The sequence below is a fragment of the Malania oleifera genome, chromosome 7, assembly GCF_029873635.1.
Source record: "Malania oleifera isolate guangnan ecotype guangnan chromosome 7, ASM2987363v1, whole genome shotgun sequence".
Lineage (NCBI taxonomy): Eukaryota > Viridiplantae > Streptophyta > Magnoliopsida > Santalales > Ximeniaceae > Malania > Malania oleifera.
Window position 1 is genome coordinate 83248164 of NC_080423.1, and position 72089 is coordinate 83320252.

The 72089-nt window shown below is 37.7% G+C and overlaps 3 protein-coding genes across 6 annotated transcripts; 1 reads left to right on the forward strand and 2 right to left on the reverse strand.

The window, feature by feature from the left end:
- Positions 1–17868: 17868 nt before the first annotated feature.
- On the forward strand, positions 17869–22562 carry LOC131159505 (laccase-10-like). Its single transcript, XM_058114466.1, has 6 exons — positions 17869–18125; positions 18380–18531; positions 18658–18902; positions 19043–19171; positions 20541–21500; positions 22081–22562. The coding sequence occupies exons 1-6, from the start codon at positions 17994–17996 to the stop codon at positions 22209–22211; spliced, it is 1749 nt and encodes a 582-aa protein (XP_057970449.1). The 5' UTR covers positions 17869–17993; the 3' UTR covers positions 22212–22562.
- An 809-nt stretch (positions 22563–23371) lies between these two features.
- Positions 23372–36926, reverse strand: LOC131159506 (protein FAR-RED ELONGATED HYPOCOTYL 1). 4 transcript variants are annotated; one of them, XM_058114468.1, is made up of 3 exons: positions 36598–36926; positions 24381–25027; positions 23372–23703 (listed from the first exon to the last, which is right to left on the reverse strand). In XM_058114468.1, the coding sequence occupies exons 1-3, from the start codon at positions 36633–36635 to the stop codon at positions 23627–23629; spliced, it is 762 nt and encodes a 253-aa protein (XP_057970451.1). In that variant the 5' UTR covers positions 36636–36926; the 3' UTR covers positions 23372–23626. The 4 variants fall into 4 exon arrangements, with proteins under 4 accessions (XP_057970451.1, XP_057970453.1, XP_057970454.1 ...); XM_058114470.1 differs by having other exon boundaries at positions 24381–24973; positions 36598–36899; XM_058114471.1 differs by having other exon boundaries at positions 24432–24973; positions 36598–36881.
- On the reverse strand, positions 30641–32577 carry LOC131159507 (uncharacterized). Its single transcript, XM_058114472.1, has 2 exons — positions 32094–32577; positions 30641–31027 (listed from the first exon to the last, which is right to left on the reverse strand). The coding sequence occupies exons 1-2, from the start codon at positions 32328–32330 to the stop codon at positions 30710–30712; spliced, it is 555 nt and encodes a 184-aa protein (XP_057970455.1). The 5' UTR covers positions 32331–32577; the 3' UTR covers positions 30641–30709.
- Positions 36927–72089: the final 35163 nt, after the last annotated feature.

The window sequence follows — 72089 nt, forward strand, 5'->3', positions numbered from 1 at the left end:
GTGAGTGCATGTCATGATTGAAAAGCAAGGTGTAGTCCCAAGAGGGGGGGTGAATTGGATTTTAAAATTTTCTTTTTGATTCCTTTTAAGAATCCTTAAACTTCTTTTATTACTTTTAACCAATTCTTGACTTGTTTGTTACAAGAACTTAGTTTCTTTTATATAATCAACACAACTATGTAAATATCCAAGTAGCCAAACCAATCATCCACTATTTGAAAGTAAACAACCAAACCAAGATTAAAATATATAGCACTTTGGGTAATATAAGAACTTAATATGGTTGTTTATTTATATAAGCCTTGTGGATATGAATTTAAACCAATCAACCACAATTTAATCAATATATTAGTTTCAATTTTCAGCTTTTGTTCTCAGCCTTGGGTATATAAATTTGAATCAAGCCCTATATATAAGAAATGGTTTCTTCAATGCAATCCAAAACTCAAATCCCAAACAACTCAGAATTTAAATAACCTCTTGGTTAATTTTTATTTGGGTGTTAACCAACCAACGTACTTCCTTTTGAGGATTCCGCAAAAGTTTGATCAACCAATGTACTCCCTTTCAGTTTCCGCAATCCTAAATCAAAATTGAACCTTGAGTTTATTTAACTTCTAAATTACATAGTTTGTATGATTACCAATTAAACCATCCACGCAATATAAATATGCTGAAAATAAAGAGTAAGGGAAAGAGAGAGTGAGATCGGGATTTTTACGAGGTTCAGCTTATACCCAGCCTATGTCCTCGCCTTTGGCAAACCACCAAAGTATTACTAAATTCAACCCCTTTTCAGAACGAAACAATATCATTTACACACTCCTTCAGTAGGTTAGAGCCCGCCTCTCCAAACGATGTACCCTTGTTAGGTCACTCCTTCAATTAGGCTAGAGCCCGCCTCTCTAAGCAATATCCCCTTGCTTAGCCAACGATCCAAACAATCCTTGGAATCATCAATCTACAATATACAAATCAAATATTTGTATACAAAGAATTACTCACACAAAGAGCTTATTAGTACGACATTTCAACACTATAATATACTTCAAAGTAAATAACAATATGGAATTTAACTTGAAGCTCAATGGAGTATATCACCAATTAATTATTTCAATGATTGAAATATTTAGAATTTGTAGCACAAGATTGGTAAATTGAATCAGAAAAAACCCAGTAAGCTTCGTGCAAGTTGAGAGCAAGAGAGAGCCTTGAGAATTTGAGGGCAATTGAGAGAGATGCTGAATTTAATTCTTGGTTTTTTGATTCAATGATCTTTAAGGCTTATTTATAGAATTGAAAAGGTATGTAACTTAATCCCCAAGTGGCTTGGAGTATTCCCCAAGTTTTCACAAAGTTTGAGCCCCAAGCAACCTCATATAAAAAATTTGTCCATTATAAAAATTCAAAATCCGTCGCATGACAGTTAATTGTCCATTTTTGGCAGTTAGCTATCTAGTTAAATTAAAGGTACAACAAGGTGGCAGTCGCCTTCCAGGACATGGACAAACGTCTGATGGTGCAAAGATAGGCTTCTATACAAACATGGACAGTCGGCTGTCAGGCTTTCAGTTTTAAGCACCCTTCAGTGTTTTAGTTATAACTTTTTCTGTATAACTCAAAATTTGATTATCTTGGTATCAAAAGAAATCTAAGATAAAATCCTAAAACTTTCATGTTGAACAAATTTTAAAATAAATATTATTTGATAGATAAAAATGTACATCAATTCGGATGTATAAAAAAATGACAGTAATTGGGAAATCCTCTTTTTGGTGTTTTTCATTCCAAAAATGATTCTAATCTTTTTGAAACAATTTTTGACCTTATAAAATATTTTCCAAGTATGTTAAAAGGTATCTAGGTCTAATAAATTAACCTAAGAGTTTCATGCATCCATATTGAAATTCTTTGAAGTACTTACATGAAATTTCCTATAGACTCTTTCAAATTTTTAGTTCTTGAATTCCTTGAAGTCTTTATGCTTGTTGTATCTTTCTTTGAGCTTTCATCAAGTTCTCTTTAATTCTTATGCTCTCATGATCTTCAAGATTTATCTTTAAATCTATTTTTGAATCCATGCTTTAAGCTTCATATTGATCATCTTTCTTTGAAATATAAGCTTTCATGAATCCTTTAACCTTGCATTCATCATTGAGTCCTGAAAATATATCACTTAAACAAAACATGTTAAGTTCTACTTATTTGTTAGCATCAAAATAGGATATTAAGGGATATTAAGCCTTGTAAGGCCAACAATGATGATATGTCTGCATGTTGCTTCCTATAATTTCTGATGTAATGCATGCAATGCATGACAACCTATTCTATCTTGAGAACCTGATACATGTCTGCTCAAAGAACAAAACTCTATAACTTCAACCTTACACTATCTTGAAAACTCAATCTTTGCTATTGATGCCCTAGCTTAGGAAGTAATGATCCCATGCTGAAAATATTAAATGTATTTTGGGATGCATATGCCTATGAATTTTGCTACTTCTATTTTGGCATGTTTCCTTCCTCAAGCTTCTTGTGACCAAACTATTTAGTTGGACTTATTCATCTTGAGAATGTGGGAAATGAGTTTCATTGAATTTTCTTGACCATGACATTATTTTTAGGAATGTACCATTATTGTTTAAACCATTTTTATGTAAAATGAAAAAAAAAAAAAAAAAAAACATGCAATCAAATAACACAATCTCATTAAGGATAGAAGTGAAATGCCCAAACCTGTCTATTTTTACCTGGTTTCTATGCTTTTTAATAGGAAATGGCTTTACTAATATTTTGACACCGCATAACTCTGATGCCAACTTTAGAGAGCTAATCAAAAGGTGGCCCACTCAAAATTTTCCTCTATATTAATGACCTGGACTAATTTTTCTCATCTACAACCCAATTCTGATGTAAATTTGATGTCATCCTAATTTCAACCCTTTTATCCTAAATGGTGGTAAGTGTTTTATTAATGCTCTAATCTTAGGGTGAACTTTAAGACATGTGACAAAACGTAGGCTAAGGATAGGGTTTTTCTGAAGAAAAGGGAAACTAAGGCTCAAACACCCCTTCCCAAAATAACATTTCTTGCCCCAGTTAGTGCAAAGGATTGTACCAACTTGTTCTTTGAACAAGTTGCCTATGTACCTTATTAGGATCAAGTCATAACGTAGTTCAGACTTAACAACGAGTCTGACAACACTATGTTCCAATCCATCCAACACTTTTATTTGGATTATAATGTAAGCTGATGGTATTGGCTAAAGAAGAAAATGATTTAATAAGGCCCAAGATCATCAATTTTGTAGAAGGTAATATTTGGACAAGGATCACCTATGAAACATGCCCCTTATTATTTTCCTTTTTTTCATTTTTTTCTTTTTGTTGGATTTTTGAGCTCGATCTCTGTTTTGATACTAACAAACACAAGTGTATCTTATGTGCACATTTTAATGCGTGAACAGGTACTATTCAAGTCACACATATGATCAAGAAGACATGGAAGCCAAGGGAGGTCTTAAAGCTCAAATCTAGCATATTCCATGGAGTCAAAGAGCAAAAAAGGAAGAAGAAGACATATTTCAGTTGTATATGCATTTATTTTTCTATATGGTCTGTAATATATTGCATATGCATACATGATATGTTTGGATGCTCAATAATGCTGTAGACAGACTGTAGCTTAATCAATGACCTTAGGGCTTCGACCAACATTAGGTTTTTTAGGATAAATTAATATGCCTAGACCTTAGATAGACCCTAGGTCGCTGCACTTAATTTTTAACTGAAACATGACTTAGGCTTTAGTTTGTGAGGTCTCGGGCGACCGAACCCAAGCAAGTCAAATTGCCTCGGTTGACCAAATGGTTGACTGGTCAACAAGTTTGACTTGAGTCGGGCGACCGAACCAAATTGAACTAAGTGTCCCTGGGTGACCAAACCTTAGAGTAGTCACTTTTCACCTTCACCGGGTGCCCGAACTTCATATTCAAATCACCCTCGGGCAACCGAACTCAGGACCAAGCGATTGAACCTTGGACTTTTGGAAAATCGCCTTAACTTCAAACAACCGAACTTACCCTCGGGCACCCGAACTTAAAACTTAACTTTTCTCTTTGTGAGTGTTCGGGCAACCGAACCTATGGCTTGGACGACCGAAACTCTCGGGTTGCAATTTTTTTACCAGGTTAATTAAGGTTAAAACTTAATTAAAATATTTCCAAAATCCCAATAGATCCCCAACGGTCATAATTTTTAGAAAAACTATAAATACCCCTTCATTTGTCAAAATTAGCAACTTTGATTAGTAATGTTTTCTCTCAAATCTTTAAGTTAATCAAAGTTCCCCCAACTACATTTTCATTTCAAAAATCATTTTGGGGAAAATATTTTTACTCTCCAATAACTCTCTTTTATTTATTTCTTGAAAATCATTTTTACAAGAGCGTGTTTATTTGGGCATTTTGTTTTCATTCAAAGCTCTCTACTCTCATTTACTCTTCACTTTGAAAATCATCTTAAGAGTAAGCTTTGAGATTTCTCCACATATTTCTATGGTAAATACGTTGTTAGAGAAATATAGTTTTGCATTCATGCTTTTATTGAAAAATCTTTATAGTGTAAAAATCATTTTGAGAAACACACCCGTTCTCTACTAGACATTATTTCATATCTTTAGAGAATGCATATTTTATGAGCTTTATCGTGTACATCCTTGCTTATATTTCAAAAGCATTATCTTGTACACAATTTGTTTTCATTGTACTGGTTGTGTTCAAACCGTAAATTAAAGTGGGGAGTTTCAACCCCATAAAAGAGACCGATGGGGTTCAGCCCGATATTGAATTGGGGAGTCTCAGACCCGTAAGTGAGACCAATTCGATTCAGCCCTAAAATTGAATAGGGATTTTCCTCACCTCGTAAGGAGAGTATGTAATGGCTTTTACTCCGCCCGTTTAAATAAGCAAGTATAGTGGAATCCTTTGGGGGGGTATGCTCAACGAACCTCAATAACAAATCTATGTGTTACTCTCTCCTTATCTCATTTACTTTATGCACTTTAAGTTCAATATGTGTATGCTTTTTCATGTTTTGTTATAACCATATTGCATGCACACAGAATTAATTTAAATGAGATATGCAGCACACGTGTTTGTATGCTCGCACTCACAGCTTAACTATTTTACATAATTGTTTGTATCATGAATGGGATATGATATGTGGTGAATTGACGTAACGTTTAAATTAGTCGCAAATTTAAAATAAAAAAAAACCCAATTCACCCCTGTCTTGAGATCACACCAAAGTCAACACTTTTGCACTTTCCTTTTTTCTACTATAACCTTATGCTTTCTTTTCTGTGGGGGCCTGGTTCATTCATCTTTTTTGGATTTTCTTAGGGCTTCATGCTAATCTTTCTATCATTGCCTTAATGTGGGGGATGGTCCCTGGATGGCGTATGAAGGAAATTTTCAGGCTCAACAAGATTGTCAAGAGATTTATTCTTTAATTCTCTTTTTAGGTAGCAGAAAAATGGCATGCCACCCTTTAGGCAAACACCAAAGGACCCAAACCCATGTTAAAGTTTTTGGAAAATTGATTTTAAGAAAGAGCTAGTTTAAATTCAGGCCCAAATGGATTAACAAGTGGTAACTCATTATTGGGCTCTTTTTTTATACAATGGTCAACCAAAGATGGCCACCCATCAATCAGAACATAATTGTAATTTCCATAAGACACTATCCATAATTTCAGAATAAAAAATGAAGAAATTTTATTAATTTCATCAAGAGGTTCACGATACATCATGCAATCTTTTTACAACATCCAAATTGATACGATGTGGTATATCATTCCCGTCCATACCAACCAATAGCAAAGCCTCTCCTAGAAAGGTCTTCATTACAACATATGATCATTCGGAGTCCTTTTTTTTTTTTAATGAGGATCACTCTAGATCATTGACATACTCTTTCGGCACAAGATTTTTTTCAACCTATTGAAATGGATTCTCAAAGCCAATTATTGGTTTCAAGTCTTCCATACTGGCACAATCATCTCCTATATAAATGCACAAAACACAAGCAAAAGTAGACAAAATTCTACGAAAGTTGATAGGATAATTTAATGAGATGATACTGAAATGCATTTTATTTTATTTATATCAAAATAATATGAACAAAAAGAAATCATGGGTGCTGCCCTTTTATAGAAAGATTTCACTTATTCGATCACCACTGGGTATTAGAACACTTGTCTGGTGTTCCAACATGGAATTATATTAAATGAGCATCCCTTTCTTTCTGGCCATGTTCCAAGCCCATCACTTAATTTTCTAAGTATTTCCCATGATCTTGGCTTTCCATCTAGTATTATAAGGATGTAGAAAGATTGCATTGTTTTAATGTTAGAACCCCACATTTTAGTTCTACCACCCTAGCATACTTCTTTTGTGTGAAACTGGAACATGAGCAAGGACCCATTGGCTATGACCATGCATGCTTGATTATGCATGAATGAAATGCAACCTAAAACAACTACTTTGCCAAAATTCTTGAAAAACTTTATCACCTAATGAAAATTCCCAAATCAACCCAATTCTTGATATACAATCCTTAATTTAGACTCACGTTATCTTCCCCAACTTGCAGGCAAATTTATTTTCTTTCACTAACTCCTAAGAATTGTCCCATCTACCAAGCATTCCGCTCCTGATAGATCTTTCCCCAGCGGACCTACATTTCCTTATAGCCACACCGTTTCTTTGAATCTCCATTTCTGTTGAGGTAAGACCTAGCCACTAAAAAGTTCTCTCTGAAGAGTGGGAATTTCTTGAAGACACAACGATTGGAATTTTGGGACGATTAATTCACTTAATGCTCCAACGAGACCATATTGACCCTCAATTCATTCCTCAATCACCTCAATTCTTTCAATTCAACTACTATGTTGATGACTTTGTTGGACCTCAAAACACTACTGAATCTCTATTTCTTCTTCATATATCGAATACCATTACTGAGTTGTCCAAAAGGTGATTTGGGCCTTCCAGAATTATGACTAAGTAGTATGAAGTCTAAAATGGATGTAGAATGCAGGAAACGACACAAGGAAAAAACTGAGCGGAACAGTTCACGCACTCCCAAAGACCTTGTCTTGTGAGAACTAATGGTACTACACCCCTATCTAATCCTTGATGGTAAAGCCCAGGTAGGAGGCTCATGAAAGTGTGTGCTCACAAATTTAGCCTATCCCCCTCAACCCCATATGTCATCCATTGTTAGATATGCCCATCCAAATACATATATAGTCAAATAATCTTAATTATACAAATAATAGTCACAAAACATCGTGGAGTAATTAAAATACTCATTAAATTCATATTTGGGATAATTCCTAGTTAATTACTGGCTCGACTCTCCAAAATCCTCAGCAAAATCGCCAAACTATCGCGATGTCCAGGAGCAAGGCCCGAAACTGCGAGAAAATAAAATATGAGGTTGAAAATTTTGATTTTGAGTCGCCACTAACCTATTTTCCTAAGTGTGGTTAGAACACCTAATTACTACTCATTTGATTGGTTCTTAGTATAAACCTAGTCTAAGGAACTAATAAACTCAGTTAGCTTTTACCATAATCAAGATCGTGAGTTCAATTATGCGAGGGGAAGGTACTAGTACTCCCTACACACCCATTCTATAAACAGTACCTAATCAATTCTGAATTATCCCTAGATCGAATTAATAGCCTTTAATTATCTCCTTTAAAACAAACAGATAAAATAATAAATAACTAAATAATTGAACAAAATTAACATGAGGTTAAAAACCTCAATGCGATTTAGAAATATCTAATAAGACCTCCAAACGAGAGGATCTTGTTAGATAACCTCCCCCCCCCCCCCCCCCCCACAGAGCTAATACAAATGAGGTGTAAAATACATTATTGCCATTTTCTAAATTATAGGGACGCACACATAAAAACAAGAAAAATCACTAAATTTTGACAAAAATAATCTTTAAAACACCCCCTATTTTTCAAAAAATTTATATAAATTTTTTGGAATTTTTTTTCTATGACTTTTAAAGGCTTTTCCTTACCTAAAGTTGCTACTGGTGCAATGGGGCTACTATCTAAGCCACACTACCAAATTTACAAAGCTCCTAAAGAAAATCTAACCGATCAAAATGAATAAGGATGAGTCACGAACAACCTTTCAAACATTTCACTCAATCGAATAAGAAATCACCATCCAATCGTCAAGATCAAGTTGACTACGCACGCACCTCTAATCCTGAATTTTCAGCAACAAAAAAAAAAAAAAATGTATTCTCTCCCTTACTCTTTCTTAGCTGTCTCCAGGATGCATGAAGCTCCTTTTTTTTTTTTCTCCTCCCTCATTTTCTCTTCAGAAGACTTTATTTATAGGCTTGGATGCATTTATTATGGCATTTAAATTCAACCATCCAACAACCTATTTATTGCTAATCTTTCAACAACCAACTACCTTTTTATTGCTAATCTCCAACACCCATTTAATTTTAACAACCAACCACCTTTTTGTCTGTGTTTATTTCCACTGTATTGTACTTCATTTTTTTTTTTTCTGTTGTATTTTCTTTTTTGTATTTTTCTACTGTTGTAATTGTATAAAAATAAAAAGTGTCTTTTCTTGTTATATTTGGCCCTTGGACAAAATAGGATGTCTACAGTTTCATTCAAGTTATTTTAGCTATCTCAAAGGTACATGGCATTAGTGCTCAAATCCGAGTAGTCGCATCCAAGTTATTTTGGTTGTCTCATAGGCATGTGGAATTAGTTCCCAAATCCGGGTAGTCGTATCCGGTTATTTTGGTTATCTCAGAGGCACAAGGAATTAGTTCCTAAATCAGAGTAGTTACATCCAAGTTGTTTTGGCTATCTCAAAGGCACGTGGCATTCATTCACAAATCTGAGTAGCCACATCCAAGTTGTTTTGGCTATCTCAGAAACATGTGGCAATAGTTCCCAAATATGAGTAGTCGCTTGAGATAGCCAAAATAACTTGGATGTGACTACTCAAAAACACGTGGCAATAGTTCCCAAATATGAGTAGTTGCTTCCAAGTTATTTTGGCTATTTCAAAGGCATTTGACATTAGTTCCCAAATCCGAGTGGTCGCATCCAAGTTATTTTGGTTATCTCAAAGGTATGTGGCAGTAGTTCCCAAATTTAAGTAGACACATCCAAGTTGTTTCAATTGTCTCAAAAGCGTGTGGCATTAGTTCCAAAATCTGAGTAGTAATTTTTGACATTGTGATGATTTGTATGCCTTCATGGTACGTGGCATAGTTCTTAGACCTGTGTTAGTGATCTTTTCATAAATTAAAACAATTTACACCTTACTCTATAAGTTTGTTGAATTGACCTAGATTTCATGCATCTTTGTAAATCCATATATTTTTCTTTTGTTAGGGTTTTGCTATATAAGGCTCGGTCCAAAATTCATGTCTCTTATCTTTATAAATTTGTTACTATAGGATACTAAGAGACAAGTCTTACTATCATCCTAAGCAACAAGCCTATAAAGAGGGGCAGTTGTAGACACCCTATTTTGTCTGAGGCTTATATAACAAAAATTAGGCAAATTTTATTAATTCCATCAAATGAGAAAATACAAAAAAGAAAAAAAAAAATCTGAGTACAAAGAAAGTGAATTTTTACATTAAAAATAAAAAAATAGAAAATAAAAAATGAAATAAAAATAAGTAGGCCAACATCTTTAGCTTCAAACCTGCAAAAGAGAATCCAACAATTAGACATGTGGAAAATGTGAAAAAAAAAAAACGATTGAAAATTTTGAAATAAATTTGATTGATTAAATTGGGTGCTGATTGATCAAATCAGTATTATATCGAATGAATCCCCAAGCCTATAAATAATGGATTTTAGAAAGGGATAATGACACACAGAGGGACATTGAAACTAAAATACAGAGTCAGAAGTTGAGACATAGACAGTGACTAAGAGTAAAGAAAAGGAATTGTTCATTGAGAATTTTGAGAAAGAATTCTGAGGGTTAAGAATAGAAGTCTGAAGATTTGAGGATTCAGAGGCTTAAATTTTCGAAAGCAACGAAGAGCCAACTATGGAAAAAGGCTTGGATAATAAGAAGAATTACAGAGTAGAGAGTTCTAAACAAGTTAGTAGTTAATTTTGCTCTATATTCTTTCACTTTTTTTTTTAAGAAAATTTTGAGTTTCAAATTCTGTAGTTAGTGTTCTAATATAATAGAAAGTAATTTCTGCTCTTGGAGTGGATCAAAATAAAGTTCAAGAATTTGACTCGAATTTAGATTGCCTAGACTTGAATGTTAACCCAGATGCAAATACCCATATATGGATCCAATAACCCAAATTTGATTACTCAGGATTCGACCCGGATCTAAGTCAACTTGACCCAGATATAATTTAGCTAACCTGATGACTCGAGACTCAAGTCCAACTCTAACCTAGGTCCATTGACCTTTGACCCTAGCCCAATTAGTTAAACCCATCCAATGTAACCTAATTAAACTCAACCCATGGCCCAACTAGGCCTAGCCCAATTGTCCTACAACCCATTTAATTAAATCCAAGCCTACCCCAATTGTCCTACAGCCCATTTAATTAAATTGAAGACCAAAGCCCAATTGTCCTGCCTCCCAATCTAAAATCCAAGCCCATTAACCCATGCTCCTCACCTAATTCAACAATCGCCCAAATCCGAGCCAGCTAACCCAACCTACCAAGCCTTACTCTAATCTAGCTAGCCAGAACCTAACCTGGGTTAGAACTAAGGTCAAACGAACCCCGATCCCATTTGGTTTATGAGAAATTGCAAATAAAAATAGGAGAATTCTAAGAAAATGTAAGAAAACAACCAAAAGATTCACAAAAAAAAAAAAAAGTAAGGAATGAGAATACTTATCTCTAGGTTTGTTCAATAGTCAGAATAAAAGAAAGATAGTTCCGAGAAATAGAAAGTAGAGAAATACAAAGAGAGATTGGAGAAAACAGAAAGTAGAGAAAAAGAGAAAGAATCGAAGAGCAGAGAAATAGATAGAATAAGGAAGAGAAAGAGAGAAGATATTCTGCAAGAAGAGAGAAAGAAATAAAGACAGATCAAAGAAGCAAAGAAAAACGAAAGAAAAAGAGAGACTAGAGAAAATAGAAAGTAGAGAAAAAGAGAGAGAACAAGGAAGAGGAAGAGAGAAAGAGATTCTATGAGAGGAGAGAGATAAATACCAAAGGCAGAGAGAGAGAGAGAGAGAGAGAGAGAGAGAGAGAGAGAGAGAGAGAGAGAGAGAGAGAGAGAGAGAGAGAGAGAGAGAGAGAGAACATTTATTTATTTAATTTTAAAATTATTTTTTAGTTTTTAAAAATTGGAAAAAAATTGTTTAAAAATAAAAAAAATTGAAAATTATAAAAATAAATAAAAACTATTTGAGTTATTTTGAATCAAATAATAGAAAAATGGGAAAATAAAAATGTCAAAATGAAGGAAAAAAATTTTAAAATTCCCAAAAAATTGCAAAAAAATGTTGAAAACTTTTTAGAAAATTCTAAAAAAATTTAGAAATATCTGGGAATATTTTAAAGACTTTTTTTTTCAAATTTGATGAATTTATTATATGTATGAATTTTATTTGTGTGTGTGTGTGTGTGTCTTCCAATAATTAAACAAAGTATTTCAGACCTCACCTATATTAGTTCTGTGGAGGGGTTTATCTAATAAATACCCTCCTTTGGATGTTTTATTAGACATTCTTAAATCACACCTTATTTCAAATTTTCTTTTTAAATTTTAAATATTTTTTTAAGGAGTTAATTAAAGACTATTAGATTCAATTTAAAGTTAATTCATGGTTAATTAGGTATCATTCGTAGAACGGGTGTGTAGGGGTACTAGTACCTTCTCCTCGCATAACTGAACTCTCGATCCCAACTCTAGTAAAAGCAAACTAAAACTACTAGTTCTTTGGCCTTGGATTAGTCTAGACACCAATCAACGAGTAATAGTTAGGTGAACTAACCGCACCTAGGTAAATAACAAGTTAGTGACGATTCCATCAAACTTTTAATATTATTATTCCTCGTCATTCAGGAATCTTCTCCAGGGATGTTGCAACATGGTGCACCCATGCGGGATCCTTTCTGCTATCAGTTACTAGAGATGAAAGGTAAGACCACTATGTTGCGAAAGCCAATCGGACTTATCGATGCTGACTTGGTGATAATTTAGCAACAATTAGACATTGAAAGTGTTCGAGCAGTAACTCACACTTCTTATAAGGTGACAAGTGCAATGTGAACAATCATGGGAAATATGCATACTAAGAAAAGATTTTGGATGGAGGGCATGTGAAGAGATATGTTCGGTAATTCAATATTGACAACAAAAACACGCTTAAATGCATCTACTACCATTTGTCCACGGCTCTCCTATGAGCATGGCCAAACCATTGCCTACCAGCATATTATTTTGCCGAAAGAAATTTGGGGGAGAACCCCATTTTCCCACAATAGCCACACAGTCGTATCATTCATGATGACCTAGGCCAAAGTACTCAACAATATTGGAAGCAACATAATCCTATTCTATAGACTATCAGTTATGAAAATCATGCAAATGATTTATTAGCCAATTGTATATAAGAAGATTAAGAGATCAAGTCCACCATCAACCAACATCACAAAGACTCCATAGTGGTTGATGACAATACAAAGAAGAATGATTCTTATTTGGCCAAATATGAAGAATATTGTAACACATGTTTGGTTGAGGACTTAAACCCTGTCGATAATGAAGCCCAAGATGATCTTGTGAATGAAGGTAATCTCAAGCTCGATGTGTAGATTGGTGAGTTTTTTAGCACAAACTTTGAGTCAGACGAGGACCATCTGTCGGCCTAGTCTAAACTCATTGTCAGGTGATCCTCTTCCATCCTCCACTTTTTTTTCGTTAAAACTTGCTCTAAGTTCAATATTCTAGAAGTAATACCTACAAATAATTTGACCAACTACCATCTAGCCTAGAAAGGATAACATATTCTTAATGGCAAAAATGATAAAAAAAAACAAAAAATAATAAAAAATGGTGCATGCTTACTCTTTAGAAAATGATATATGTCACTTAACAATATAGTAATCTTAAAAATAGTCATAATTACCCAATCTTAGAATTTGTATGTAGGCTTACACGAAGATCGCCAAGCAAAGCGCATAATGAATATTACCTAAACTGACCTCACCTAGCATTTTTTTTTTTTTTTAACTAAAAGAGGGTGGTACCTCTAATTATTTATTAATAAATCCTCACTTTTGGCGAAGGAAAATCGTGGTTACAAGATAAGAAAAAGGGAGATAACAGAAAAATGAAATAAAACCCTCCCATAAATAACACCAGCAACCAACCAAACCAGGACAATAAAATTAAACAAAGCTAACAAAGAAGATAAAAACACAAAAACAAACATAGACAAATCAAAACTCACCAAACAAAACTCGATATTTAAACTAACAATAAACGAAAGTGAGACCCTACCTATCCATTCGAAGAATACCTTTTAGATAACGTGGTAAAACGTGTTGTTCTTCGTAGATTACATAGTTTCTCATTTTTCCTCCTTTAGCAAGAAAATCAGTCACACTATTATCTTCCCTATATTGATGTGTCACCATGACGTTCACTCCTTCTAGCTCCACCACAAGCTCCTCCCAAAAATCTGCAAAATACCACAAACTACATCTACCTTTTCGAAGCCAATCAACTACAATTCGCTAGTCACTTTCAATAATCACATTAAAAAATGCAATCGTTTGCACAAACAAATTCCTTCTCTAATTGCTTTTAATTCCGCACTATTATTCGTACCATTGCCAAAATATCTTGAAAAAGCCGCTTATGCCATGCCATGACAATCGTGAATAATTCCTCCACCTCCTAAAGTACCCGAATTGCCCCTACAGCTCCCATCACAATTAAGTTTTATCCACCCTACTGGAGGTTTAACCCACAAAATAATTTTTCCATGCCTGTCGCAAACTCCCTGATGCTTAATGTGAAACTTGTTCAAAATCGTAATGTCCGACTTCTTCAATTTTTGAAAAGAATTGGTGCTCTCAGCTATAAAACTAACCCATAATAGAACACTTCTCCACATATGATCTGCACTTTGATAAACTTCTTCCATGCTCGCTTTACATCTTTGATTCCAAAGGCACCACATAATCAAACACGAAATCGGCCCGATTAAAATACCTTTAATAGACAATTTTCGAGCATAGTGGAACCAATTTTCAATTATGTTTTTCCAAAGAAGTGATCATTGGAAAGGAATCCCCAACACCACACTTGCCCGACGCCATTCTGAAAATCAATTATGGCCACCATTCAAAAAGTTATGGATAATGTTAAAATTTTGGTGAGAGGTGGGAACTCTTCTTTTTGATTCGATAAGTGGCTGTCATTAGGCTCGTTATCTATACGCATTGAGGATATTGTAAACAAGAAACTTTGTATTAAGGATTGCTGGCTGAATAAGAATTGGAACTCTTATTTATTACTGGAATTGGTTGGGGCCACTAAAACATTGGAAATTTGCATCAAGTGCTGGCCGGTAAAAGTGGGCAGGATATTTTTTTCTGGAAGCATGCCCCTGACGGTACGTTTTCTACAAAAAGGGCTTGGAAGACAGTGAGGAGCAGAAGTGATAATTTTATGTGGAATGACTAGTTTTGGCATTCTTTATTGCCCAGAAGAATCTCAATGTATTTATGGAGAGTCTGGTTTAGATGTTTGGTTGTAGATGATAGAATTCAGGTCAAAGGAATATCGATGGTTTCGACTTGTGATTGTTGCAAATAGAGAAGTTAGGAAGACATCGATCATATTCTTTCTTTAATTAGGCGAGGTGGCTTCAGACCTCACCTAGCATGAAGCTGATTATTTTGAGGTAAAGTGAATTGTTCTCAAAAAAGTAGTCAGAATAAAAGGCAGGGAAAACATCATCTAAGCTATGATGGAAAATAATTTGAAGCAAAGATTGGGTTTTATTTAGGTTTATTTAAATTCAGCTAGTATCTAAGACTTATCCAGTGAAATATAACATAAAAAGAGTGCTAGTCTAATTCTCCTAACATCTTGGTACGGGTAGACGGATCTGCCATTGGAGGGAGTCCTCTTCATCAGCCAATGTCATCTTCAAAACTATTGCAATGCACATTAGCCAGGTGATTTTGGACCACTAATTTCCACACCTTTTTTTTCCCTTTTGTTGCGCATTAGCCTCGTCGCCATTTGAAAATCATTGCATTTTTTACCATACAAATAATGGTACTAGTATCCAAGGTGTTTTAAGTAGCATTTTAGATATTTATCTTCAATGATATATGTATCTTATCTCCACAAGATCTCAAAGAAGGCATTATGAATAGGAGCCTCTTGAAGGAATGCTTTTATTTTAGCAATCTACTTGCTTGTAAAAGGATATTTGGCACACATCAATTTAAACCTCCAAGCGATAGTGATGATATATTCTATTTTTTTTTCATTCAGTAGAACCAAAACCCCATCGGAGGGAGTTAAGAATAATCTCCAAATTGCATCCTCCAATGAATCCTATGGAAAATTAGCTAAAGATGAATGGGCGACCTTTTCCCCAAGAAGAAGGAAAACAAAGAATATAATGCTTCCAAATATTCGATACCCTCCATATTGTTGATCATGAATGAAAGAAAAAACAAGGAAGAGATTTAAATAAAACAATGAAAAACAAAGAAAATTTGGAAATTAACATTTGTATCGTGAAGTATCTGTCATGCAGTTAGACAAAAACAAGCAATTAAGGAAGGTTGCTTAACCATTTTGGCAACTAAGTGACTGGTGGATTAAGAAATTGTTTGACCAAGATTGCCTCTTGAAAGTCACCTATCTATTACAGCAACAAAGTGGAGGATCACCACTGTGAGTCACGAATATATATCACCTTTTTTTGCTATTGACATGATTTATATACCCCTCAAATGCATGATTTGTCACATCATGATTGACAACACAGAGAAATTATAAAATATTCTAAGTATGAATTGCCTAATAAATGAGGGGTATAACACGTTTTGATTGGATAAAACTAAGATTGTGATTTATGGTTACTCATTTATAAGTGTTACAAGTAACTAAAGGGAGCAGCCATGAGGGCATTGATTGTGTTATCCTTGTGCAGCTGCTCGAAATGTGATAGCAATCATTCAGTTAAGATAGTCACTATAAAAAAGTGCTCTCCTAGCAAGGTGAATTATGCTTCGCCTACTCAGGAAAGTGACTACGTAAAGAATTGCCTAGAGGAGGCATAAATACCGCCAGTGAGACACAAGTCACCTATAAGATGGAATCACGTATCAGCTAGACAATATGAAACATTGAGTCAACAGGCAACGATGGTTGCCTAACTTATCAAATAAAGGTCACCCATCATTAAGCGACAAGGAGGATAAGCAATAGGCAAGAAGTCACCTATAATAATTTGGAATTTTAATGTTAAGAAACAATCTCAATTTATGATTAAGTTTTAAATATTTTTTTTATTAGGATTTATTATTTTGAATTTGTTCTTGTAACCGTAAATTAATTAAAGTAGGTGACTCTAGAAGGATATAAATATATGTAATGGTTATTGTAAAGGGATCTCCAACTCAAGTAAACAAACATCATATAATAGTCTAGCATTAATTAAACAAGATCCAGTTCCTTTATTTCCTCTTTTCTCTTTCTCTCTCATTTTCTTCTTCCCTTAGTCTCTTAACTCTCCATCCCTTTAGTTTCTTATCTCTCTATCTCTTCATACCCCTTCTAACCTAAGTCCTTTCACTTCTGTCTTTTCTCCCTCCTATGATTTTTACGCTTCTACTGCTATCTTTGCACTTTTGAGGATAGTTGATATAATGAGTCTATTCATAACCAATCTGGCACCTACTCATCTGAATCCATATCATCTCTCAAAAGGTGCTCAATTTTTTATCAAATACATACATGTAACCATCTATGGGTCTAATGATCACTCATCACAACCTGAAAACTTCACCATGACAACTACTCATAGATCCATTGCAATGTCATTGTGACATTCAATTTTTTTCCTCTGACATCTCCATAAATAAATCCATGTTAATCAATTTTTCTTTCAAAGGTAGCCCAACAAGCCATTTGACATGTGTCGCGAATATAAGATGTAGGACCATGATACCAAGCTTTTCAAAAGTTTTTTCTTAGGAGCATCCATGGAGAAGATAGAGGGCGTGGTTAATTGGAGCCACGCACATGTCCACCCATTGATGAAACTTTTGGGAACCTTATTGTCTTCTAAATATATAAGAATAACATGAAAAATTATATAGGGACTTGTCTCTGCACAAGTCTATGTGCATGGTTTCTACATGTTAAACATGTGACAAATGGATTTTACATTCATTAATATCAAACATATAAAGAGGAAGATCCAATTGGCACATATTTGGCATCTAGGAAATAAGCATAAATACAAAATAGAGGGACAGATCTCTCCTATAAACAACAAGGCATTTTGGTAATTCCTTACCCCCCCAATTAATATGTTAATTATTATTAATCCTAAAATTAGTGACTTGAAAAAAGGTTATAGTTTGGCAATCATGATTTTAATTAATTAAAGGTTAAAGAAAAGCAAAATATTACTTTATGAGCACTCTAAAATTCAGGTCGACCAAGAGCAAAGCGGAGCACACAAGGTGACCGTCTCAACCATGATAATGAAACTCTTCTCGAAAATTCCCTTCGCTTCATATTCTCATTACCTAATTAATTGTCTCTATATAATTAGCCTCATTGTGCCTCTCATTTAGCTCTCCCCGCACCTCTATTATATACCTGCTCTGTTCGTGTGTTTGCGTGCGTGTGTGCGTGTGAGAGAGAGAGAGAGAGAGAGAGAGAGAGAGATGGGTTCTTTTCTTCCTGCCTCAGCTGCTGGAATGGCAGCTCTGCTCGTCAGTTTTTGTGCCAATGTCCTATTACTGCCAGAGTTCGTCGTCACTACAAATGCAAGCGTCACCAGAAGCTACACATTCAACGTAAGCATGCATATGCATGCATGCATCTATAGCTAGCTAGTTAATTACCACAGAAGAAGAAAAACTTATCCTATCTTTAGTATATTTGATTTCAGTCTCCGATTAATCCAAATCCGAGGTCCAAACTCGAAATTCTATCAGAAACATAATATTATTACTGTTTCTTTGCTAATTATTTTTCAAATTCCACCTCTAATAACACGTAGCTAAAATGCATATATGGTTTTTAATTAATTAATTTATATGCATATCAGATTAAGTTACAGAACGTGACGAGATTGTGCCAGACAAAGAGCATAATAACCGTGAACGGCCGTTTCCCTGGGCCGCCGGTGGTGGCGAGAGAGGGCGACCGCCTCGTCATTAAGGTGGTTAATCATGTTCCCAACAATGTATCCATTCACTGGTATGCACCAAAACACACCTATACAACCTCCCAAACATACATATATGCATATACGCACTTACATACATACACATATATTTGTAATATGTATTGGTTAATTTGTGTTATGAATGAGGGTGGCTGCAGGCATGGGATTCGGCAGCTTCAAACCGGTTGGTTCGACGGACCGGCTTACGTAACCCAGTGCCCGATACAGACGGGTCAGGCCTACACCTACAACTTTACAGTACGCGGACAGAGGGGAACTCTCCTTTGGCATGCCCATATCTCCTGGCTCAGAGCAACTCTGTATGGACCCATCATCATCCTCCCCAAGCGCAACGATTCTTACCCCTTCCAGAAGCCTTACAAGGAAGTCCCCATCATTTTTGGTAATTACATAAGGCATCTGATTTCCTTCATTCTTTTCCTTTCTTTCCCTTTATTTTGTTTTTTTTTTTTTTTTTTTTTTTTTGCCGCTAATTTTTGTCTCTGTAATTATTATAATGTATGGTGTGCGTAATATGTAAAGGGGAGTGGTGGAACGTAGATCCAGAGGCAGTAATAAGCCAGGCGCTGCAGACGGGTGCAGGTCCAAATGTTTCGGATGCGTACACCATTAATGGTCTTCCCGGACCTTTGTACAATTGTTCTTCTAAAGGTATTCTTATGCCACTGCATTTCATATATATATGATTATTTCTTTATGGATTTGAAAATGAGGTGGTGAATATCACATGTTTTCTTGAAAACTAAACAAAAAAGAATCACGAGAGAGATCTATCTAACTCCTCATTGAAAAAAAAAATATATATATATATATATATATATATTTTTATGAATATTTATTTCATTTTAAGTATATTTTAAATTCTACTAACCAAACTAAAGTTTACAATTTTGCCTAATAATGGCGCACCGAAGCAAACCATAGGGGAAAAATCGATTCCAATGGTTGGGATAGCTTGCTAAAAACAGTTTCAGAGGACACAAAAAAGGTCCATAAACCCTCTTATTAGCATTTTTTTCCTTTGGATTCCTGGTGGTGAATCAGAGCAGAGGTGCAGCCCTATGCACCGGGGACGAAGCGTAGAAATCACTTTAACTTGTTGTACCAGAGTGATTCATTGTCAAAAGAACAACAATGGGTTGTAACATTTTCTATTGATTTGTCTCTATGGAATGTAAAAGACGGCTTTATCATCTAAAGGTGGGGGTGAGCTCTCTTACTATACAATGACCACTACGAAGAAGGACCAACAATGATGAAGGAAGAGAAGGAGTAGGAGCAAGTTTTAAGTATGCCCACTGCGTGAAAAATAGATCATTACTTAAAAAATGGGTCATCACTTAACAATCTAAAATTATTGCTGTCCTATAACTACGTACAAAGAGAATGAAAAGCAAAAAATGAATAGGAGGGTGTTTGAAGGCATTTTGATCAATAGCCAAAGTTTTTTTTTTTTTTTTTTTTTTGTACTAGCTGCATAATAAGAAATTATATAAGGACCTGCCCCACCCTGATGTCCACCTACATGTTTTCGGATATAAAATATTTTGACAATGAGCCTGGCTCCTTATAAATTTAATGCTTATAAATATGTAAACTATTGTCATATTCGTGAACATATGGAGAAACAATAAACATTTCTCATAAATAATTAGGATTCTATTCACCATGCACCTTGTTACAAATGCACTAAACTTTTAAAATTTTTAAAAATATATAAATAAATAAATAACACATTGTGCTACCTCCTTAGCTATACACATTTTTATAAATGTATCCCAAACTTCTCAAAATAACACCAACATTTCTTTTCTTGAACTATCTTTCTAGTTAAAAGAATATATATTTCAACTAAAATTATTTGTAAGGTACCGAACAATAAATTTATTATAAATATCATTTTCAAAAATATATATTCAGGGAGCTAGAGTTTGCAATGAATTGCATATATAGTTGAGCATGTTAATATCTTCCTCTTTTCATGGAAAACTGAAATGTGAGCACATGCCGGCGTTCGCAGATACGTTCAGGCTGAAGGTCAAGCCCGGGAAGACGTACCTACTGCGCCTGATCAACGCTGCAATCAATGACCAGCTCTTCTTCAGCATCGCCAACCACACCTTCACCGTGGTCGAGGCCGACGCCATTTACCTCAAACCCTTCCACACCGACGTCCTCCTCATCACCCCCGGCCAAACAACCAACATTCTTCTCCAAACCAAACCCTACGTCCCCAACGCCACCTTCCTCATGACCGCCCGCCCTTACTTCACCGGCCTCGGCACCATCGACAACTCCACCACCGCCGCCATCCTCCACTACAACAGCCCCTCCCAGCACCACAACACCAAACTTCCCCTCCTCAAACCTACCCTCCCCCCCATCAATGCCACCGCCGCCTTCGTCGCAAATTTCACCAGAAAATTTCGCAGCTTGGCCTCCGCCAAGTTCCCGGCGAACGTGCCCCGAACGGTGGACAAGAAATTTTTCTTCACGGTGGGCCTCGGGTCGAGCCCCTGCCCGGCGAACTCCACTTGTCAAGGACCCAACGGCACGAAGTTTGCCGCCGCGGTGAACAACGTGTCCTTCGCGCTCCCGTCCACGGCGCTTCTGCAGGCTCACTTCTTTGGCCAGTCCAACGGCGTTTACACGGCTGATTTTCCGGTTAACCCGCCAGTGGCTTTCAACTACACGGGAACGCCGCCGAATAATACGTTCGTGACCAACGGGACGCGGGCCGTGGTGCTGCAATTTAACACGAGTGTGGAGCTTGTGTTGCAGGACACGAGCATTCTTGGGGCGGAGAACCATCCTCTGCACCTTCACGGATTTAATTTCTTTGTTGTTGGGGAAGGGTTGGGCAACTATGATCCGAGTAAGGACTCTGCCAACTTCAACCTAGTGGATCCAATGGAGAGGAATACCTTCGGCGTGCCGGCCGGTGGGTGGGTTGCAATTCGCTTCCTGGCGGACAATCCAGGTGAGTATGATATACATAAAAAAAAATTTAATGTCCGCTCTGACGCAGAGTTTCTTTTTTCGTCCATAAAAAAATATTAATTACACACTAAACCTATAAAAAATTATCTAATTTAACTAAATATATATATAACATAATCAAGTTAAATTTGGTGTCTACGCAGTGTATATAATAGTCTCATTATTAAGAGCATGTCTCATTTACAAACAAATCTTCTTCTTGTGCCAAACATTTTCTAAGAAAATTTATAACATATTTAGCTGTGAAAACCAGGAGAAATAGTTCCAAGGGACTATTATGTTATATTAGTGTCTAGACTAAGGCATGTCAAACTAAGGTTTCTTTCAAAATAAAAAGGATTTTATAAATGGCATGCCATATACCATTAATGTAAATGAATAGCAGTATAGTGTAGATTTTTTAAGAGGATAAAAATCACATTCTTTTTATTTTGATTTTTAATCTATTTATTGCATGCGGGCACTATGCATAAGCCAAGGGCGTGATCTTGTGAACATATACAACTGTTCAAGTGCTTAACTGGTGCGCTGATTGAATTGGTGATGCTCATGCACTGCAGGCGTGTGGCTCATGCACTGCCACTTCGATGTCCACACAAGCTGGGGCTTGCGGATGGCGTGGATTGTTCTGGATGGCCCCCAGCCCAATCAAAAGCTGCCGCCACCGCCGTCCGATCTTCCCCAATGCTGACTTTGACTGTCAAGTCCGATCATTGGCGTCGCAATTTTTTTTTCTGAGTGCCTGTATTATCTTAAATATAATTTCTTCTCTCTCTTAACTTATACAACTTTAAAATTCTTTAATTTGCTGGCCAGGTGCATTGTGTGTGTGTGTGTGTGTGAGAGAGAGAGAGAGAAAGAGAGAGAGAGAGAGAGAGAGAGAGAAAAGGGGGGGGGGGGAACATGGAAGCTACAGATTGACTTCAACTGTTGATGAGATGGTTGAATGACTTTCACCTACCTATTGATATTCTACAGCTACCAATTTCAAACCTTCCAATTTAGATTTATATGAATTCAAATAGAGCATTATAAATTCAAATATAAATTCCCAAACATATACTCCCAAATACTAACTTTCAAGTTGAGCAATACTCCTATAAGAGGTGTATGAGCATTCTGCACCGGAAATCATTACAATTCATTTAGTAGGTACCACACACTCTTAGTAAGAACACAATGAAGAACTTGCAAGCTGCAATATTCTATTTTCTCGTCTTGATCAACCACCAAAAGCTAAATGTGCTACCAAACCCAGGATAACTCCCAGAATTGCAGCAAGAACATCCACAGAAATAACTCTGAATTGAAGATAATGCAGAAAACATGAGGCATCACAAACAAAGTGAGCCTATTCATTCAGCAATCTGCTCATCGAAAACAAATCAACAGTATCATACAGGAACAAACCAGCACGTACCAATCACTAATGGAGACCACGCCGTAAAACACTACACATTAATGTGTGAATTAAATAGCAGAACTCAAATAAACAACACAGCCCACAGAAGCATACCAGAGGGCTTTGCAAATGTATATGCAAAATGGATCAGCTTTGCAAATATACATTATATGCAAAACAAATATTCCGCAATCTTGGGAATTAAACCTGACGGACACCCATGGAATTATAACTCTTTTCTGTCTTTCATTTTTTCTTGGGTGGATGGCAAACATGAAAATCTCTACCATGAATATATCACTTTAAGTCAATATAGGAATATGAAAGACTGAATAATCATAAAAAGTACAATGAAATACTACGGAGAAAAAGGAAATGCCCCCACGATTTCTACATTAAATTAACGTAAGACTTGCACATTAACTAATACAGCTAAGCAAGATGCAAAAGGAACCAAAGCCAAATATAGTCTTCAATATATAGAGTTTAAATCCATGCTCTCAAACATCAGATCCATTTGAAATAACGGGAACAGTCGAGCCATGTTTAGATTTTACAGTTCAGTCATGAGAAGAGTTGAAGTATGTACACGTTAGATGTTCATATCACTGCAGCATAAGCATGGAAAAGTGCTCGAACTCTTGATCAATTGTTGGCTTCCTGGTACTTGATCGAGAAACTGCATTCAAAACTTCATATCATCTCTACTGCAGCATAAGCGTGGAAAAGTACTCCTCAAACTCTTGATCAATTGTTGGCTTCCTGGTACTTGATCGAGACTCTGCATTCAGAACAAGGTTAACACTCTTCAACGAAATTTATATTACACAAATAACTATTTTACACACAGGCGAGTGCATGCAAGGCAATGGTCCAGTAACATAGGTTTCACCAATTTAATGGGACTTTTTCTTGTGGGACTTGTGGCATTATTAAGAATAATCTCAATAATTAGATTGCATGCAAGCTCATCTTACAGTTGACTTGTTCATTGCATTTGGGTTCCATTCCATAACAAGGATCAATGAGGTCAAAAGTCTACTTCATTTTGAGTTTTTGTAATATATTTAAAATGCTGTACATTTGGATTTATCTATCAAGCCCCATCTGATATTCAATGAATCAACGCAACTCAAATTATATCAGCATGATAGATATGAGATGAATTTTCAATCCACGGTTGATGTAATTTCTTATGGCCTGATCTAAGCCCTATAAAAAACACTCAAACCATACATAGTCACACCAATGTGTTGCATATCACCATCATGTGTTTTTGGTACTCTGCGATCAAATAACAATATTAACAATCCCCACCCCCACCCCCCCCCCCCCCCCCAAAAAAAAAAAATCCAGTATATTATAAGAACTACTATTATTTATGCATATATAGGATAGAAAGGAGATGGGAACCTTATCATCTCGATCAATATTATCCATTAAGAAAAAGAAAAATACCTTGACCAACACTCCATCTTCCGGATGAGAGAACATAATTGTTTGAATTACCCTCATGGGAGTATGGCAGACTATTGAGTTCCTTATCTGTACATTGATCAATGCCATAATTCATATACTTCGGGTCATGGATTCCGAAATCCAGAAGCTCCTCAAGATCATGAGATACTGGTAATTTAACATCATTTTGTGGATGATTATGCTTTCCACACAGCAATATCAGTTCCTCTCTGACACCTTCCTTTTCCATTCCAGCCAGCCTGTCTAAAGAAGAACCATTCAAGAAACTCCTACTGCCCCAATTAACAGAGGTGGAAGGTTGACTGCATGTCCATGTCTTCACACAATCTGATTCCAGTTTAGATCCACCACTTGCACACATGGAAGAGTCAGAATCTTCAGCAAAGCTATTGCTATCTCTAGCTGATTGAAGATCTGAATCATCTAGAGATGCAGTATCTGATTTTCCTTCTATTATACAAGTATCCACTTCTGGGATTTCGTCTAGTAAAGAGACTAGAAGAGAACCATAGCTTCGATCCCGGCTTTTGTGCTTTGGAATGGGCAAGCCCAATAGTTCAGCCTGTAGTTTCCTTTTCTTCCCCAAGTCAACAATATCAGCATTGGGCATCTTATTATCATGGAAACTGAGAAGAAGAAGAAGAAGAAGAAGAAGAAGAAGAAGAAGATAATAATGTATGGCAGTCAAAAAAGCAGCATATCATAAAAATATAGGGACAAAAAAAAAAAGAAAAAGCAATAAAGTATTAAACAGAAGAAATCCTTTCATGTTGTCATCCATAAAGTCAGAATAAGAAGATGATGAATTAGAACTCTTGAAACTCCTTCCATTACCCAGCTAAGGTTTGGAAATTACAGAAAAATATCAACCAGATGACATCATGACAGTGATCAAGTATTTGCAGTTCTTTCTTTTACGACAAGAAAGACTAGGAATTTAAAATTCGATCAAGAGGTCTTCATCATGGAGACTTGGACTAACCTGGAGGACTTGCGTTTTAATTTGAAGATCCAGAATTTGATTTTGATTTAGTGATTTTATTTTGATTTATTTTTTTTATTTGATTTCTTATTTATTATGATTTTACGTTGACAATAAAGGTAGCACATCAGGGAAGCTCGTAGTTTAAAATTTAGGAAACTAATTTCATGTATTTAGTCAGTTGTAAGCCTTCAGAGGGAGGTGGATTAGTGAAATGAACTTCGGTTTGTATTTAGGGGTTGTATCCATAGGTGTGTTTCTTGAGTGTGTGCTATGTGCCCATGCTGCATCAAATTCCTCAACAGTTAAAAAACACAGAAAATCAGTGACAAGAAAGAAAATTCAAAGATTATTGAACTTGCAATACAACAACAAACATGGGGAGGTTTTTTAATAGAACTATGACCCTAACTAAAATTCCCAAATAACCTCCAAAAACTTCCTCTGCAGGCTACAAATTAAAAAGATAAATCATCACAAAAGATTTATTCTCCAAAACCAATCTCTATCCTAAAATCCCTTACTGAGTTAAGCATGGAAAGGTTATTCTGGAGCTCAGACTCCAGTCAACCTGCTTCTCTATTTGGCAGGAAGACTCCTTGAAGAAATACAAAAAAGTCACATGCCAACTTAACCCTGGAAAAATCCACATTTAACATATTGGTGTCATCAGTGGGAACGTCGAGCAGAAGCCATCGTTTGCTCACATCTCTAACAAAGCATGCCTACCTGAGTGGTCCCTAATGAAGAGAATGAACCCCACTTGGTGTTCTCTCATCACAAAAAACCCCACTAACACGATGGTTCCTGGGAATATTTTGCTCACCCAAGAATAGTTCCAAGCTATGTAGGAACAAATAAAATTGCCCATGGGTATTGCACACACGCTCATAGCACACAGTGAATCCTGCCATGATGGAAGCACAGCCCATATGAATGCTGAGGAGCCAAGCAAAAAGGGAGGTCCCCCCAAGGACCCACCACCTCACACACTGGATGACTGTAAACAACAAGAAGAAAGCTTTTGAAAAAGGAGAATACAGCCACAAAAATACTGCAAAAACAGTGCCACAACAGCTAGGGGGCAAAATGGGTCAATGGCTCTGGTGGTTAAAAAGGGTGAGGCTTTAACGGTTTGGGTTTGGGCTGACTTGTTCATAAGTTGTTTCCGTGTGACCTAGAGGTGGATTTGAGGCATGGAAACAACTTCTTGCAAAAATGCAAGATAAGGTGTAACAGTCTCGACCCAACTCTAGTGAGGTATTGTCATTTTGACCCACTGGCCTCATGGATTTGTTCTATAAAAGGCACCTCACATGGTAGGAGCCCAAACCATCCTTATAAGTCTAAGATCTCCCTAGTACACATCCGATATGGAACGTGACATGCTCTCCCATCTGATCTCTAACGCCCTCGTTAGAGCAGTGCTTACACCTCAGTGTAGGATCCACCCTCATGATAGTATCCCTAGGGTGGCTTTGATACCAAATGTAACAGTCTTGGGCCCAATTTCGGTGAGGAATTGTCCACTTTGACCCACTAGCTTCACGAATTTGTCCTATAAAAGGCATCTCATATAGTTAGTCCAAACCATCTTTATAAACCCAAGATCTTCCTAATACACATTCGATACGAGACCATGACATGCTCTCCTTCCGATCTCTGACGCCCTCGTCAGAGTGACTTGCACATCTGTGTATAATCCACCCACATGATAGTACCCCCAGAGTGGTTCTGATACCAAATGTAACAGTCTTGGGTCAACTCCACTAAGGTATTCTCTGCTTTGGCCCACTAGTCTAACGAATTTGTCCTATAAAAAGCATCTCACATAGTCGGAGCCTAAATCATCCTTATAAGCCCAAAATTTCCCTAATACACATCCGATGTAGGACCATGACATAAGGTTACGTACTATAAACCTATTGTAGTCCGCCCCTCCCGTGAACCATGCATACGCAAGAGCTTTGTGCACCAGGCTGTCCTTTTTGTTATAAACATTTATTTGTTAATAAATAATAATATTTTTTAATTAATTAATTTTTATATAATTTATTTAATACTCTAAAAGCTTTTAGTAGAATTTGAGAAGAACGTAACACTCCTCAACAAAGACTACTGATTTTTTCTCGAAACACTTTCAAATTTAAGAATTAAAAAAAATAGAATATATATTTTTAAAAAAGGAAACAGGTGAACTAATCCAAATCTATTTATCCCATTATCTTAGTAGGTCGAGTTCGAGTCAACCCATTTATTCACATGTCATTATTAACTAAACCCACACAATTTAAATGCCCAATGTGTAATGACTCATTTTTCCAAACCTATTAACAATGGACTAAAGAAACCCCCTTTCATAGAAGAAATATTCAAGTAGAACTGTAGAAGAACATAACACTCGTTATCAAAGACTTGATCCTTTCTCAAAACATACTTTCAAATGTTAAGCATTTAAAAAGGAAATCCTTAAAAGAAATAGATATTAGAATCTATATGTTTTTTTAAAGAAAACAGCTCCCCTTATCCAAACCCATTTTACCCATTATCGTAGCAAGTTGAGTTTGAGTCAATCCATTAATTCATGGGTTATTATTACCTAAATCCGAGCATGATTTAAATGCGCAATGGGTAATGACTCATTTTTCCAACACTACTAACAATGGACTAAAGAAACCCCCTTCAATAAAAGAAATATGCAAGAACCCCTCTATCTTTCAGGTCTCAAATGCCAATCATAGAATCATATGATGATAGCTCGGATCCAATTTATCACTTGGAAACTTTTTTAGGTTCTCATGGTTCTCCACAGAGCTTTTGGAATCATGTGTAGAGCCTTTGCTACTGCACTAGGATTCTAGTATAAAGATTGGAACCATATGCTTGGTGCCTTGTACATAAACCATTTCTTTAGGGCATGCTTCATATTATTGTTGTTTTCTGTTTTTGCAAAGCAAAAAAAAAACACGTTTGTTTGTATTGTCTGCTTTCTATTTCTGATGTCAAATTTCTATTGTTTGCGAAGAGATTAAAAACCAAATTTTATAGTTTTCAGTTGTTTTGACAACCTGTTGCTACAAATTTTAATATCCATAAATATTATTTTGGACTAAATCATTCATTTTATACACTTATTAAATTTAAATTCAAATAAAATGATCATATGAATTTACATATAATTGAAACAAAAATATACATAAATTTCAAAAAATAATAATAAAGCCAATTCCAAAATATTTTTTACAACTTTTCAATTGTCATGACCAATAAAATGTTTATTGTAAAGTACATTTTGAAAGTATGGCAATTAAGTAAATAATTATAATAATTTTTATTTTTATTATAGTAATTTTTTTAATGTGTATTATTTTGCAATTTTGTTATTTTAATTGCATTTTTATAATGCTATTTGATTTAAAGATGAAAATGAGAATTTTTCATTAAGTTTTTAATTTACTTTAGTTTTATAAATATTAACCAAATAGGTTGCTAGTTTCTAGTTTTTAGTTTCTGTTTCTAATTTTTTATTTTCATTTCAGTTTTCGTTTCTGTATTTTTTGACAGTGAAACCAAACGGCACCTTAGCAGCAAAAGAATGAGAAAATTTTCACTAAGCACTTGGAGAGCATTGGAGGTACCCAATATTTAACAAATATCAGCTATAGTGGCGCTCATGTACGAACTAAGGCCACAAAGCTCAGTTTCACCCATATTACAGTGTAGAGGAGCCTGAGTAACATGCCAAGAGAAAGATCAAGGGAGGGATTGGAAGAGGAAGGAGGGGAACAAGCAAAGGAGGGAAGCCACAGCAAAAATGGAAAATAAAAAGAGAAAAGACCCTCAAAAAAGAATGATAGAATCCTCGCCACTTTGAACACTTCACCCCCTTAACCACTTCCAAAAACACCAAATCCTTAAGTAGATACGTGAAGATCCTAAACTACGGTGGCTGAATCTAGTAAGGCTTCATTTTGGTAGACTTTATCCAAATAGGTATTGCCAATTTCACCAAAATTATAGATATGACACAGATTGCAAGCACCTGAAAAATGCAATTAAGGTATTAATTCAAGAGGGCTCATTTGCAGAATGGCAAGATTCATTGAAGGAATGGAACCATTGTGAGAGAAAGACAAGAAGACAAGGAACACCTAGTGATGAAAAATCCCCTCGTTAACTTTCCAAGAGAAGTCATCCAACCCCAGAAACAGTGTCTTAGCCTGTACAACTCAAAATGACTCCCAAGAAAAAGTTGACCATGACAAATTTCTTGGTAGTAAAGGAGAACTCAGCTTATAATGCTATTCTAGGCAGGCCTTGTCTGAACTCGGTCAGAGCTCTCACATCTACTAATCGTTTGAATAATGAAGTTCCCCACAAAGAATGGACTGGAACTTTGAGGAAATCAAGCCATGGCCAGGTGACACTATTTCACTATACTAAAAATGGGCAAAAACTGAGAGGACACATTAGCCAAGTACAATGTAGAACATCCACAAAGGACTTCACCAAAAGGCTTAGTGGTCGTGGTCATTGAAGACGGAGATTGTTCCAAATATATTTGGGTAGAATTCAACCTTTCCATAGAAGCAAAAGGTGAATTAACTAGATCTAGGGAGCAGAATGTAGATGTATCTGCTAGGACCATGGAGAATATGCCCCCAAGTCATCACACAGTTGTTGGGACTAGACCCAGCCTCTAACAAATGAACAAAAAAGAGAAACTTCATCTCAGCAAGAAAGAAGGAAATTGATAAAGAAGACCATAAACTCTGAAAGTTGGTTTCATCCTAGTAGCCTATTCTACCTAGCTCTATAACAAGAAGGATTGTTCAAAGACTATTCAGGTAGAATCCACCCTTTCCATAGATTGAAAAGGCAAGCTAACCAAATTCAAGAAGCAGAATGTAGATGTATCTGCTTGGACCATAAAGAATATACCTAGAATAAGACCCCAAGTCATCACACAGCTGACAAGAGTAGACCCAACCTCAGGATGAAGCAAAAGAAGGGAACCTTCAACATAGAAAGAAACAAGAAAGACCCTCTACATCCACACTCTACACTTCACCTTATCTTCTCCCTTTGAATCCCACTCTATTCTTCTGCCTGGCCTGCACGACCAATCGTCAACCGTGAAGGAAGATCAGCATTCAGCATTTGTAGTTTGCTGCTTAGCCTTTGTCCTGTGCAAAGGCTATAATGGAGTGCAAAATGAAGGTTGGTGTTGAGTAATTGGGTAAAAATGGAAGACCCAAACTCAATGATAGGTCTCTCCCTCTATTTATAATATATGTAAAATACAATAGAAATGACCATAATACCCTTACTTTACTAACTCACACTTACTACTAACAAAACTCTTAACACATAATAATAATGCTAAAAGATGACCAAAAGGTGCACGAGTCTGTTTAGCTAATGGACAAATTAAACATGAATCTGAATTGGAACTACAAATTTCTGGGAATTTATTGGAAAGAAAAGACAGATTTTTATTTGACAAATGACCAAAATGACGGTGCCAAAGTTGGGAAGTAGATGCCAATGTAGCCACTTGACAACAAGCATTCTTGGTGTTGGTGAAGTGGTATAAGTCGTCCCGCTCAGTTCCCATCTCAATCATCTTCATCAAGCATAGGTCCTGAATAAAACAAAAATCAGAAGAAAAAATAATGAGACAATGATGAATTTTGCATAATTTACGGCCAGAAATTAAGTTGAACTGAAAAGTCGGGACGCAAAGGACATTCCCTAAAATAAGATTGGAAGAGAAGTGAACTGATCCAATATGAGTGACAGTGGCATGAGATCAATCCGACAATTGAATAGTTTGACCATGTACTAGGAAAGATTGGCTAAGAGTAGTGGGTAAAAAAGCCATATGATCGGTTGCACCACTGTCAAGAATCCATAAGCAATCATTATGAGATTTACCTGACAATGAACATTCGACACTACCTACTTGGTGTGCCATGGGTTGAGGGGGAACGCAATTGTTGAGAATGGCCAAAAGCTGCCGACACTATTCAGGGGTGAAAGGAAGACTGCTGATAAATGGATTTAAAGAAGCCTGATGAGCACTATGCTTGGGACCCTGATTGGGTTTAGAGTTACGAAACCCTGGAGGGAAGCCATGGAGGAGGTAGCATCGATCTACAGTATGGCCCTCTTTGCCACACTGAGTACATTTGAGAGACTTCCTAGGTGGACCAGGGTATCCTTCCTTTCACGGCTGATAGTTGGTGGTAGCCAAAGCAATGCCTTCAATGGATGGTGGAGACAAAATGCTGCGATGGCATTCTTCTTGAAACACAAGGGCATAGGTGAGGTTGAGAGTGGGAAGTGGATTAATCAGAAGTCTCTGCCCACAGATTGCAGTGTAGGAATCGTTGAGCCCCATCAAATACTTCAAGACATGATCTAGTTCTTGTTGTGTGAGTCTCCTTGCGTGTGCTACAAGTGCAGGTAGACGTTCCTTGAATTGTGCATAACTCATCCCACAAACTTTTCAATTTGGCAAAGTATGCACTAACTGATAAAGATCCTTGAACAAGATTAGCAATACCTTATTTAAGCTTAAATAGGCGGGAACCATTGACTTGAGAGTATTAATCTTTCAGATTGTCCCATATGGCATGGGCAATTTCAAAATAGAACACACTATTAGAAATCTCTTTCGAAAAGGAATTGAGAAGCCAAGAAATTACCATTACATTGCATTGTCTCCATTGTGAGTATTTCGAGGATTTGGAAGATGGTGAGGGCAGCATGCCATCAATGAACCAGATTTTGTTCTTCGCTTGAAGTGCAAGAATCATCGCACGACTCCATGTGGAATAATTGTCCTCCATGAGCGGTGGAGAAACTAAAATTAGTCCAACGTGATCTGATTGTTGGAGGCATAAGTGATCATATTTTTCCACCTTGGTTGCCTTTTCAGCCATAACAAGGAAACCTTTTATTTAAAAAAAAAATTCAGACAAGGTCAGACCGAGTCTGGATCTGGGGCGAAGCTTGGATCTGTGACACATATTTGATTTGGGCCGCAGGTCTGGGCTTCAAATTAGAATATGTGAAGAGAGAGAATGGCGCCCAAAAAAAAAATTGCTTTGGATTAGGCCTGTGCAATCTGCCTTGAAAACAGAATAGTGTGAAGCCCAAGAAAATAGCCCAAATCTGATCTTCTTCAACCTTTGAACAAAAACAGAATGTGTAGGTTGTGCACCTCAATTGTTCGACAAAATGCCCAAAAAATAGAAATCAAATTGAACAAGTTTGGTTGATCAAACTAAGTGAGCATCAGAATAATCCCACAATCAAGAGCAACAAAATTTTGACTAATAAACTCACACTCAACATTTGACAGTAACAATGACGTGAGAGAAAAAAAAAAAAACAAGCTCAGCTATGTGGTATTCAAAGACAGAGGAATAGAACTTGAGGAGAATTATCCTCAAACAAGAATTGCACCTCTCAATGATCGATTTGCTCTAATACCATCATAAAACTAAAGCAAAAAAAAGCAAGATGAAAATAAAGAATAAAAGATAGCAAAGAATGAGTTGATATTGATGTGTTTTCAATCTCTATACAACCCCCTATTTATACAAAGAATTGGGGAACATTTAATTAAAAGAAAATCAATTTGTACGCTCCTTCCCAAATTAGAAATGATCTGCTGACTTTTCTCTTTAGGAAAGTTTACGTGATTTCAGTCGTGCTTTGGTTCCTTGGTTTTTGCCATGGAGTGCGGCATTCCTCAATAGAGTGTGTCCTAGATACACCTTGGGATTGGCATGCATAGCTATTTTGGTGTTTTTTTCTCCCTTATACTTTTTCTTTTTGGTTTTTAATTCTATAAGAGGATCTCGTATTCTTGTTATTTTATACTCTCTCTTTTCTAATGAAATTATCTTTTTCTCTTACTAAAAAAAATACAAAACTTTAAAGGGAACACATGCTTCACAATATATTTACTAAGTTTAAAGGGCACAAAGCCCCAAATAAATAAAAAAAATACAAAAGACATGCTTAAAGGTGGTTAATGCCAGGGAAGAATCATCTCCATCCAGAAGGATGATTAATCATGGATGCTATATACTTCTTCAAAGTCACCCTCAATCTCCACAATGAAGGTAGCCAGTCTATTAGCAATATTGAAAGTAATCTCCCCTTCACCCATTGCCTTTAGGTTGATCTTATCGCAAAACTTGTAGTTGTTGATCCATACAAAACTTGAGAGATCTTCCAAATCCTTCTTCTAAAGCTCTAACTCGTAGAATCTAGCAACACCTACACCTTGAATAGTTTAACAAAGGCTCCATCCAACCCAATTTAGAGGTTTGCCACTTTGACTTATCATAGCTGCAACCTCCTAAAGCTTCTCACATGTCTCCACCTTGGCCTTAAAGTGACTTATAAATTGTTCTTACTTGGCAGCCTCAACTCTCCTTTCCTTGGCCAACTAACCAAGCTTGATGACTCAATTTGACCCTAGAACACAATAGCCACCTAAAATATGTAGTCAGAAATGAGAATTAAGGAAATTATTGTGAAAAGGAATAGTAGAGAAACAAAGGGGCGTGGAAGTGAAGATATTTGGAGAGAGAGCTAGAGAAATCGATTGAGAGGTTGTCCACTGAATATCCCTCTAGGGACACCTTCATAAGGAACTCACCCAAGCCTTCAATTTAAAATGCAAAGGCTTATGGAGCAAAAACTTGAGGGCAACATCTTACACCTCACCATCCTCAACCTGTACTACTTGGCCAAGCCCTTCAACACGAAGCTTTTGACAAAATAAGACCTTTGGGAGGGCTCCTCTGCCAAAGAATGGTTATACATCCTTCAACTTCTATGTTGCACGATGGACAGAATCCCCAGATTCCTTATCAAGACCTATGCTTTTAGGAATATCCTCATCCTCTACCTATACTACAACAAACTCATGCTCTAGAGACACGTCCAGCATGCTTTGTTGAAAAAGGACTTCCAACAAGAGTACAAAAGAGAGCTCCGTATTCACCCATAAATTTCAAAGAACCAAGAAATAAATGAAATTTTACTTACCAACCCCATCGGTCAAAGCCACACTAATCCCAACCAAAGCCAACCTAACCTTATACAAAAGAAGGGTAAAAGGAGGAATCCAAAGTTGGAATAACACTTCTACTAGGGCCTTTTGGGCCCTAGTATACTGAGGGTTGAACAACACATGTCCTTAATCGAATCCCTTCATCTAGCTCCCACCGCCCAATTCCCCTTTGCACAATGCAAACCCATACACGATTTTCCGATTGTGGATGGAAAATATGACATCCAACATGAATTCCTTTTTTGTTTTTGGGGGGGGGGGGGGGGGGTTGCAAAAGTACCACCAAACACAAAGTGAAGGATGTAGTTTCAAAGAAAAACGAAAGCTTAAGGGTTTGAGGTCAAAGGCAATACACCATTTAAAGGGAGTACGAAATAAGGATCTGCCAAGAGTTTAGAAGAAGTGGAGAAACAAGAATTTCATAGTGGTTAAGAAACTATGAAGAAAGAAGGGACAAAGGGTTCAAAACTAACCAAAAGGAATCCTAAAAAACACAACATTGGCCTTAAGCATACAAAACACAAATTTATGTGTAATACCACATAACTCATTTAGGGGAGGAAGGTCTTTAGGAGTTAGGACACAAAGCTCAACCAAAAAGCCCTCCAACTCCTATAAGAAGGGTTCCATAGTGTCAACCAAGGCAGCAACTCATCAACCACATCCAAATGCACATGATCAAAGGGAGTGGCCTTTGACCTTTACCATAAGACCTACTTGGGGTGGGGGACCTCACCCTCTTTACACTTCAAGAAGAAACCACCTATGTACAAGACTTGAGGAAGAGGAAGAGGAAGAGAAAGGTCCCATAGCCATAGAATCAAAAGAATGAGAAAGAAAACAAGAAAATAACTATGAGGCACAACAGACAATACAGAAAGGAAAGGAATAACAAAAAACATACATGAAAAGCAATAGAAACCAAGAACGCAAGACTACAAAGAAGCTCACAATGAAAAGCTTTTGAAGGATCTTTGAGAAGAAAAGAAATCTTAGAAAAAGAAAAAAAGAAAAGTATTGAGCAACAATGGAATAAAGTGTGCAAAATATATACTCAAGTGGCATGGAAAGTCTTAAATACCTACTACCGTCCAGAAAGAAGTGAAAATACATATTAGAAATTGTTATTTAAAATGGAAATGGCTGCATGATGCTTCAAAAGAAACTAGCTTGCAATCACCATGGGAATCTTTTCAAATCTCCCATCAAGACAATGTAGTCAACCCCAAAAATGGTATTCTATGATAGAACACAATGGACATTCAAACCAAAGCCCTGCATCCACTGTGGTTTACATGTAATTCATATGACGACCAAGAACCCTAGAGATGGTCATCACAGTTGGATTGGACTAAGCTATCCATACCAATAACCATATTCCAACCAGTTAGCTGGGGGCCAATTGATGTGGGGAAAACTGTCGAGGAAACATGGAGTTAAAAACTTTTGGATTTTTAGATTTTTCAAGGCCTACAAATTATAGGCTATACAAATTCACTCCCTCTAGAAAACATTCCATTGACCTTACTAAACCCTTTCCATTGGCTACTTTGCGGCTCCCCAGCTAAGCAACTAGAAAGACCATCAAAAGTCATTATAATCCTGACTTTGAGACTTTAAAATCATTTCATTTTGTGTTGGTGTTTGCGTCTGTACAGAGGGCTGTAAAACTGAATATATAGAGGGTGATTGATCAGAAGACATAAAAAACAAATAGATTTCATGGCCTAAAATAAAATCAAAAGTGTTCTTGTAGAAACAACTAAATAAGCTAAGCCTTCGCCAGATGAAAGTGACTAATAAATAATACATATTGTGAAACCAACATATCCAAATATCTCAACCTGAAATTGCATCTTTAATTTACTTAAATATTTCAAATTTTCAATTAAATTTCTGAAATAAGCACTGCCTGAGGTTAGCAAACACCGCTAAATTTGATTAATTTCAGTTAATTTATAAGTAAAATGACAAGTTCAAACACACAGATACCACATTAAAAGCTGCAATCGATAAGACGAGCACACAATTTAACAACAAAAATATGACTAAATGACCAAACATTACAACTATAACCACAAAGATAGCCCACAAAAATGAAAATCCAGAAGGCAAACCTCGTGATGTGAGATGGGTTGTGGCGATCTTGATCCATTTTGCTCTGCCAATAGATGAGTTCATATCAGCTCTACCCCAAACATCTCCATCTCCACCTCCACCCGAGGCGCGGAAAGCCGAAACCCCAGCAAGATGAAGATGAGAGCATGTGACGCTACCGAACTACTTTGTAATGATGAGTCCTTAAGCTTATCCCAGAAACTCTCTCTCGCTCTCGCTCTCTCTCCGAATTTTTACCCTCTCTGCTCTGTCCATCTCCAGTGCTCCATCCATCCATCATCTGTATCAGTGGACTGCGCCACGCCGCCACGGCCTCTCGCATAGACATGCACCAAGCGCGTCCGGGGACGTGAACAACACGGCTGTAATTGGTGCTTCCTTTTTTTTTTTTTTTTTTTTTTTTAATATCGCCGAGTGTCTACAACCGTCAACGACGTCCGTTTTACGGTCCGCCGCACCGGTCATGACTAATCCCATGCCCTGTAGCGGTGGCCCCACACACACCACAGAGGGGTTAATTCAGGAGCCCGCTGCAAGAATCAAACTCGAGAGGCATTTCTGTTAACCGTCAAGCGGCACTCCGAAATTCGCCCTTACCAACTGAGTTACGCCCTGGGGGCAAATACTCTAACATTTAATGTCTGTCAAATTTGTGTGCAGGAACATATTGGCGAGATCATATAATAGCATGAGGTGACTTGAAGAAGATAAAGACCTAAAATATTTATTTTCTTTGTAATTTATATTCTCTTTAATTTAGAGTCTGTAATATTATTAATTCCAAAAGTCTGTAATAATTGATACATATCATGCATGTAAGAACTGATAAGTTCAAAGACCTTAAAAAGATCCTAAAACCTTGCACATACACTTAGAATAAGTCTCCACTTTAGAATATGTAATTAGGAGAACAAATACTACTTAGGTCTTAAAATAGTAAGGTTTCAGGCAACTGAACCTTAGTGTTTAAAACACCTCGGTCGATCGAACATAAGAAAAGTCAAAGTGTTGACCTGACATCGGACAACTAAACCAAAAAGACCTTAACGTCTTCGATTAACCGAACATTTACCCTAACCTTTTCCAACGACTTGGGCACTTGAACGTTTACGTTCAAAATATCCTCAGACGACCAAACTTGAGGACGGGCAACCAAACCTCAATTAGTTTGGAAAATCGCCTTGTTCAGCCACCCGAATCATTTTTCAGGCACCCTAAATTCAAAAATTATTTTTCTTCATGTGTCTGTTCGAGCGACCGAACTTACGGCTCGGTCGACCAAAACTCTCGGGTTTGCCTAATTTTTACTGAAGTTAATTGGGGTTAAACAAGGTTAATTTTTTAAAATTCAATTAAAATAATTTTAATAATTCCTCTGGTATCCCCAACGGTTATAATTTTGGCCAAGTCTATAAATATGAGTTCATTTGTTCAACTAACAAGTGATTAGTATTGTGATTAACATTGAAACTCTCTGAAATTTTTCAAAGCTCAAAAAGCCTATACCCCTCACATACTACTATTCCTTTGCTAAATCAAGCCTTTTGAGATTACCTTGAGTGATTATACTTTATTATCATTTGCTAAAAACTCTCATTGTGCTCATTATTTGTTTGATTTTTGGATTGAGAGTTGTGCATAGGTTTTTCCTCGATTTAATCTAATAAATCCATTGTGTGGGAAACCTTAAAGCTTGTAGGTCTTGGCATTTGAATTGCAAGACACCTTAGCTTGTATTTTTGAGTGTGTAAAAATCTTCTCACAAACTCATTTTTCGAATATCTATTGTAATAGAATATTGAGAAAATATTTTTTTAGAGATATTTTGATTACTCTTGGTGAAAATCTTTGAAACCCTAAATTGTTATTGAGATTTATATCTATACATTGTTTCAAAGATTAGCTTGTTAATACACTATTGTGCTTAATTGAGTATAAACATTATATTGAGTGTTGATTGCACACATACAGCACTGAACTTATAGTTTTTATATTATTGATGCGCATTAATTGATACTGGTACAAATCTGTTTGTCTGAGAAGTATAAATTTTGTACACATCTTGTATTGTGAATTGGTTGTATTCTAGGTGTAGCCTGAGGGGGCGTTAATTCAGTTCGGAAAGATTAGTTGTAAAGGTTGAGGTTAGCCCTGTGTTAATTTGACCTAATTGTATTTTGGTGCCGCTCCACCCGTGAATTGAGCCTTAGTGGAATCATTGTGCTTGTAAGCCAACGCGAGGACGTAAGTACATTTGTCGATCCTCGATAACATATCTGGTGTTATCTTCTCTTTACTTGCTTTTCTATGCATACCTAATTAGTTTACTTGTGTAATTTAATTTCAGCTGAAAATATTGATTTATTTTATATTTACACTAGATTGACCCTACGGTTGTGTAATACTGTTGTTGGATAATTGACCTAGGGGGGAAATTTTTAAATTACCAATTCACTCCCCTCTTGGGATTACAGTAAAGTTAACAATTGGTATTAGAGCCTAGTTGATTAGACTTGATCATTAATTTGCATAAAGATCTAGATGACTCATAACACTATAACCAATTTCCCTGAGGGACCCTCTTCCACACGTCTTCATGTTTTCAGAAGTGTCAATTACACTTTCTAGAAACAAAGGATGCGCATTTACTTTCAGAACATTGACTGGAAGGTGTGGAGAGTTGTCTCTAAGGGAAACTATGTTCCTATGAAAACTGAAGGTGAAATTAGAATTCCTAAGACAAAAGATGAATATATTGATGAGGATATGAAAGTTGTTAGTTTAAATGCTATTGTCATGAATAATCTCTATTGTGGACTTGATGTTAATGAATTTAACAAAGTTATGGCTTGTTCTTCTGCTAAAGAGATATGGGATAAGTTAAAGGTCACCTATGAGGGTACTAGGGACGTTAAGGATAGTAGGATAGACATGTTGATCGATGAGTATGAAGCATTTAGAATGAATAATAGTGAGTCCATTCAGAGCACGTGCACTCACTTCACATACATTATTAATTCACTGCATGCATTAAGTAAGACATATTCCACATACGAAATGATTAGGAAAATCCTTAGGGGATTGCCACCGGTTTGGGAAACAAAGGCTACGGCCATATCTGAGGGTAGAGATCTTAAGGCTATGTCACTAGATGAACTAATAGGTTCACTTATCACGTATGAGTTAGCTATTAATGAGAGACTGAATGGGCATAATAGAATGAGAAAAGTGACTGCTTTAAAAATGTCTACTAATACTTCTAGTGAGTGCAGTGAACCTAAATCTAGAGATGACATGGCTATGCTTACTAGGAAGTTCAGCAGGTTCTTTAGAAAGAATAGCAGGTCATATAGAAAATTTAGAGATTCGGTGTTTGAGAAAGGAGAGCCTAGTAAAAGAAAAGAAATATCGAACGCTCCCATGTGCTATAATTGTTGTGACGTCCCGAACCCATCAAGTGGGACCCGAGTGCCACGTGTTCCAATCACCTATATCTTAACATGCATGCAGCAAAACATAAATAAATAACCTCAAATAAATACCAGAGTTCTATATAACAACCCAAAAATGAACACTACAACATCCAGATATTCATATCCACAACCAACATTTAAAACATAACCCAGTACAAATATATATGTATATATATACTAGTATCTCACAATACCCTAAAAAGAAACCACCAAAAACAATCCCAGCCTAGGCCTTCAAACCCGATCTCTAGAAGAACCTGAAAAATTGTTAATCCACTAGGGTGAGACACTTTTCAGTAAGGGTGGAATAAATTATAATAGTGTGTGACAAATGAGTTTTAATATTTATATATCAAAATAAACTGTTTCTCATATAATATCAATAACAACTAAGAAAATGTACCATTAATAAAATCCCTGACATCTAATATCATACACACATCCAATATACACAAGTACATAATTTTTATGCAGGCGAAAGTCCCCAACAATAGGGAAGATTACTCACCCATACAAGTAGCTTTCCTCTGCTTTGGTACTAAAAACTACCTACCAGAGCACTCACATTACTCAGTATGCCCTCAGGTGAAGAATTACCTCACCGCCAGTATACACATCTTTATTATTTTAAAGGCGAAGGTTTTCGGGAATCGGGATGTCTACCCACCCATACAAGTAGTATCTCTTTGCACTGATACCAAGAAACTACCTAGTAGAGTACTCGCCTTTCTCAGCAAACCCCCAGTGGTATGTTTACCTCGTCGCATGCACACACACGCATTCACAATATGATATACCATTACTATTATGTTTTAATTAAATTCACATGCACAACACATCCACACAAGAATCACGCATCTCATACTTCATCTTCCAATGTCCTCAGTACGTGGCCCACATAGAGCAATTGCGTACATGTCAGTACGTGACCTATACAGGCACCTACGTACTTCTTATTTACATGTGGCCCACACAGGCACCACTACCCACACATTGTACATAACATGATTCACATAGGTGCCACCATCCACACATGATGCATAATATAACCCACACAGACGCCATTATCCATACAGGATATAACATGGCCCACACAGGCACCACTCCAACTTCCGCAACACATGACCCACACAGGCACCACTATTTACCAGTATCCAATCCCCATGACCTACCCGTTATACATCAGTAGAACAAGCTCCTTGACCTGCCAATATCCTACCCCATATAAATGATAATATGACAAGCTCCTCGACCTACCAACGCCATATCATGATTTACATTTAGGCAATATAACAACCTCCTCATGCTAACGTTATATTGAGATGCATACGAATAACCAAACCAGTTAGTTCACACACACGCATCAATGCATTACCACACAGGTATCCAACATATCAATACATTCCCACACAGGAGTCAAACATAAAAATTCATTCATCATGTCATAATCATTCTAAACAACCCCTCATGCAAGCCCAAATACCATAGATTCATATTCAATTTATTAGAAAGAAATTGTTCTCATGTCACACGATTTTAATATCATAAGCTATTATCCCAAATATAACCTTAAACCAAAATCATCATTTTTCCAGTAATCAGGCTATTATGAAAATCATATAGATAAATAATAAATTTCATATGCTTGTAAATAACTGGTTCACCTTAATAAAATACTGATATAATTTTATTCCCCCTTACCTGATTCCCTGAACCACGCCTGCAGGGCTCCCAAACTTATACCTGCGGCGCTCACCTGAACCCTGATTCAATCAAATCAACCCCAATAAAATATTATTTTAACATTTCCTAATTTATATTAATTAAATAACAATTAATTTCTAAATAACTCATTTATCCTAATTTTGGGACTATTTCTACAACGATCTCACGAAAAATTCGCTCCACTAAATTTGTAGAGAATCATCCCTAGATTCTCGTGGTAGTGTTCGATCGTCAATTTGACTTAAAATTTAAGAAAAATGGAGGCAAAAATGAGAATTTGTCTTACCCCAGAAGATATGTCCATGTTACTTCTACGATAAATCCACTTCGGTAGAAATGTCGATGGCGGAGAATGGAGTTCAGTGGTATTTTTGGATTTTCAATTAGGCGAGAATCCACCGCGAAATCGTAGAGAGAAGAGGAGTGAAGAGCATGAGCCGAGAGAGTTTTTTTTTTTTTTTTCTTTCTTTCTTTCCCTTTCTTTCCTGTTCTCCGTGAATCCCTTTTTATTTTATTTTTTTCTTTCTTCTCCTCTTCCTGCTTGCTCCAGGAAACTTAGCCTTTAAGTTTTCCCTTTTTTTTTTTTGTTTTCTTTCCTTTGTCTCTTACTTTACTTTTATATATACTTATATATATATATATACACAAAATCCTCAAATTTTTTTAATTTAATTAATTTTCTTAATAATAATAATTTTTTAATTATTATTATTATTATTATTATTATTATTATTATTATTATTATTGGGTCGTTACAATTGCAACAAGGTCAGGCATATCAAACCTGATTGCCCATTGCTGAAAAAGGAGTCTAGGAAAAAGAAGAAAGTCATGAAAGTAGACACCTCGTGGGATAAACAAAACAACAGCGATTCAGATTCAGATTGTAGTGACTCTAAAATTGCTAACTTGTGCCTGATGGCTCAGGATGATGAGGTATTGTCTTCTTACTCCTTATCTTCATATTATTTTGATGATGATTGTGATTCTAATAGCATGCCTACATGTAAAGAATTGCAATATGAATATATTCGTGTGTCTAAATTATTAAACAAAATGACCAAGGAAAACGATGTTTTGAAAATGATATGTGAAAACTAGTCAAAACTTTTTGATATTGCAAAGAAGTCTTATGCCTCGGTTCTTGAAGAAAAAAATTGAAAATTGCCGAACTTGAGAGAAAATTGGAGGATAGCTCCAAAATTGTTTATAAATTTACTGAGGGCCAACACAATTTTAAAAAACTTCTTGGGGCCCAAAGAAACTCTCTTAGCAAAGAAGGTCTCGGGTTTAATGTTATTGAAAATGTGAGATGACCTGATCTTTATTTGGGACATTTTACTCGAAAATTTAAATCCCAAATTTGACCTAAAGATCCTTGGGGTCGAATGATATGTTTTGAATGCAAACAAATTGGTTATATTTAGTTTGACTGTCCACTTAGAAATAGACATGTAAGAATTAAAAGGGTGTGGAGAATCAAAGGTGAATCAAGCACTAACCCCTATGGACCCAACATAATTTGGGGACCAGTTTCAGTTACTTAGATTTTCTTGCAGATGTGCTTAAGATCGTCCTCATCCAAGGACAAGTGGTACTTGGATAGCGACTGTTTATGGCATATGGCTGGCGACAAGGCTAAGTTTGCATCCATCACTCCCAATGAAGGAAGGTTCGTGACATTTGAGGACAATGTAAAGGGTCAAATCATCGGTGTAGGTAAAGTTGGTAAGGAACCTTCCCTTGTTATTGATAATGTACTACTTGTTGATGGCTTGAAACATAAAGTATTAGCCAATTGTGTGATAGAGGGTATAAAGTATCTTTTGAAAATGATAAATGCATTGTTGAGAGTAAATCTTTTAACAAAGTACTTTTTACTGCTGAACGTCATGAAAATGTGTACACCACTAGTTTTGATAATTTAGCTTCACAACAAGTTACATGTTTTTCTGTTATAAATGAAACTAGTTGGTTGTGACATAAACGTTTAGGACATGCTAGTATTGTCACGCCCCGAACCCGCGAATGGGTCCTAGGTGTGATTTTAGTAACTGAACCTATCTCTGTATCATTTAAAACATACATGATACTATACTAAATAAGGGTCCGACCCTGTGGGGTACACGTAACCCTATACACCATTACATACATGTCCATACACCTCAAATACGCAGCAGAAATGTTCTTTCTATACATACATCATACCATACCAGAATCTATACATAACTGGAAATATACATCCCAAAATACAATACATACTTCGAGTGTCTACAAAACCCAACACTGACAACCTGGTTACAAAACTCGTACTTACCTAGGTACTAAATGTAGCTAATCGACACCCCTGCTTCTAGACGCTAGGATGCTAGTTTTAGCTACCCAAAGGACCTGAAAAACATTTGTATATTCGGGGTCAAACTCCTCTCAATAAGGAAGAAAGCAAGTTATATCAATGTGTGGCATACAAGTGTTATTTCAACATAAAACATAACATGATATAGTTCCAATACATACGATACCAAATGTCACGCCCCGAACCCTGAAATGGGACCCAATGGTGAAAATGTAATCTAACCTGTCCCTGTATCAGATAAAACATCCAGAGATACATTACAATGGATGAGGGTCTAACCTCGTGGGGTTCCCCGACACCCTAAATACATCCAAATACAATCATATACGCAGCAGAAAAAGGTCATTCTATATCAACATATACAATACCATACCATAGTCTATACAAGAGCAGAACATGGCTCTATCAAAATGTACAAACAGGTGCCCAAATACATCTCAAAATAGCAACCCACCAAAAATACAGTTCTAGCACTTACCCAAGCGCTAACCGCAGTACACCGATCACTACACTCCTTACACTAGGATGCTAGTTCCGGTTACTCGAAGGACTTGTAAAAATATACATACAGTAGGGGTGAGACTGATTACGTGTCAAAACTGCATAATTGGGCATCTTAACCCGGGCTTTACGGTTTATATTTTTAATTAAATGTCCAAAATTGTCCAATATTTTAATAAAGTGCCAAAATCATCATTTTTGAACTTTATTGCATTATTTATGAAGTTTTGGTAATTTTTTGTTGCAGGAAAAATCTCAGAAACCAAAATCAACACCTATTCGTATTTTATGCATAACTTTTCCTTCTGCACTCCGATTGAGACGATTCAAATTTTTGGAGAAAGAGGAAAGGATTATCTACAACTTTTGTGTTTTGAGTTTTGCGAGAAACGGGCTCCAGAAGAGTCAAATTTGCGATAAATAGAGAATGAAAAAAATGAAAAAAAAAATATAACAATTCGGGTTGGGTCAAGTTGCCGGGTCAAACCCAATTGGGTCGGGTTATCTCCATCCGGGTCTAGAGCAAGCCTCCCCTCTCCTTTATTTAAATTTCCTATTCTTCACCTTTTCCCCTGTTGGGCGCTGCCCCCAGCTGAACCTCTTGCTCTGTTTTTACTTCTTGTCTCCTTTTCTCTTCTCTTAACCTCTCTTCCCTTGCTCCTCCTTCTTCCCTAGCTCTTCCTCTTTATCTCTCACTCAGATCCCCTTCCTCTCTTAATCTCCTTCTTCCTCCTTTCCTCTATTCTCTTTTCCTTTCAGTTCCCTATCCTCCCTTAGCCCTTTGCAACCCGAAAGCCAGCAGCTCCTTCTTGTTGTCCCAGCCACACTAGAGTTACAGCACCATACCAGCCCTGGACCTCCTATTGCTGTAACAGCCCATGAGCCACCAAGCCACACAACCACAGCAGCAACTCTAGCCCCTTTTTAGCTTGCAGCAGATCACCACGAGCAGCAACAGCAGCAGCAAAGACTTGAAAACCCGAGGAGATTCTTCATGGCACAGCAGAACACCAGCACCACCTCTACACAGCCTCTGCAGCAGAAAACTAGCCATCCGAGCCACCACCAGCTGAGGGCCATCACAGGACCCACACCAGCAGCCCTCTTGGCCAGCCCCTGTCACTGCTGCAATTTCCAACAGTCCTGCTCTGCTCTCTCTCTCTCTCTCTCTCTCTCTCTGCTTTCTCTTCTTTTATCTTTTCTTTTCTTTTCTTTTCTTTCTCTTTATTTTTAAATTACAATTGGGATTTTATTTTTTTATTTTTTTTGTTAAAGGTTATGCTTTCCCTTTCTTCTTTTTCATGTTATTGCCTTAGTCATAAACAATGATTCTTACCATAGGAGTTTATTGAAAAGAATTAAGTTTTGAGGATTGTTAAATTAATTTAGTTTCATTACATTTTTAATTATCAAAGTTCATATTTTTATTATGTTCATTACCGCTGATTGTTAGGATTTCATTTGTGTTTTCGTGTGTGTTTGAATTTGATTGAGTTTCTATAGTGTGTTTTTAATTCCGTGTCCAAAGTTACCATCTTTAATTTACGTGTGTTTTGATGTTTCCTTAAGTAGACGTAGGGTTTCTATTCTTGTTTCTTTTATTTAGTGCATGTTAGTTTAGAGTTTTAAATTACGTGTTATTTAATTTGTTAAAAGTAGAATTAACCACCCTTGAAATCTAGAATCTGAACCAAGTTCAGTACAATTTAATTTTGATTGGAAGAACGTTATATCTGAGATTAAAACACATTCCCTGAGGAGACGATCTAGCCCTTGGGCTTAATATTACATGACAAAACTCCTATACTTGGGATAGCTTTCGAGGTGCTCATATTTTGAGTGAGTCAGAGACACCTCTCAGTAAGGAAGAACACAGGTTATATCAGTGTGTGACATTTGAGTGTTATCATGATGCAACATACACGCAGTTAAATGCAATCCAGTATTAGTTTCACATAGTTCATACACGCACACATACACATACACATGATCAGCAATCCTGGTGTCATCACACCCTTCGGCTCGAAGTCGGCCCGAAACATACGACATTGGCCTATAGCCAATCCGTGAACACAGCGCCACTGGCACATGGCTTGTCCCTGACTCCCATGGCATCGTACCGATGCTAACTGGTGGATCCACACCCTTCGGTCTTATCTACCAGAATAGGCTCACGCCCCCGGATATAGAGTCGAACACTCTTTCCTACATGGCAGGCGATAAACACACGCCCTCAGATATAGAGCCAGACACTCTTAGTACCTGGAACAATTTTGAAACCGCGTTCCTACTAGCATTTCAACATATCACACACACATGCATACTCATATAACCAAACAAACCACACCCATTTGGTAATCTAAATCATGGTTTTTCATACAAATACAGTTTAAACAAGTCAAGGCATGACCATCCCAATATCACAGTATAAATCAACATATACCCTCGGTTTTCAACAAAACTAGGGATGCAGCCCGTCGCCCCCTTTTTTCCCAAAACTATAATAATGAAAAACCCATAGTTTTCCCCATTAGATCCCCCAAAATGAGTAACCAAAACACACATAGGACTGTGAGCCATAGTTCCACTGAGTCTGATTCAAAAATAACCGATATAAACATAAGTTTCCTTACCTTTTCCCCGAATAGCAAATCCTGAACTCCAAGGCCCCTAAACAGTAAACCGAGTTCCAAAACCTACAAATCACAGAACAAAATATGCTCACAAGATAGTTTCCTACAAAACTACTGATCAAAATTGAAAACCGAGCCTTACCTCAATTTTTCGCCAAAACTCGAAAATCTCCGAAACGAGATTCCGATCCGTAGAACTTGTAGAGAATCCTTTCACAATCCTCGTGGTAACTTCAGATTTTCGATTCCATCAACGATCGGCAAAGAAATCTAGAGAGAGAGAGTGTAGGGAGAGTTCTAGAGAGAGAGAGAGAGATAGGATTGAAGTTTCGTAGTGAGGAAGTAATGAAAATTCCTATTTGTAGCCCTTTGACCCGGCCCAACTCGTCGACGAAATGATGTTCTCATCGATGAATCTTCCACTACCTTTGTCAACGAATTGGTGGCCTCGTCAACGAGTCTGAGATCATCGGTTTTTTTGAGACTCCTCGACTTCTCCTCGTCGACGAGTCTCTGAATTTCGTCAACGAGAAGAACAAAGGCGTCGTCGACGAAATCTAGCTTTGTTGACGAGGCTTGCTCTTTTACCAAAATGTCCCTCTCTTTAAATATTTAAACCCATTTATCACGGTTCGGGTTCTTACAATCCCCCCTCCTTACAAAAATTTCGTTCTCGAAATTTGTCATCTCTCATTCACAAACTTATACACTGAATACATATACACGACATACCAACAAGATATTGGCGACTACTACAGCGTAGCCCCATCATACACATACACATACATACCCTCACTTATGGCAGAGGAATACCGTGGTTACATATACAACTGTCTCAGGAGTTCACAATACACACGCACTCCCGACGACTAACCACCTATCCCAACCTATAGTAGGATCATGTACAAGTGCTCAAAACAACTGTGGATACTTCCGTTTCCAGTTCCCAAGAAGCTTCCTCAACCTTGTGGTTTCGCCACAATACCTTCACTAATGGTATCTCTTTGGTATGAAGCTTCTGAACTTTACTGTCCAGAACCTGAACAGGTATCTCCTCATACGCTAAAGTATCCCCAATTTCCAACTCATCATAACTAATAACATGTGAAGGATCCAATACGTACCTCCTTAACATGGATATGTGAAACACTTCATGGACCCTCAAAAGTGTTGGACGTAATGCAATCTTGTAGGCTACCGGACCCACTCGCTCAAGTACCTCGAATGGTCCGATATACCTCGAGCTTAGCTTACCCTTCCTCCAAAGTCTCATCACCCCTTTCATAAGAGCAATATGCAGAAATACCTTTCTTCCCACTTCGAACTCTAACTCACGGCGGCGAACATCTGCTTAACTCTTTTGCCGGCTTTGAGCTGATCTAATCCTCTCCTGAATCAAATCCACCTTCTCAGGCGTCTGTTGCATGAGATCAGGTCCTAATACCAAACGTTCACCAACCTCATCCCAACACAAAGGAGATCGACACCTACAACCATACAAAGCCTCGAATGGTGCCATCCTGATACTAGACTGGAAGCTGTTGTTATAAGCGAACTCTATAAGTGGCATAAACTGTATCCAGCTACCACCGAAGTCTAACACACAAGCTCGGAACATATCTTCCAATATCTGTATCATCCTCTCTGACTGTCCATCGATTTGGGGGTGGAACGCTGTGCTGAAAGTAAGCTTCGTCCCCAATGCCTCATGCAAGCTCATCCAAAATCAAGAGGTAAACCTCGGATCTTGATCTGACACAATGGACACTGGTACCCTATGCATTCTCACAATCTCACGCACATACAAATCTGCTAGCCTACTCAAAGGATAGCCAACTTTCATCGGTATAAAATGAGCAGATTTCGTCAATTTATCTATGATCACCCAATTAGCATTCTGTCCGTGAAGCGCTGGTGCCAAACCGGTCACAAAATCCATGGAAATATGCTCCTTTTTCCACACCGAAATAGGCAAAGGCTGCAACAGCCCTGCTGACCTCTGATGTTCAGCTTTCACCTGCTAACACGTCAGACACTGCTTCACAAACTGAGCAATCTGCCTCTTCATACCCGACCACCAGAAGATCTCACGCAAGTCCCAATACATCTTTGTACTACCAGGATGTACCGTATATAAGGAACGATGCGCTTCCTCTAGAATTGTCCTTTTGATCTTATCATCGTTTGGAACACACAGTCTGGTCCCAAACCTCAGCATACCTCCCTCAGAGATGTTAAACTTTGTAGCCAGTCCCTGCTGTACCTTTTCCCTAACCTCTGCTAACCCTGCATCACTAGCCTGTACGGCTTTTATACGCTCAAATAAGGTCGGTTGGACCACCAAACCAGCAAGATAAGCCTGATGATCACCAACCACCAATTCTATACCTGAGCTTTCCAAATCCTGTCTGATGTGATACTGAGTTACAACCGCAGATACAACTGTAGGCCCTGACTTTTGATTCAACGCATCAGCCACCATATTAGCCGTCCTTGGGTGATAATTGATCGTGCAATCGTAGTCTTTAATCAATTCAAGGCACCACCTTTGCCTCATGTTCAACTCCTTCTACGTGAAGAAATACCTGAGACTTTTATGGTCAGTGAATATCTCACAATGCACCCCATACATATAATGTCGCCAAAACTTTAATGCATATACCACAACAGCCAATTCCAGATCATGCGTAAGGTAATTCTTCTCATACTCTTTCAATTGCCGAGAGGCATACGCTACTACCTTACCCTGCTGCATGAGCACACATCCCAGGCCTTTTAGAGATGCGTCGCTATAAATCGCAAACTCACCATCCCCCGAAGGAATGGTCAACACTGGAGCAGTAACCAGCCGGTGCTTCAACTCCTAAAAGCACTGCTTGCAATCACTGGTTCACTCAAACTGCACTCATTTCCTGGTCAATTGTGTCAGAGGTCCAGACAGTTTAGAGAAACCCTCTACGAACCGACGATAATAACCCGCCAGTCGTAAAAAACTTCGAACCTCCTGCACATTCTTCGGCCTCACCTAGTCAACCACAGCTTCAATCTTTCTAGGATCAACTGATATACCATCACCAGTTACCACATGGCCTAAGAATGCAATATGACTTAACCAGAATTCACATTTCTTCAGCTTGGCATACAGCTTCTTCTCCCACAAAATATGTAACACTAACCTCAAATGTTCCACGTGCTTTTCCGTACTCCTCGAGTATACCAGAATGTCATCAATGAATACCACTACGAATCGATCTAGGTACTCATGGAAAACCCTATTCATCATATCCATGAACACCGCCGGAGCATTCGTCAACCCAAATGGCATGACCAAGAACTCGTAGTGGCCATATCTAGTTCAGAAAGCTGTCTTCACTACATCCTCTAATTTGACCCTCACCTGATGATATCCTGACCACAAGTAAATCTTTGAAAAGACCTGCATTCCCTGTAACTGGTCAAAGAGATCATCTATACGCGGTAAATGATAACAATTTTTCACAGTTACCTTGTTAATCTCATGGTAATCAATGCACATCCGCATCGACTCGTCCTTCTTCTTTATAAACAGTACTGGAGCTCCCCAATGTGAAACACTAGGTCGAATAAATCCCCTATCCAATAATTCCTGTAACTGCTCCTTCAACTCTTGAAGTTATGCTGGAGCTATTCGATACAAAGCTTTAGAGATTGGTGCCTTGCCAGGCAGTAACTCTATCGCAAACTTCACATCAAGATCCAGAGGTAAACTAGGTAAATTATCTAGAAACACATCCGAGAACTCGTTGACTACCCGAATGTCCTCGAGTCTCAAGTCATCCCATGGCGGTTCCCTTATACGAGCTAGGTACCCCTGACACTTGTCCAAGAGTAGCCTCCTCGCCTGCAATGCCGACAGAATCTGTGGCGCTGAACGCACATATGATCCCACAAATTCATACTCTTGCTCCCCAGGAGGTCTGAAAACTACCACCTTCCTACGACAGTCGATCACAACATAACTGGAGAACAACCAATCCATCCTCAGAATGACATTGAACCCCGACATGTCGTATACTACAAGTTTCACCGGTAGCAGCTTCTTCTGAATTTTCACTGGGCAGTATACCAACATCTTTTTACAAAAAGATACACTTCCAGATGGAGTAGTAATAGATAACACCTCATTCATGTCTTGGGTCTCAATCCCATACCATCCAACAAAACTCATAGATACAAAAGAATGGGTTGCACCCAAATCAAATAAAACAAAAGCCTTATTTGAAAGCAATAATAAGGTACCTGTCACCACGTTACCTGCATGCTCAGCATCTACTGGAGTAAGAGAATATACTCTGGCTGGAGCTGTTTTCTCTTGAACAGTTCCCTGAGGTATCTGATTGTTCCCTCGATTTCCACTGAATGCAGGCATATCTCGTTTCAGTGCATGAAAATCACGAGACATGTGGCCTGGCTGGCCATAGTTGTAGCAGTTACCCCCAAATGACCGGCACTCACCATCGTGCCACCGGAGACACCTGGTACAACGACCACTAGTCTGGCTCCCCTGAGAATCTTGGCGCTCGGTATTCTGGCGGTAGCCCGAGCCCTTGTTCCTCTTCTTCCACGATCCCTAATGAGATCTTGTCTAAGAACCAGAAGGTACTGTCCTCTTCCTCGATTCCTGATCTTTCTCGTCCTCTCGGATACCAGTCTCAATCACTGTGGCTTTATCCACCAACATTGAGAACTCACGGATCTGAAGCATACCCACCAGTCTGCTGATATCCTTCCTCAAACCCTTCTCGAACCTTCAAGTCTTCCCATACTCGCTCGAGACCAAACATGGTGCAAAGCGGGACAACTCTATGTACCGAGCCGCATACCCCTGCACCGTCATACTCCCCTAAGTCAGCGCAGAAAACTTACTTGCCTTCATATCACATACAGAAGCCAGGAAGTATTTGTCGAAGAATACCTTCTTGAAATGGCTCCACGTCATTTCCTCTAAACCGGCTCTCTACTTCTCTAGTAGACTCACCGCAGTCCACCATCGACCCGCCTCCCCAAACAGCTGGTAAGTAGCATAGAGGACTCGCTGCCTATCCATGTAGTGTAGGACTTCCAGAATCCTCTCGGTCTTCTCCATCCAATCCTTTGTTATCATTGGGTTAGGTCCTCTAGAGAATGTCGGAGGATGCATGCGTGTAAACCTCTCAATGGCGCACCCCGCAGTAGTAGGAGAACACTCGCGTCTCCTCACACTCCGCCCGATCTCCTGTAACACCTGCCTCGTCAAACCTCAAGGCACAGAAGGAGACTCATCACTCGCAGTCTCCTCAGAGCCACTTCCCAGGTTATTATCCTTAGGCTCCATTCTGCAACACAATAGGAATCTATCAGAATCCCTACTACACATATAGTTAACACAATAATCTACACTAATCGTGTTAACTACTCCCTGCCAGGTCTAGGCCTGTTCCATCACACTGACACGAAAGTCATCAATGATCTGCCCTGCTTTTATTGGAATCGTCATCCCACGAAAAACACGGAATACCTTCGACAAATCCCGGTTTAGCAAACGAACAACCCTCAACCAACTCTACCCATATCCACATCCTAAACTCTAGTATGTACTCATAACTATGCCTAACCAAGTCTACAAGATCCAGTAACCTGGTTAGCTCTGATACCAAGATGTCAAGCCCCGAACCCCGAAATGGGACCCAAGGGTGAAAATGTAATCTAACCTGTCCCTGTATCTAATAAAACATCCAGAGATACAGTACAATGGAAGAGGGTTTGACCCCGTGGGGTTCCTAGGCACCCTACACACATCCAAATACAATCATATATGGAGCGGAAAAAGGTCATTCTATATCAACATATACAATACCATACCAGAGTATATATAAGAGCAGAACATAGCTCTATCAAAACGTACAAACGGGTGCCCAAATACATCTCAAAATGGCAACCCACCAAAAAATACAGTCCTAACACTTACCTAAGCGCTAATCGTAGCACACCAGTCACTATGCTCCCTACACCAGGACGCTAGTTCCGGTTACTCGAAGGACCTGTAAAAATGTACATACAGTAGGGGTGAGACACCTCTCAGTAAGGAAAAACAAAGGTTATATCAGTGTGTGACATTTGAGTGTTATCATGATGCAACATACACGCAGTTAAATGCAATCCAGTATTAGTTTCACATAGTGCATACACGCACACATACACATACACATGATCAACAATCCTAGTGTCGTCACACCCTTCGGCCCGAAGCCGACCCGCGACATATGGCATTGGCTTGTAGCCAACCAGCGAACATGGCACCACCGGCACATGGCTAGTCCCCGACTCCAATGGCATCGTACCAACGCTAACTGGTGAATCCACACCCTTCGGCTTTATCTGCCGGAATAGGCTCACACCCTCAGATAAAGAGCTGGACACTCTTGCCTACATGGCAAGCAATAAACACACGCCCTCAGATATAGAGCCAGACACTCTTAGTACATGGAACAATTTTGGAACCGCATTCCTACTAGCATTTCAACATACCACACACACATGCATACTTATATAACCAAACAAACCACACCCATTTGGTAATCTAAATCATGGGTTTCCAAACAAATACATTTTAAACAAGTCAAGGCACGACCATCCCAATATCACAGTATAAATCAACATATACCCTCAATTTTAAACAAAACTAGGGATGCAGCCCGTCGCCCCCTTTTACCAAAATTGTAGTAATGAAAAACTCATAGTTTTCCCCATTAGATCCCCCCAAATTAGTAGCCAAAACACACACAAGACCATGAACCACAGTTCCACCGAGTCTAATTTCAAAAATAACCGATATAAACATAAGTCCCCTTACTTTTCCTTGAATAGCAAATCCCAAACTCCAAGGCCTCTAAATAGCGAACTGAGTTCCAAAACCTACAAATCCTAGTACGAAATATGCTCACAAGATAGTTTCCTACAAAACTACCAGATCAGAATTGAAAACCGAGCCTTACCTCGATTTTTTGCCAAAACTCAAAAATTTCCGAAACGAGATTTCGATCCGTAGAACTTGTAGAGAATCCTTCCACAATCCTCGTGGTAACTTAAGATTTTCGATTCCATCAATGATCGGCAAAGAAATCTAGAGAGAGAGAGTCTAGGGAGAGTTCTAGAGAGAGAGAGAGAGAGATAGGATTGAAGTTTCTTAGTGAGGAAGTAATGAAAATTCCAATTTATAGCCCTTTGACCCGGCCCAACTAGTTGTCGAAATGATGTTCTCGTCGACGAATCTTCTACTGCCTTCATCGGCAAATCGGTGGCCTCGTCAACAAGTCTGAAATCACTGGTTTTTCTGAGACTCCTCGGCTTCTCCTCGTCTATGAATCTCTAAATTTTGTCAACGAGAAGAACAAAGACTTCATCGACGAAATCTGGCTTTGTCGACGAGGCTTGCTCTTTTACCAAAATGTCCCTCTCTTTAAATGTTTAAACCCATTTATCACGGTTCGGGTTCTTACACCAAATATAAGGTTAGTGTCGTAACACTCAAGCACACGATACCCTGCGATAATCGAAGCCTCACAGCGATACCATTGCCAGTACAGTGTCCACTCACACCCATCATTGACCAGCCAGAACAAACAGGCGATATTTCACACCCTCTAATATAGAGTCAGACACTCTCACCCATGATAATTAGCCGAGACATGGCGTCAACGTATGGTAATTAGCCGCCCCTAGTTGATTCAGTGTACGATAATTAGCTACCCCTAACTGATTTACAAAATCTAGAATAATTTTGAAACTCATGTCCCTATACTCATCAGCAAACGGTAATTAGCCGCCCCTAACTATTTTACAAAACCCTGTAACATTTTACATACAACATTTCATTCCACACTTATTTGAGTATACAACAAATCATATCATTTTCAATTCGAGAAATACAGTTTAATACAAATACAGGTACGATCATCTCAATACTACAGTTTTATACAACATACAGTTTTTCCAACAAAAATAGAAATGATACCGGAAACCCCCAATTTTTTCAAAAACTGTAACCCTAAAATCCTGCATTTTCACTTGATAGATTTTCCCAAATAAGTAGCCAAAATATACATACGATAGTAAACTACAGGTTTATTGACCTCGATTTCAAAAATAACTAATATAAGCAGAATCCCCTTAGCTTTTCCTAAATACAAAAATACGAACTCTATGGCTCAAAAACTATGAACCAAGTTCCCAAAACCTAAACGTCCAAAAACTATACTTCACTACAATTATTACTACTATATATATACCGAAATGAAACTAAAATCAGACCCTTGCCTCGGTTTTGGGTCAAAATCTAAAAATCCTAAAAACGACTTTCTCATCCGCTAAAAACGTTGAGATTCCTCTCTTGATCCATGCAGTAATGTCAGATTGTTGTTGAATCAGGCGACGAACAGTGAAGAATCGAAGAGAGAAGGAGAGTTTTTGCTAGTGCTAGAGAGAGAGTTTTAGCTTTCTTAGCAACTAAGCAATGAAAGAGGATATTTATATCCCCTTTGACCCGGCCAACCTCGTTGATGAAATGGTGCCTTCATCGACAAATCATCTACACATTTTGTTGATGAACCAGCTCTTTCGACGATGAATCCTATTATGATATTTTTTTCAACACGTTCGGTATCTCTTCATTGATGAGGCTCTAAATTTCGATGATGAAGAGTATGAGGGCTTTCGTTGACGAGAACAATGGCTTCGTCGACAAAGCTTGAAAAATTTACCTTTTTATCCTTTGTTATTTATTCAATCTACATATCTTAGGTCGGGTTCTTACAACCTCCCCTCCTTACAAAAATTTCATCCTCGAAATTTGTAATCTCTCACTTACCAACTTAACTAAATACCCAAATGCATACCTGACTCTAGAAAGAGTCGGCGGCCACCCACATAATAGCCCCATCCAAAATACATACATACCGTCACTTATGGTGGAGGAATACCGTGGTTACATACATACACTATCTCTAGAGCTCACAATACTACCAAACTCTCCCAGAGACTAACCACATGACATTACTACAATAGCAAAATATTACATACATACATACTCATACCAATCCTTCTTACTAAAACTACCACTCAGAACAACTGTGGATGTTTTCGGCGTATTTCCATCTCTAACTCCCAAGAAGCCTCCTCAACCTCATGATTCTGCCATAACACTTTCACTAACAGTATCTCCTTGGTAGACAACTTCTGAACTTTACGGTCTAGGATATGAACGGGTATCTCCTCATATGCTAAAGCATCTCCAATTTCTAAAGATTCGTAACTAATAACATGTGACGAAACCGACACGTACCACCTCAACATGGATACATGGAACACATCATGGATCCTTGAGAGTGTTGGGGGTAGTGCAATCATGTAGGCCACTGAACCCACTTGTTCCAGTACATTGAATGGTATGATATATCTTAGGCTTAGCTTGCCCTTCTTCCCGAATCTCATCACTCCTTTCATTGGAGCGATCCTCAGAAATATCTTACCCTCTACCTTGAATTCCAATTCACGACGGCAACCATCCGTGTAACTCTTCTGCCGACTTTAAGCTGATTTAATCCTATCCCTGATCAATTTGACCTTCTCAGAAGCCTATTGTACGAGTTTGGGCCCCAATATATGTCGTTCACTGACCTCATCCCAATACAGAGGAGACCGACACATCTAACCATATAATGCCTAGAACGGTGCCATCCTGATACTAGCCTGGAAGCTGTTGTTATAAGCAAACTCCACCAATGGTAGAAACTGAATCCAACTACCACCGAAGTCTAATACACAAGACCATAACATATTCTCCAACATCTGTATTGTCCTCTCCAACTGTCCATCTGTACTGAAAGTAAACTTTGTCCCCAGGGCTTCCTGCAAACTCTTCCAAAATCGAGAAGTGAATCTTGGGTCTCGAACTGAAACAATGGACACTGGTACACTGTGCATTCTGACTATTTCCTGGACGTACAAATTTGCTAGCCTACTCAAAGAGTAGCTAACCTTTATCGGTACAAAGTGAGCAGATTTAGTCAACCTATCCACGATTACCTAGATGACATTCTGCCCATGTAGTGCTGGTGGTAACCCGGTGACAAGTCTATGGAAATATGCTTCCATTTCCACTCTGGAATACTCAATGGCTACAATGGCCTTACCAGCCTATGATGTATAGCCTTTACCTGCTGACACGTCATACTTTGCTCCACTAACAGAGCAATCTCCCTTTTTATGCCACTCCACTAGAAAGATTCGCACAAATCTCGATACATCTTCATACTACCCGGATGAACCATATACAAAGAACGATGCGCCTCCTCCAGGATTATCCTCTTTATCCCCTCATCATTTAGAACACACAGCCTTGTCCCAAACCTCAGCACACCTCCCTTAGAGATGTTAAAATCTGCAGCCAACCCTTGCTGCACTTTCTCTACTACCTCGACTAACTTTGCATCATTAGCCTGCATGGCTTTAATCCTCTTAAATAACATCGGCTGGATCACCAAGCTAGTAATGAAAATCTAATGATTACCATCTACTAACTCCACACCAAGACTCCCTCAATCCCATCTGATAAGATGCTGACCTACTACTGCAGATACTGACGTGTGCTCTGACTTTCGACTCAACGCATCAGCTACCACATTAGCTTTCCCCGCGTGATAGCTAATCGTGCAATCGTAGTCCTTAATAAGTTCCAACCACCTTCTCTGCCTCACATTCAACTTCTTTTATGTGAAAAAATATCTGAGGCTTTTTTGGTCCTTGAAGATCTCACACTATTCACAATACAAGTAGTGTCGCCAGATCTTCAATGTATATACTACCGCCGCCAACTCCAGATCGTGCGTAAGGTAATTCTTCTTTTACTCCTTGAGTTGCCGAGAAGCATAAGCAATTACCTTCCCCCATTGCATCAGCACACATCCTAACCCCTTTAGCAATGCGTCGCTGTATATCACAAAACCACTGTCCCTAGATGGGATGGTTAAAACCGGAGCAGTGACTAGCCGATGTTTCAACTCTAGAAAACTCTGCTTGCACTCTTCATTCCAATCAAATCTCACACCCTTCCTCATCAACTGTGTTAGAGGGCCATATAACTTAGAGAATCCCTCTAAGAACTGCCAGTAATACCCAGCTAGTCCTAGGAAACTCCGAACATCCTACATGTTCTTTAGTTTCACCCAGTCAACCATTGCTTCTATTTTAGTAGGATCAACAGAGATACCACCCTTTGACATGACATGGCCTAGAAACGTGACTTGATTCAGCCAGAACTCGCATTTCTTTAGCTTAGCATACAGTTTCTTCTCCCGTAGTACCTGAAGTACCAACCTCAGATGGTTTTCATACTCTTCTGAACTCTTAGAATATACTAGAATATCGTCACTACAAACTGATCTAGATATTCATGGAAAACCCTATTCATTAGGTCCATAAATACCGTCTGAGTGTTAGTTAACCCAAATGGCATGACTAGAAACTTGTAGTGACTATATCTGGTTTGGAAAGTAGTTTTCGCAATATCCTCAGTCCTAACCCTCACCTAATGATACCCTGACCATAGATTGATCTTCAAAAAGACTTGTGTTCCCTATAGCTGGTTAAACAAATCATCTATACGAGGCAATGGGTATCTGTTCTTCACTATTACCTTGTTGATCTCTCGGTAATCAATGCACATCCGCATCGACCCTGTCCTTTTTCTTCATGAACAATACTGGAGCTCCCTAGGGTGAAACACTAGGTCTGATAAAGCCCTTATCCAGTAGTTCCTACAACTGCTTCTTCATATCTCTAAGTTCAGCTAGAGCCATTCGGTATGGAGCTTTAAAAATCGGCGCCTTACCTGGCAGCAGATCAATAGATAACTTCACCTCACGATCAGGAGGTAAACTGGGGTAAGTCTTCTGGGAATACATTCAAAAATTTGTTAACTACTCGGATATCTTCAAGTCTCAAATCATCCTTAGGTGGTTCCTTCACATAAGCTAGGTACCCCTGACAACCCTCCAAAAGTAACCTTCTCGCCTGTATAGCTGATAGAATCGGTGGCGTCGAACGTACACACAATCCTACAAGCTCATAATCCTGCTCTCCAGGAGGTTTGAGCACTACTACCTTCCTACGACAATTAATCACCGCATAACTAGAGAATAACCCATCCATCCCCAGTATGACATCAAATTCACACATGTCGTACACTACTAGGTTCCCCGGTAGTAGCCTTCCCTAAATAACCACTGGGCAGTCTCCCAACATCTTACTATAGATCGTTACACTCCCAGTCGATGTAGCTACGAACAACCACTCATCCATCACTTGGGTTTCAACCCCACACAATTTCACAAAACTAGTAGATATAAAAGAGTGGGTTGCTCCCGAATCAAATAAAATAACAGCTCTATTCGAAAGTAATAACATGGTACTTGTCACCACATTCCTAGTGTGTTCCGCATCTACTAGAGTAAGAGACTACACTCTCGCCAGAGCCGTGTTTGCCTGATAGTTTCCTCGAGGCATCTGATTACTCCCACGGTTCTGACTCTATGCAGGCATATCGCTCCTCGGTGCCTAATAGTTTCGGGATATGTGGCCCAATTTGCCACAGTCATAGCAATTACCCCAGAACGGCTGGCATTCACCGTCATGCCATTTACGGCACTTGGTGTAATAACCCAGATAATTATTGGAATTTAATAATAAAGAAAAGAGATTAAAAAAGAAATTTAAAAAGGGGCCACGTCCACATTCTTCGATGAATTGTTTGCTTGGGCTCGTCGACGTGGACGCATGTCTCATCGACAAGAATTTACCGAGAGACTATTTTTCAGGCCCTGAAATTCATCGACGAGGGCACCGTTTTCATCGACGAATTGCCTTCATGGACTCGTCGATGAGGCGACATGGCTCGTTGATGAGGCCACGTGGACATCATTTTTATATATAGCCCTAAATTAGATTTCCTATGAAAAATTTTATTTCACCGGTTTTCTTTCTCTCTCTAAAACATATTCTCTCACTTCTCTCTAAATTTCTGGCTCCGATTCTCCCTGGTTCGATGATTAGAAGTTACCACGGTGATCCTGGGGAGATTCTCTACAACCTAACTGGAGCGGAAATTCGATTTGAGGAGTTTGGAAACCATCTTAAAATTAAGGTAAGTATATTTTTAGGTATTTTCAATATTACTAGCATTGTTTGAGGCCAGATTTTGTATACTATGAGAATATACTAATGTTTTGTGGAATAAATTTAGGGTGTCATATTTTCAGGAATATGGTGTTTTGGGCCCCTATAGTCATGGGTGAGGACCCCAGCAAGTATCTGTTCGAGAACCCAGGTAAATTATGTTTTAAGAGATTTATGAATAGGCAATTTTAGGAATTATGAGTGTATTGATTTACTGGAGAATATGTGTATATAAATGTAGGTTTTTGAGGTTGGTACACCGAGGGTGTGAGAGTGGAGTGTTGAGTGGAGGTCAGCCTCACAGTTAGATAGGTAAGAGAAATATGCTATGCTAGGGATTTTAAAAAGTGTATCAGAAGATTATGTATATATATATATCAGCTTATTATTTAGTTTTCCAGAATATTATTATTATTATTATTATTATTATTATTACAGTAGGAGTTACAAATTTTAGAGCATGAGAATCTAATTGCTTAATTGTGTGGCATAAGTTCATAACAGTTTAGTAAAGTATTAATACAGTTTTACAAATATCATGTTTTATAGTATACTAGCAGAAGATATCAATATGCAGTTTCCAGAAAATATAATTTATAGTATTTTTCAAAATGTCATGACTACAGAACCATAACATTCAGTTATTCAGTTATTTAGTTATTCAGCCAAATATACAGATTATGCAGATCAGTTTTGAAATGTTATGGTTATTTCAATATCATGGTAAAAATAGTAAGATAATTATATATATCAGTGCTAAATAGTATCAGGCCTTGTGGAAATATTCAGTTAGATTCAGACAGCAGAGCACAATATCGTTGCTATTTCATATCAGAGTGCAACCACATATCTCAGATAGTGTGTGGATTCCGTCTACCGTGCCAAGAGAGATTGTAGTTTCCCTAGAAAGCTGGGCTGAGGTGGCCGATTTGACGAGGTAGAGTAGTAATTGTGCCCAGAGAGACTGCACTGGGCCAGATTGTTGATTGGTAGAGATTCAGATTGACTTGTCTAGTAGGCCAACCAGAGTTAAGTCTCACCTAGGGGCCGCACAACCCTGTCATGAGGGGTTAAATCAAGACAATCAGTTCCCAGGGTATTATCACAGTTGTTTCTATATATATACAAATTTACAGTACAACAACAATTTTATTATAATATTAGAATTATGTGTAACTAGAAAACTCAAATATACAATTGTATTTTAAATTATAATAAATGTAATCTATACGATTCACTGGACTATCAGTTTTACAGTTTTAGTATTATATCAATATATCACATGTGTAACTCAGTTTCCACACACAAGTAATAGCATATTTCTTCTTACTGAGCGTTATCTCATCCCAGTGACTTAACATTTTCAGATGATCTAGCTAGGCAAGCAGTTTAGGCTCGCGGGTAGTGAAGTTCTTACGTTGCCCTTTTTGGAAGGGTGAGTGTTTTCAGGGTGTTGGTTGTTTGGGGTAGATCTCAAGGTTTTTGATTGATGTCATTAGGTATTTTGTGATGTAGATTTTGGAACTTTTTAGATGTCTGGTATTGTAAATACAGTCTACAGTTTTATGTTTACCACTGCCTAGAAATGTAATGTGAACAAAGTTTCCTCAGTGCTCCTTTGAGGCCTGAGATGTTTTTAGTAGGTAATACAGGGAGATTTGGTATATATGTTTGAGTGGGAAAGAAATGGCATGAAAAATTAGGTCGTTACTGTTTGGTATCATAGCCTAGGTTGCTAGGTTCTATAGACCCTATAGTTTAGTGAAAACAATACCAGAATATAGGAAAATGATTTGAGGTTTTGTTCTGTGGTCTGGGTATGAGATTTTTGTGGTGGTTTCTGTGTCTTTCCCGAGGTGACGATTTCAGGAAAGTCATATTAAACTATTGAAAAGTCGTGTGTCTAGGTTGTAGGATTGGATTTGGGTTAGGAACAGGGGGGATAGTTAATAGTAAATTTGAGGTTTTAGTTAATGAAATGAATTAGATATGTACGGGAGATAGGGTCCTTAAATAGTGTTCTTTGTATTTTCAGGATGGATCCACGAAATAGTGGTACGAATGCTGGAGGTGATAGAGCAGGACCCTCCAGTATGGGAGGTGGAGATACAGATGCAGTGTTGCGCAGCGTCACCCAACAAGTGATGGCTGAGATAGCTAGGAGCATGGGGGAGCATGGCTGCACAATTGAACAGTTTACACGGATGAAGCCTCCATCTTTTGCTGAAGGAGCTGACCCGATTGTAGTTGAAAATTAGGTTCAAGACATTGAAGAGATATTAGTTGTAGTGCCACGACCCCCTAAGTGGGCCCAGAGTGCTACTAATCAATTCATTTACCTAATAATACACATTTTAATACCATTTATGCAGTGGAAAACATAACTAAAATATTTCAACAAATACAATACCAGAGTTTTCTACCTCCATCTACATTCTAACATACATCATACATCCACCTGTATTCACATATATACATATATCCAAAACATAATCCCCAAATATCAGTACGTTTTACAACCATCCATCACTTAGAAGACTTAAACATAATACATAAAATATTTATATTCCCAAAACATCAAATTATACCCTTTTCCTTAAAGGAGCTATAACAACTCGAGCTCTCTAAGCTCGATCTCGTGGAGGTCCTGAAAAAGATTAGTTCATATTCGGGTGAGACACATCTTAGTAAGGGAAGAAACAATATATTAAAACAGTATGTGACCGACATGAGTTTATAATCAACATAATATTTAACATTTGCAAATCTTTAACATAATTTCTGAAATCATTCTCTGATCCTAACCAAACACATGCAAAAGATTTAATCCACGAGATTACTCGAGGATAGGTGCTTACCCGTCCATACAAGTAGCACGTCTCTGCTCATATATTTAGGTAACCCAAAGGTCGCAGTTAAAGCATACTAGGACACTCACCTTACTCAGTAATACCTCAAGTGATAAATTGTTCTCGTACTCACACAGTTTATACAAAAATTTATCGGCAAAGACCCTAAGGATAGGGAAATCTACACACCCATACAAGTAGGTTCCCTCTTCCCTAGTACGTTATGCAGCTACTGCCACATCTGTAGCTACTAATGCACTCGCCTTACTCAACAAGCCTTTAGGTGAACGGTACGCCTTGCCCAATCGTAACATGTTCTACGTACATACATACTTCTGATATCATAATACATCATTCTTTCTATCATTATTCAATCATACACATCTGTTCATATTCATAGCTTAACATTGCATTGCATTTCACTTTAAGTGACTCTTTCCTATTTTACATTGTTCATATTTCACATTTCATTTCCATTTCATTCATTTCCCTTTTCATTTCATTTCATTTTATACCCAGCACCTTTCAGCTATTTTACCCAGCATCTTTCAACTATTTTACCCAATATTTTTCAGCTATCATACATTTACCCAGCATCTTTCAACTGTTTTACCCAACATATTTCAACTATCATACATTTACCTAGCATCTTTCAGCTGTTTTACTCAACATATTTCAGCTGTTTTACCTAACATATTTCAGTTGTTTACCCAGCATATTTTAGCTGTTTACATGGTTGCATTAACACACACAAGCAGCACAATTCATATCATATTTCATTCACCATACATTACTTACTTAACTTGCATCTCATACATTTAACGTATATTTGCACAGAATCTCATGCTACACAGTTTAGCAAAAAAAAAAAAAAAAAATCATACATTGCCTGTAAAATAAGTGAACCAAAATTTAACTTTTATGTATTGAAAATACCTTTCATTCCTTATATAATTACCCTGAAAATATTTGTCCACTTTCATCAGTTTATTTTCACATATACATATCTAATAAATAGCCCTAAACTTGGAAAAATATAATTTAAATGGTTGGCACTTTAAACCCATACCAAAACATATTCACGTATATATAACATAATTTATTTTTCATTAAATTGACAAAAATTCTGGTTTAATATATATATATTTTCCCCTTACCTGAATTCTCGAACTACGTCGACAAGAATCCCACACCAATGCCTGCGGCTCTCACCCGGACCCTGATTCAAAAATCCTAGCTCCATTTAAATTATTCCTAAATAAAATACTATTTAAATATTTTCTAGGGTCATAATTTTCAAATTAACAATTATACCCACAAATTTAACTAATTTGCCAAATTTTCCAAATCCCACTCTCACTTTGGAGTGGGGCCTAGAAAACCCCAATTGGAAAATTACCTATGCCAAAATGACGACGATGACAATTAAGACCCCATAGTGGTGTTGATCGTTGCTTTAACAACAGATTTAAAGTGAAATTGAGAAAATGGAAAAAAGTTACCTTTACCTAGGAGCAGTGCCTAAATCATTCCCACGACAAATCTGCTCCAGTAGAAATGTCGGTAGCGAAAATAGGAATCCAACGGCACCTTCCGTTTCCTAATCCACTGCAAACTCGTCAAGAAATTGAGAAGAGAAAGGAGAGATACGGAGACGGAGGAACCTGAGCACGCAGGAAGTGAGAGACAGAAAAATGGAGAGGTGACACTGGAGAGGTAAGATTAAACATTGAATTGGATTTCAATTTGAAATCCAATTCACTTAATTCTATCTTTTATATTATTTTATATTTTATATATATATATATATATATATATATATATATATATATATATATAAATATTACTATAACCATATATATATATATATACCATATCCTTATATATATACCCATTATATAATTAACTTAATAAATTTTTTTAAATAATGTCTAATTAATTTATTAATTTAATCAAATAATATTCCATTAATTAACTAATTAATAATTAGTCTAAATTCATTTTATTTTATATATATATTTTTTATTTTTATTTTTTTTCTCATACTATTCCTTTTATCTGTTCATTTATTATTATTTTTTTCTAATTATTTTAATCATTTTAATTTTTCGGGTGTTTACATTAGCGGTGCTTTCATGTACAGATGAATAGAAGGTGTCATTTGCAAAATTTAAACTGATAGGAGAAGCATAATGCTAGTGAAGATCAGCACGATTAATTGAGGAATAGAGGTCTGATCCCGTGCCAGTGACGTGGAGTTGATTTAAGGAGCTGTTCTTCGAGCGATATTTTCCTACTATTATTCGAAGTGTAAAGGCAGCAGAATTCTTGCATTTAGCTGAGAGGCAGATGACAGTATAACAGTATGCAACACAGTTTATTGAGTTGTCTTGATTTGCCCCACACTTGGCACCAGACAAGGATAAGAAAGTAAGGAAATTTGAGGAAGGTCTAAGGCAGAATTTGTTTGAGCAAGTCATTGGTTTTCGAGCTCAGATGTTCACAGAGGTGGTGAACAAAGCTGGTGTTATCGAGAGTGGCATGTAAAGGGGTGCCGCAACTCAGAGTTAGAGGAAGAGGCCCACACCTCAGTATTTCCAGGCGAGTTATAGCCGGGGACCATGGAGGGGAGACCGATATGGAGGTAGTCAGGGACGGATGATGGGGCGCAGTGGTCCTCAGGGTGGAGGGACTATTCCTATTTGTCTTAGATGTGGCTGAAGGCATCCATGTGAATGTAGGATGGGAGAGGATGTCTGCTATCATTGTGGGAGACCTAGGCACAAGTCTTAGTAGTGTCAAGGATTGCCAGTCTAGGCACTAGCTCCCAGACCATTTTGGGGTGGTCATCAGGCGCCCCATGAAGGCTAGCAGAGGAACATTGCACCGGCGAGGGTCTATGCATTGACGCCAGGTGACACTAAGGCAGCTGAAGACGTAGTTACAAGTACTTTTACCACTTTTTCGTATAAATCTATTGTTTTATTTGACACAAGTACCACTCATTCTTTTATTTCATCAGGGTATGCTAAATTGACTGGATATGAGGCACAGTTGTTAGATGTCAAGTTGGCTGTAGTTACGCCGACTAGATTAGTGGTGAGGTGTAAGAGGGTTCTTAGGGATTTTCTAGTGGCCATTCAGGGAAAAGTACTATCAGCTGATCTTGTGATATTAGATATGCAGGGGTTTGATGTAATTTTGGGTATGGATTGGTTGACAGTTAATCATGCCAGTATTGTTTGTCATTTGAAAGAAGTGATTTTCAGACCTCTTGGTGATCAAGAATACAGATTTATTGGCTCATGTGTGCATGCTTCGCCACATCTTGTGTCAGCTGTTCAAGTGAGGAAATTGATTCAAGATGGTTGCTAGGGATTTGTTACCTATATAAAAGAGTTGTCAAAAGAAGAACTGAAACAAGTAGACATTCCTGTGGTCATAGAATTTTCAAACGTTTTTCCAGAAGAATTACTTGGTTTACCACCATACCGTGAAGTTGAATTTACTGAGGATCTTATACCGGGGCTGGCACCGGTACCTAAAGCACCTTACTGAATGGCTCCAGCTGAGTTAAGGGAACTGAAAGATCAATTGCAAGAATTGCTAGATAAAGGATTTATCAGGCCCAGTGTGTCGCCTTGGGGAGCACCAGTTCTATTCGTGAAGAAGAAAGATGGGACCATGAGGATATGCATAGATTATAGGGAAATTAATAAACTGACAGTCAAGAATAAATATCCTCTTCCTAAGATCGACGATTTGTTTGATCAGTTCTAGGAGACCCAGGTCTATTCTAAAATTGTTTTCAGTCGGGTTACCATTAAGTGAAAGTTAGGGTAGAAGACATTTCAAAAACGGCATTCCGAACTAGATATAGGCATTGTGAATTTCTGGTAATGCCATTTGGGTTGACTAACACACTAGAAGTATTTATGGATTTAATGAATCGGGTGTTCCATCAGTACTTGTACTAGTTTGTTGTTGTATTCATTGACGATATATTGGTCTACTTGAAGAGTTTTGAGGAGCACGAGTTGTAATGCCCCGACCCCTTGAGTGGGCCCAGAGTGCTATTGATCAATTAATTTACTTAATAATACACATTCTAATATCATTTATGCAGTGGAAAGCATAACTAAAATCTTTCAACAAATACAACACCAGAGTTTTCTACATCCATCTACGTTCTAACATACAACATACATCCACCTGTATTCACATAAATACATATCTCCAAAACAAAATCCCCAAATTTCAGTATGTTTCACAACCATCTATCACTCAGAAGACTTAAACATAATACATAAAATATTTATATTCCCAAAACATCAAAATTATACCCTTTTCCTCAAAGGTGCTATAACAGCTCGAGCTCTCTAAGCTCGATCTCGTGGAAGTCTTGAAAAAGATTAGTTCATATTCGGGTGAGACACATCTCAATAAGGGAAGAAATAATACATATTAAAACAGCGTGTGGCCAACATGAGATAAATAGATATCATTTTTATTTCATTTGCAAATCATCATATAATATTGAAATCATTTTCTGAACCTAAACAATCACATGCAAATATTTAACCCACGAGATTACCTAAGGATAGGAGTGATTACCCGCCCATACAAGTAGCACCCCTCTACTTTGATACTTAGGTAACTCTAAGGTCACAATTAAAACATATCAAAGCACTCACCTTAGTCAGTAAGCCCTCAAGTGGTAGATTAATCTGGTACCCACACGGTTCAACAATAGTTTACTGGCAAAGTCCCTAAGGATAGGGAATCCAACCCGCCCATACAAGTAGGTTCCCCGTGCCCTAATGCGTTATGCAGCTACTGCCACATCTGAAGCTACTAGTGCACTCGCCTTACTCAGCAAGCTCTCAGGCGAAGAGTGCGCCTTGCCCAAACGTAATATGTTCTACATACATAAATACTTCTAATATCATAATACATTATTCTTTTTATCATTATTCAATTATACACATCTGTTCACATTTCACATTTCATTTCCATTCCATTCATTTCCCTTTTCATTTCATTTTCATTTCATACTCATTTTTATTTTAATTCATAAATACTCAGCATCTTTCAAGCCGTGGTTGGTTAGCTTTGACATCCTTTCAGCCGTGGTTGACATCTTTTTAGCCGTGATTGGTTAGTTTCGGCATCCTTTCAGTCGTGGTCGGCATCTTTTCAGCCGTGATTGGTTAGCTTCGGCATCCTTTTAGCTGTGGTCGGCATCTTTTCAGCCGTGGTTGATTCCATGATTGTATTAACACTCACATGCAGCATATTTCATATATCATTTTCATGCTCATTTCATTTTCTGTATATTTCGCACCTCATATATATAACATAATTCCATACAAAATTCTATTTTACTCATGCAACACAATTTAGCAATAAAACTCATACACTGCCTGTAAAATAAGTCAACCAACATTTAATGTTTATATACTAAAAATACTTTTTATTTCTTACATAAATACTCTGAAAATATGTTTCCACTTTCATCAGTTCATTTTCACACACACACACACAGATATATATATATATATATATATATATATATAATAACCCTAAACTCGGAAAAAAAAAATAATTAAAATGGCTGGCATTTTACCCATACTAAAAATTACATGTACATATAACATAATTTATTTTTCATTTAATTCATAAAACTTCTAATTTAATATATATATTTTCCCCTTACCTTGTTTCTTGAACTACATCGACAGGGACTCCAGAAAAATACCTGCGGCGCTCATCCGGATCCTGAATTAAAAATCCTAATTCCACTTAAATTATTCCTAAATAACATACTATTTAAATATTTTCTAGGGTCATAATTTTTTAATTTATAATTATACCCGCAAATTTAACTAATTTGCCAAATTTTCCAAATCCCACTCTCGCTTTGGAATAGAGCCTAGAAAATCCCAATTGAAAAATTACTTACATCAAAATGACGACGACGACGATTAGGACCATGTGGTGGTACCCGTTCACCGATTTAACAGTAGATTTAAAGCAAAATTGAGAAAATAGGAAAAAATTGCCTTTCCCCAGGAGCAATGCCTAAATCGTTCCCACAACCAATCTGCTCCAGTAAAAATGTTGGTAGCGGAACCAGAAATCCAACGGCACCTTCCGTTTCCCGATCAACTGCAAATTCACCGAGAAATTGAGAGAAGAAAAGAGACGGAAGATGGAGGTGAGCGTGCTGCGCAGGAGGCAGGAACAATTGCAGAGGCAATTGCAGAGAAGGGGGGGGGGGGCGTGGATCAGGACATTGAATTGGATTTCAAATTGAAATCCAATTCACTTAATTCTAACTTAAATTATTATATATATAAAAATATATATATATATATATATATATACCCATTATATAATTTACTTAATTAATTTATTTAAATAACGTTTAATTAATTTATTAATTCAATTAAATAATATTCAATTAATTAACTAATTAATAATTAGTCTAATTTCATTTTATTTCATATATATTTTTATTATTTTTTTTTCATACTATTTCTTTTATATGTTCATTTATTTTATTATTATTATTATTATTTTATAATTATTTTAATCATTTTAATTTTTCGGGTCTTTACACGAATATTATTTGAGGCTGGTGTTGCGGACATTAAGAGAAAGAAAGTTATACGCAAAATTCAACAAATGTGAATTCTGGCTGAGGCAGGTTTCTTTTCTCGGCCATGTGATCTCTGGGGCTGGCATATTAGTTGACCCGAGTAAGATAGAGGTAGTGGTGAGTTGGGTGAGACCAGGGAATGTCCAAGAGGTTAGAAGTTTTCTGGGTTTGGCAGGCTACTACCGACGCTTTGTTGACGGTTTCTCCAGATTATCAAGTCCATTGATGCGACTCACGAGGAAAAATGTGAGGTTTGAATGGACTGATGACTGTGAATAGAGCTTTCAGGAATTGAAGTAGCGGTTGGTCACCGCCCCAGTGTTAGCTATTCCATCAGGAGAGGATGGGTTCATAATATACAGTGATGAGTCCTTGAAAGGACTTGGGTGCGTATTGATACAGCACGACAGGGTTATCGTATATGCTTCTAGGCAGCTTAAAGAATATGAGAAAAACTATCTTGTGCATGATTTGGAGTTAGCTGCAGTGGTGTACGCTCTCAAGATTTGGAGGCATTATCTGTATAGAGGAAAATGTGAAATCTTTACAGACCACAAAAGTTTAAAATATTTCTTCACTCAGAAATAGCTAAATATGAAGCAAATAAGATGGCTGGAACTTATTAAAAATTATGATTGCACTATTGGCTACCATCTAGGGAAAGCAAATGTGGTGGCTGATGCATTGAGTTGAAAGTCAGTGGGAGTAGTATTATCAGCAGTAGAGATTCAGCACCCTATTCTGATGGATTTGGAGAGTTTGGGCATGGAGTTGATAGAGGATGATCACCAGTCATTCATTACTAACTTAATGATTCAGCCTACTTTGCAAGAAAGAATTACAGAGTTAGCGGAGTTGATAAAGAAAGTGCAAGGCGGACAGGAGAAGGATTTCGGCATATTAGATGTCAAAGCCCTATGGTTCCATACCAGACTATGTGTTCCTACAGATGCCAAGATCAGGAGAACTATATTGGAGGAAGCTTACAGATCCCTATACACTGTACATCTAGGAAGTACTAAAATGTATTAGGATCTATGGGAATCCTTTTGGTGGAGCCGCATGAAGAAAGATATTGTTGAATTTGTAAAACAGTGTTTGATGTGCCAGCAGATAAAGGCTGAGCACCAGAGACCCGTGGGGCAGTTGCAGCCACTCTTCATTCCAGAGTGGAAATGGGATCACGTCTCTATGGATTTTGTTATTGGGCTACCACTAGTGTGATAGAGGTTGAATGCTATTTGGGTGATCGTTGATTTTCTGACAAAGACCACTCATTTCATACCTATTAAAGTCAGTTATTCCATGGATAGATTGGTAGAAATATATGTTTAGGAAATAGTTCACATCCATGGTGTACCGATATCTATAGTCTCACCTGAGATCCTCAGTTTACTTCACGATTTTGGAAAAACTTTTAGGAGGTTATGGGAACACAATTAGCATTCAGCACTGCTTTTCACCCTCAGACGGATGGTTGACTGAGAGGACGATCCAGATATTAGAGGATATGTTTCGTGCATGCATGCTAGATTTTGGGGGTAGCTGGACCCAATTTATGTCGTTGGTTGAGTTTGCTTATAATAACAGCTATCAGGACAGCATCGACATGACACGTTACAAGGCATTGTATGGTAGGAGGTGTCGTTCTCCTCTTTTCTGGGATGAAGTAGGCGAGAGGTGAGTTTTGGGTCCGGAGATGGTACAACAAGCATATGATAAAGTCCGACTAATTAAATAAAGAATCAGTACAGCTCAGAGTTAGCAAAAGAGCTACACAGACACTCACCACCGGGAGTTAGAATTTGATGTGGAAAATCTGGTATTCTTGAAAGTAGCTCCTCTGAGAGGGGTTATGAGGCTTGGAAAGAAGGGCAAGCTGAGCCCTAGGTATATTGGCCCTTTTGAGATACTAGAGAAAGTGGGGTCAATTGCCTACAGGTTAGGTCTGCTGCCAGCTTTGTCTAGAATATATGACGTATTCTATGTAGCCATGCTAAGGAAATATGTCCTAAACCTGCCCCACATAATTAGTTATGCAAAAA

What these genes read in the sequence shown, in the direction of transcription:
- LOC131159507 (XM_058114472.1), bottom strand. Translation starts at nt 32,330, where the DNA reads ATGGCTGAAAAGGCAACCAAGGTGGAAAAATATGATCACTTATGCCTC. An exon ending in GGAGACAATGCAATGTAATG is followed by an intron (nt 31,028 to 32,093) that starts GTAATTTCTTGG and finishes TGTTTTATTCAG; the next exon opens with GACCTATGCTTGATGAAGAT.
- LOC131159505 (XM_058114466.1), top strand. Translation starts at nt 17,994, where the DNA reads ATGGGTTCTTTTCTTCCTGCCTCAGCTGCTGGAATGGCAGCTCTGCTC. An exon ending in CCAGAAGCTACACATTCAAC is followed by an intron (nt 18,126 to 18,379) that starts GTAAGCATGCAT and finishes TATGCATATCAG; the next exon opens with ATTAAGTTACAGAACGTGAC. An exon ending in AACAATGTATCCATTCACTG is followed by an intron (nt 18,532 to 18,657) that starts GTATGCACCAAA and finishes GGGTGGCTGCAG; the next exon opens with GCATGGGATTCGGCAGCTTC.
- LOC131159506 (XM_058114468.1), bottom strand. Translation starts at nt 36,635, where the DNA reads ATGGATCAAGATCGCCACAACCCATCTCACATCACGAG. An exon ending in AACCCATCTCACATCACGAG is followed by an intron (nt 25,028 to 36,597) that starts GTTTGCCTTCTG and finishes TCTTCTTCTCAG; the next exon opens with TTTCCATGATAATAAGATGC. An exon ending in AAGATGGAGTGTTGGTCAAG is followed by an intron (nt 23,704 to 24,380) that starts GTATTTTTCTTT and finishes TTCTGAATGCAG; the next exon opens with AGTCTCGATCAAGTACCAGG.